General features: G+C 33.1%; 9 protein-coding genes, 2 long non-coding RNA genes and 1 other non-coding gene across 17 annotated transcripts; 6 read left to right on the forward strand and 6 right to left on the reverse strand.

The window, feature by feature from the left end:
* The first annotated feature begins 1,682 nt into the window (after positions 1-1,682).
* On the forward strand, positions 1,683-3,446 carry LOC108220841 (bidirectional sugar transporter N3). The gene is made up of 6 exons (XM_017394711.2): positions 1,683-1,831; positions 1,981-2,017; positions 2,109-2,319; positions 2,445-2,609; positions 2,723-2,842; positions 2,925-3,446. Exons 1-6 carry the CDS (start codon positions 1,786-1,788, stop codon positions 3,228-3,230), a joined length of 885 nt encoding a protein of 294 aa, XP_017250200.1. The 5' UTR covers positions 1,683-1,785; the 3' UTR covers positions 3,231-3,446.
* Positions 3,447-10,476: 7,030 nt separating this feature from the next.
* Positions 10,477-11,335, reverse strand: LOC108222431 (uncharacterized). The gene is made up of 2 exons (XR_001806963.2): positions 11,017-11,335; positions 10,477-10,761 (listed from the first exon to the last, which is right to left on the reverse strand). It is a non-coding gene; the product is annotated as an uncharacterized LOC108222431 (long non-coding RNA).
* On the reverse strand, positions 11,233-11,313 carry TRNAS-AGA (transfer RNA serine (anticodon AGA)). The gene has a single exon. It is a non-coding gene; the product is annotated as a tRNA-Ser (tRNA).
* A 2,275-nt stretch (positions 11,336-13,610) lies between the features above and the next one.
* Positions 13,611-16,581, forward strand: LOC108220337 (uncharacterized). Of its 4 annotated transcripts, none has more exons than XR_001806720.2 (4): positions 13,621-13,925; positions 14,404-14,576; positions 15,855-15,987; positions 16,258-16,581. It is a non-coding gene; the product is annotated as an uncharacterized LOC108220337 (long non-coding RNA). The 4 variants fall into 4 exon arrangements; XR_001806721.2 differs by having other exon boundaries at positions 13,622-13,925; positions 14,437-14,576; XR_010292579.1 differs by having other exon boundaries at positions 13,611-13,925; positions 14,404-15,987.
* Positions 16,582-17,829: 1,248 nt separating this feature from the next.
* LOC108222672 (protein TAPETUM DETERMINANT 1) lies at positions 17,830-19,621 on the reverse strand. The gene is made up of 3 exons (XM_017396558.2): positions 19,348-19,621; positions 19,147-19,218; positions 17,830-18,262 (listed from the first exon to the last, which is right to left on the reverse strand). The coding sequence occupies exons 1-3, from the start codon at positions 19,427-19,429 to the stop codon at positions 17,907-17,909; spliced, it is 510 nt and encodes a 169-aa protein (XP_017252047.1). The 5' UTR covers positions 19,430-19,621; the 3' UTR covers positions 17,830-17,906.
* Positions 19,622-29,024: 9,403 nt separating this feature from the next.
* On the forward strand, positions 29,025-29,546 carry LOC108221161 (auxin-responsive protein SAUR72). The gene has a single exon (XM_017395058.1). The coding sequence runs from the start codon at positions 29,025-29,027 to the stop codon at positions 29,544-29,546; it is 522 nt and encodes a 173-aa protein (XP_017250547.1).
* A 6,583-nt stretch (positions 29,547-36,129) lies between these two features.
* On the forward strand, positions 36,130-36,654 carry LOC108221162 (auxin-responsive protein SAUR36). The gene has a single exon (XM_017395059.1). The coding sequence runs from the start codon at positions 36,130-36,132 to the stop codon at positions 36,652-36,654; it is 525 nt and encodes a 174-aa protein (XP_017250548.1).
* A 1,051-nt stretch (positions 36,655-37,705) lies between these two features.
* On the reverse strand, positions 37,706-39,489 carry LOC108221074 (omega-hydroxypalmitate O-feruloyl transferase). The gene is made up of 3 exons (XM_017394974.2): positions 39,335-39,489; positions 38,804-39,256; positions 37,706-38,697 (listed from the first exon to the last, which is right to left on the reverse strand). The coding sequence occupies exons 2-3, from the start codon at positions 39,242-39,244 to the stop codon at positions 37,840-37,842; spliced, it is 1,299 nt and encodes a 432-aa protein (XP_017250463.1). The 5' UTR covers positions 39,245-39,256; positions 39,335-39,489; the 3' UTR covers positions 37,706-37,839.
* Positions 39,490-41,050: 1,561 nt separating this feature from the next.
* On the reverse strand, positions 41,051-46,292 carry LOC108220310 (DEK domain-containing chromatin-associated protein 1). Of its 3 annotated transcripts, none has more exons than XM_017394045.2 (11): positions 45,677-46,292; positions 45,539-45,572; positions 44,825-44,904; positions 44,576-44,635; positions 44,263-44,376; positions 44,104-44,181; positions 43,770-43,850; positions 42,395-43,094; positions 41,815-41,915; positions 41,678-41,708; positions 41,051-41,582 (listed from the first exon to the last, which is right to left on the reverse strand). In XM_017394045.2, the coding sequence occupies exons 1-11, from the start codon at positions 46,070-46,072 to the stop codon at positions 41,428-41,430; spliced, it is 1,830 nt and encodes a 609-aa protein (XP_017249534.1). In that variant the 5' UTR covers positions 46,073-46,292; the 3' UTR covers positions 41,051-41,427. The 3 variants fall into 3 exon arrangements, with proteins under 3 accessions (XP_017249534.1, XP_017249536.1, XP_017249535.1); XM_017394047.2 differs by having other exon boundaries at positions 41,172-41,582; positions 44,263-44,373; positions 45,677-46,214; XM_017394046.2 differs by having other exon boundaries at positions 41,172-41,582; positions 41,815-41,912; positions 45,677-46,214.
* Positions 46,293-51,437: 5,145 nt separating this feature from the next.
* Positions 51,438-51,941, forward strand: LOC108221163 (two-component response regulator 24). The gene is made up of 2 exons (XM_017395060.1): positions 51,438-51,659; positions 51,762-51,941. Exons 1-2 carry the CDS (start codon positions 51,438-51,440, stop codon positions 51,939-51,941), a joined length of 402 nt encoding a protein of 133 aa, XP_017250549.1.
* A 4,432-nt stretch (positions 51,942-56,373) lies between these two features.
* LOC108222182 (HVA22-like protein e) lies at positions 56,374-58,134 on the reverse strand. The gene is made up of 5 exons (XM_017396086.2): positions 57,754-58,134; positions 57,431-57,457; positions 57,133-57,255; positions 56,774-57,016; positions 56,374-56,542 (listed from the first exon to the last, which is right to left on the reverse strand). Exons 1-5 carry the CDS (start codon positions 57,801-57,803, stop codon positions 56,527-56,529), a joined length of 459 nt encoding a protein of 152 aa, XP_017251575.1. The 5' UTR covers positions 57,804-58,134; the 3' UTR covers positions 56,374-56,526.
* A 3,958-nt stretch (positions 58,135-62,092) lies between these two features.
* LOC108222429 (palmitoyl-acyl carrier protein thioesterase, chloroplastic) lies at positions 62,093-64,688 on the forward strand. Its single transcript, XM_017396352.2, has 6 exons — positions 62,093-62,627; positions 62,824-62,957; positions 63,112-63,225; positions 63,302-63,479; positions 63,587-63,655; positions 64,219-64,688. The coding sequence occupies exons 1-6, from the start codon at positions 62,205-62,207 to the stop codon at positions 64,504-64,506; spliced, it is 1,206 nt and encodes a 401-aa protein (XP_017251841.1). The 5' UTR covers positions 62,093-62,204; the 3' UTR covers positions 64,507-64,688.
* Positions 64,689-70,992: the final 6,304 nt, after the last annotated feature.

A 70,992-nucleotide genomic window follows, 5' to 3' on the forward strand; every position in this document is an offset into this window, starting at 1 on the left:
TTAAAAAAAACTAACGTTTTTAGCAAACATTCATTTATTATTATATTATTATATTATTATATTTATTGCATTGACCAACTATAATATGTGGGAGATATTTGATCTAGGAAATATAACATAATAAGATGTGGTATAAAACTCAATTTGGAAATACAAATTTTGACTATATTTCATTGAAAATGGATCATGGACAAGTAATTTGAAACACTTTTTCGTCCTGTAATATGAAACAGAGAGAGTATGTTTTACTGTATGTTTTACTTAAGTGAATTTATGTATTTGCTTTCGTAGAAGCATCGCTATTAGAATAATCGAGTATTGTGATTAAATTTAGCAACGAAAACATATTTATATTTTTAACTGTTGAGAGAATAACGACGACTTATGAGAAGCGATTCGACAAATATACTAATAATTTTTTGCTAACAATTTAACGACAGTAATTTATTAGCGGAATCCAACTGTGGCTAATAATATTGGTGTGAAAATAATTTTAACGAAAATTAATCAAATTATTTAACAAAAAAACAATTTTTTTCTGAGAATTAATCAATCACGTAGATAGCTGTTTTTTAATACGTGTGTGGACAAGTAGCTGCCCAAAGGAAAGCACTAAAACCCACATTATGTCAGCAAATTGTAAAGATAAACCCATTACCTATGAAATTCTATCATGTTTTATTGAATGAGAAATCGAATTAAACATAAGCCATATATGAGACTCCGGCCACACGTCATGAAAGCCGCGTAGGACCCCCAGGGGTCCACATCACTTGTATTATTGGTTGTGGTTTAGCCAAATTAAAATTGTACAAGTTTTATGGTCTTATATCGGCCCCGAGACTCCTTTCGTTTCTCGCGTAAAGACGACCACTTCTTTATCATTCATCAACTCAAAATAGAGGTAAGGCCGTAAGGGGAAATGGAGGTGTGCTTGTGCATACACAAATGAACAATTAAACAGGACAACTTACAAAACCAAAATGCATGTCTATCTATCAATAAAAGCGTCCGTTTGAATAAATGAATTTTATCTATAAATAGTTTATTATAGTGAAAAATTATGCCGAGATCACTATTTTACTACAGATCTTGAAAATCATGTATGTTTTAAAATTTTTAATAATTTATAAATCAAATATTAATAGTATTTAAAGTCTTCGACAACAAAATTATCTCTATAAAACTCAACCCGTTTATCATAAGTCAAAAATCATGTACAGTTTTCGGGTTATGACATCTTTTTGGCTAAATACTTTATAAGTCCATAAAAATGCTGTATACATGTACAATAAAATATAAGTGGAACTCAATAAAATCAAATACAGATTTTCAGAAATAAGAATGAATGATGAATGTTTAGCCAAAAGGTTTATAATTAGATTTATAATGATTGAGAGAAATAAATACAGATGATATCTAAGTATACCTGTAAATACAACTGCATATAGCAAATGAGAATACTTATCATTGAAATAAATTCCAAGCATAGTAAAGAACATCTGGAATGAACGTTAGAAAGACATATCTTTCATACTCCCCACTATACAATAATTCACTACCTCATTATCTCCCCTCCACATAGCTCATTTATTTTATAATAATTTTTATTTAATTTAAAGTATAAAGTACTTTAAATCTCCCATCACCTCTCTCCAATGCCCTATATAAAGGACTCTCCGAACACTTTGATAGATGTGCTTGACAGAGAGAATTAGATAACACTACAGACATCTCACTTCGTGGGTGTGTGGGAGAGATTGTGTCAATTTCCTCAGAAAACAAATGGCTCCTTTATCTCCTCACTGGACTCTTGCATTTGGCCTTCTTGGTATGTGTTTTCACATCACTTTCTCATCTATTCTTCTTCATCAATTCATTCTCCCTGTACTATAACTCTATAAGTGTTGCATAGTATGCATGGCAAATCCATGCACGCAAATTATTAACAATGTGTACTTTATGTTACTGGTATTGCAGGTAATGTTGTGTCCTTCATGGTGTTTCTGGCACCGATGTAAGTACAAAGTTTCCGTGCACTCCTACCTTATTTTCCATTACGAAGTTTTAAAATTCGTATCGAGCCTAATTATATATGTTTATTGCAGCCCAACATTTTATAAAGTATACAAAAAGAAATCAACCGAAGGGTTCCAATCAGTTCCGTACGTGGTGGGATTATTCAGTGCCATGCTCTGGATCTACTACGCTTTGCTCAAGTCCAACGCCTTCCTTCTCATCACCATCAACTCTGTTGGATGTGTCATCCAGACCATTTACATTGTTATCTTCCTCTGTTATGCACCCAAGAACGCCAAGGTAACTCACGTACACATCTTATTTTTGACAAGATTCGAACCCTGACAAGGGGTACTCGTATCTGACGAGATACCACTTGACCATACATGTAAACTTACACATATATATTGTTCTGTATGATGCAGCTTCAAACTATTAAGCTACTGGTCGGGATGAATGTCGTCGGATTCGGAATGATAATCGGATTAACTCAATTTGTGGCGAACGGAGTAGCAAGCCGTGTGACTATTGTAGGCTGGATATGCCTGGTGTTTTCCTTGTGTGTGTTCGTTGCTCCTCTCGGTGTCGTGGTAATTATCTAATTAACTAATTAATCCCACTAAATACTTTCAAATTCTCACTGATTAATTAGTTAATTAATCTCATTTTTGCTAATTATATCTTACTAATATTAAATTAACAGAGACAAGTTATCCGAACAAAAAGTGTGGAATACATGCCATTTCTCCTGTCTTTATTTCTCACTCTGAGTGCTGTTATGTGGTTCTTCTACGGCCTTCTTCTCAAAGATATCAATATCGCCGTAAGTACAAACATTAATTAAACCTATAATTATTTTATTATTCGCGAAATTTGATTAATTCATTTCGATAATTTTGTTACAGGTTCCAAATGTGCTGGGATTCTCCTTCGGTGTAATTCAGATGGTGCTCTACATGATGTACAAGGACGCACAGAAAATCAACACAAAATCCGAAAAGCTCCCGGAATTTCAAGACCAAATTATAGTCGTAGATGAACGCAAATTTCCGGAACTAGCTGAACAAATAGTCGACGTGATGAAGCTTAGTGCACTGGTCTGTTCGGAGATGAAGCCAGTGGCGCCTCCAACTCCTTGTGGAAACGAGACTCCGGTGGTCGTGGCGGTGCCTCCACCGGCATTGCCAGTGCAACCAGTGGCCGTAGCATGAGTTCTGATATATGAAGTTCATCAATGGAGTGGGATTGCGGTTTTTGTTAATTTGCCATGCATGTATGATCACGTGCGTCATGAGTGTCACGTGCATGCTCTCTTCTTAATTTGTAGTGTCTTTAATTAACCGTGATCAATCATGGGTTATCTAATTCTCTCTATGTAATTACACTTTAATTATGATAATTATGAAATATATCTCGACTTTTATATACACACTTTCTTTGCTGGATATTTCTATTTTTGTTCGTTGGATTTTTTAATTAATTAAAAGCACGCAAACCACAAGTGAATATTGCTTGATTAATTTGATTTCTATCTTTTTCAAAATTAATTAAGTATCGAATTGTAGTTGATCGGGTTAATCTTTATAGCGTATACGAATGTAGGACATTATTGTTTAATGTAAGTGTAGACCGGACACGTACGTACAATTATTTGAATGTCGTTGTAGGCTGATGATCTGTATTCAAATTCAATTGTGTGGGCCGGAGGACGATTGTTGTGAGCTACTCCGGCTTGATGGGACTGTGTAGCATTAAACTTGAACAGGTTCATGATTTGAGCATAATCAGAATAATAAAATCAGAATAAATTAGTAACTATGGGGTATTTGGACGCGACCGGCTTAAAAGCACGGCTTTTAAGTTCATAAATTAGAAACACTTTTTTTACTGTTATAGTAAAAATCAAGAAGTACTCGTAAGATGAATTAGAAACATTTTTTGTACTGTTATAGTAAAAATCAAGAAGTACTCGTAAGAAGAAGCCGAGAATATTGATTTTTGTTTTCTGATTTCTATTTATATCACAAACACTTTAGTCGCTTACGAGTCCTAACTTGTTTCTAACTTCTACTTATTTTTTACTTTGAACAACAAATCTTTATTTTAAGTTCACCACATAGCGCTGTATATAATCTTTATATGTGGTATTTTCAACTCGGAAAACAAAAGGAGATGCACTGTATGTATTTTTCTACATAAGATAAAGCTAATCAATGAGAAAAAAGATCACAGCTGAAAGGCAGAACCCTAGCTTTTAAAGCAGACAGAGAACCTGTCGGGTTGAGTTGGTTTATAAATAATTCAGCACCGAGTAATATGGTTAATTCATTTATATTAGCATCATCCTAATTCAACATATGTAATCTGTTAAAAAATCTGATTACAAAAACATTTTCCGGGGGCTGAAAATTTCATGAAAACTAAATTAATTTATTACAAAAACAATTATATATATAGGATTACTTTTCACTATTTCTAAAATTCAGGAGATCAACATAGCCTCTTAGAGCATTCCCCATCATGAATATCTTTTAGCTAAAAATTAAGTTTGCATAACAAAAACAAAAAAAAAAATATAGCCAATATCTTCAAAAAAGCACACTCCAACCACACATTATGTTCATAACAATATAAATATTAATAACATAATATTTTTAAATTATAGCCAACCAATATATTTTTTTTTGCTAGTTGATTACACACGCACACGTGGGAGTCGACCTCCCGACCTCCCGCAGGGGGTACAAGAGCTCTACCACCACACCAACACCTTGTTGGCTATAGCCAACCAATATAGCCAATACCATCGAAGCACAATTTCTTGCAGGTTCAACAAATTTTAAATAATTTTATTAATCAAAAATTTAGATTTATGTTTTTATTATTTTTAAAAACTGAAAAAATTATTTTAATATAAATTATATATATTTATAATAATTTAAATTTTTGATATTTTGTATTATATATATATATAATATATATATATATGGGCTTACTCCACTAGAAACTAAATTAACCTAGAAACTAGTCCCTGACCAGTTTTTCATCACTGGTTTTAACTACAAAAATCACTACAATTAGAAATCACTATTTTATATATACAAAATCTGACAAATATAGATATATGGATACACATATATACAACGTATGTCATCATCATCTTCACTCATACTATATTTATGAAATTCCTAACATCATTATCAACGTCTTCCACTACTACCGCCGTCACCTACAATCATGATTTGCTTTTCACGTTTGTCACCATAACTTGCCACTACTAATAACTATCTACTATCACCACACACCTCATCTCGTCATTTTCTATCATCATTGACCTCCCACAACTATAATTCATGATAAATAATCAACCACCAATACCAATCATAACTAAATTTTCTCAATTATCAAAAATAAAAACTAATGATTTAACTACATAAGATAGTGATTAACAACATAGAAACTAGTGATTTATGTTATAAACAGTGATTGAAGGAATGGTTTCTAGTTTTTAGAATAAATTTAATTTCTATTTGATCACTTGCTTATATATATATAGTTCACTTAAACTTCGGTCATTTCACAACCAAAAAAGGCACGATATATAGGAGTATGAGAGGTGAAGTCGTTTTACGTGTTTAAGAAAGTGAATTATTGGGGGTGTTGCTGCTTCCAGTTTCTGTTTTTGTTGACCCATCTACGTAGATAAGCAGAAGTATTTTTAAGAAGTATTTAAGTAAGAATCACTTTTTTTAAGATAATCAGCAAGGTTAGGTACCTATGCGGCTAGCCGCCGCCAACTTTTTTCCAATAATACCTAGTCCCATTTTTTTCAATGAAGTTTGAAACTTTTGAATTAAAGAACTTATATTATATTCGTAATATGAAAGAGTCGTGTGAAGAAGGTAACGTATACACTTGATTAGGAATATAATAGTTTGACTTAGTACACGAGTTTCTAAAAGACTATGGGGCCATTTGTGTGAGATTAAAATAAGTGCTTCTTGCTTAAAATAAAAAAGTGATGTAGAAGTTATAAGCAAGTTAAGACTTATAAGTGATTAAAGTATTTGGAAAATAAGTAGAAGCCCTCAAACAAAAGCTAGCCTTCCTAGCTTTTTATAAGTGCTTCTTGACTTGTTACACAAACAGTACGAATAAGTGCTTATAACTTATAAACCAGAAGCTGGGCTTAAAAGCCCTAAACAAACACCCCCTATGATTGATAATAAATCATTTGTTTTGATATTGTAATTAAAATAATAAATTTTGATAATAATACATAAGTTATTGTAAGAGTTTCTAAAGATTTATATTAGAAGATGTAATACACTACATTCTAGCAATAATTGGATAAATATCAATTTTTTCAGATGTTGGAATTTTTATAATAAATTATAAAATATGATAATCAAAGTTATTATTTGTCTAAATATATTATTATTTGTCTAAAGAATAATTTATTTTAGACAAATAATATTGACAGAAAATTATCATAAATTATCTAAATTTATTTTTCAATACATTTACAACTTAAGTTACTAGAATAACCGAAGGTAAGCCATAAGCAAGAAGACAAAGGACAGTCTGAAATCACTTTCACTTGATGCATGGTGGCATTGTATCATTTTGGAACATGTAAACAATCAAAGAAAGAACGATAAGAAACTGTGATCATGATAAACAAGTTAAGAAGAGCCATATGATTTGAGCTAGGCAGCTAGAAACACTGAATTGAGATCAAGGACGTTTTTACATATTCTTTTGTTTTGTGGTTTATCTTAAAGCCAGATACTTTTAGCTTTCTAGTATTGCTTGGTGGGGTGTACATGTGATGAAATCATGTCCCATTCTCTAGATTTTTTTCAATCATTAAGTCGTGAATTCCAATAATGTCTTCACTAATCACTTTGGTTTTGTTCTTGGACCATAATCTTTATTCATTCATGACGTTATTGTCAACTAAGAGCAGTAGTCTTTTAATCAACGTGTTCGGCGTATCTTATTTACAAAAACATTTATTGCCAAAATGATTGCACTTGTATATAAACTTTTCTGGAAGGTAAATATTTTGGGAGCGTTTAGTATTTTTATATTATATATTAAATATTATAAACTGAATACATGTCTGAGAATTTTTTTAAGAAAAATTAATTATTCATTTTTGAGAAATATCATAGTACCTATACTTAAGGTGCACAAATTAACTCAATTAAATATGGATCAATCTAAGTCCGATGAAACTAATTAAAAATATCAGAAACTTAAAATACTACTCCCTTCATCCCATTTTAAGTGTCCTGTTTGACTTTTGAATGGTCAAATTGACCAAATTTTGACTGAGATTTACATATATAATATGATTTTGAAAAATAAAAAAAATTATGTCATTATAAAGTACATACAATATACTATAAAATGTAATTTTCAGTTTTTTAAAATGATAAATATTTTGTTCTCTATGCTTGGTCAAAAATTGGTCAGTTTGACTGTTCAAAGTCAAAACAGGACACTTAAAATGGGATGGAGGTAGTAGTAAATGTATAAAAAAAACTAGTCAAATATATAAATTTTGTTAAAATACCTTAAGGTAAATTTTGTCATTCATAATACCACCCATCTTATCCGAACAAAACATTTAGGAGATAATTTTTTGTTCATTCTTTTTGGACTAATTAAATAACCAAGAACAGTATCGTGGTCAATAATTTATTTTGTTTTGTTTTGGCACTTGCTAAATGGATAGTGATATATGGTTAAAAAGCAATAGTGCCATGCATGATGAATATATATATAATCTTAAGGTGCACACACTGAAAACCACCGGTTCCCATGTATATATCTAATAAATCTGGTGTATCCGTATCTTTATTTTTTCTGTCGGTATTAATATTTGCATGCCCCTATCCATTTTTATCCATATCTAGCTCTTTAAATAATATAAAAGGCGCTTTATAATGGTTATTGGGTAGATTGGTGTTACTCTCAAGGAAAAGCTCGTAACATTTATTGACTACCAATTCAGTAATCTATTGACACTGGACAACAGATGGCCAGTAATCTCAGGCAAGGATTGAGTATTGGGCTAAATTAGGTGAGAGTTATACCTAAGGTGGATCGTACCAGTCGTTTAAAGGCGACAAAAATAATTATGTTACACGTGACAAGAATTTTAAAATACAAACATATGCTAGTGTTTTTAATTTGTTAAAAACCAATATATTTAAACCATTTGTTTATTAGCCTGATCAAATTTACAATCGGTTGTATGGATTCTTTGTTTATAAATAAGTATAAAATCTAAATCTTCCATGGAGAGCATCTTCAGGGTTAACAACTGTTTGGTAAAAATATATGTGTCATATCATATGTATTTTAGGTGGCTCTTTCAGATTATATGTAAAAAAGATGCACTCCAACCATCATCTCTTAAAAAAAATATATAGATAATTAGGTACCATTCAATAGATTTGTTTAAAAAAATTAAATATAATTTTAAATTAACATAATTATACATAACATCACTAGAGTGTATATCTTTATTGTTAGCAATAAAATTGTATGATTCAATTAGATAAATATAAAATTAATAATTTTAAATATTAATATTTGAGATGCTCTAATGCAAAGCTGTTTTCTCATTTCTAACAAATGTTGTAAAAAGCGGGATTCGGACTTAATCGGTGAAGTCACGGAATAAGGATTAATCGGTGATTAATTGAATTGATCGGGGATTAATCGGATTAATCGGAGATTTAATCAGTTCGGCGAGTTACGGAACAGGGATTAATCGGTGACTAATCGTGATTAATCACCGACTTTTTGAACAGAGTTTCTAACCATTAAGAGGCTGAGCTGAAGGAATTCTAGCTATAATTAACTTCTCATTTATTATAATGATATTTTTTAAAATTAAGCTAAATGACCCATACGACCTCGGCTACTATTTTTGTCATAATATTTTAGAATTCTAGTTCCATTTGGAACCACGTGAAAAAAATTGCAGTATACACTTTAGACGGAGTCCAGATAACGAGGGTGTTTGTTTATAAAAAACTGAGGCGGCTTCTAACTTCTGTTTTTTTATCCGTTCGTGTAAAGAAGTAGAAGCACTTTTAAGAAGCTGAGAATGCTAGCTTTTCCCTCACAACTTCTGTTTTTTTTCCAAACACTTTATTAACTTATTTACTTCTCACTTCTACTCCACTTCTTTATTATAAGTAAGAAGTCAATTTTTTTAAGTTAACCCAAACGGTCCCAACTGATCAGATCTTTGTGAGTTGCTTAGTAGATTATCTCAGATTTTTTTTTTATCATGCAATAATCTATTTCCGCTTTATAGAAATTCAACTCTTAATCATCTTTCAAGCGAGAGAACGCGTTGAGTCATCCCACAAGATACAACACCTGCTGTCCGAAAATAGACAGCTTCCTAGTATTTCGAATTTCAGGAACTCCTGATCCAACGAACATAGGACCACAGGAATAAGAACCTGCCAAATTTCATAATTTTCCTTTCTTCATGACAATGTTGTTTTGATCCTACCAAGAGCCAAAACTTACAACATAACAACATATCCTAGCAGTGTCACTTCAGCTCAAAAGTGCTAGCAAATTGGTATACATTAGTTATTTGTTTGTTCGGCCAAATACTATTTATCTAATCAACGTGGGATAAGACTTATATCAGCTGTAATCGTGATCAGCGCTGCATTTTGAATAAAATCAATGGCACGAAAGGCCTGCGTAGTCTTATCAACAGGATCCACATCTATACGAGTTATGAAGGCCTGAAAAATGCTGCAATTTTTGTAAAGAACAGACAGCAGATTGGTCCAGCTCTCGTATCAGGATAACAATGAGTGCCAAACTTCTTACATCATATGCAGCTGCACAACCACTACAACTATCAAGAGAATTCTAATTATAAAAATACACCACTATGAAAAGAAGTTCCACTCAAAGCACATTGATAAAGACAACTCCGATGGCTCAGCAGATCTATTCCACCTCTTGCTGTCCAGATTGGTCTTGCAGACCTGCTCGCATTAGTTTAAACGTTTAATAGTACTAAAGCTACCGATATTTTAGAACTTGGATAGTTAGTATGAGACTATTAGGCACAATTTCATATAGTTAAGTGACTAAAAGGATATTATCTCATCAATAATGTAATGTATTAAGAGTACTGTCATTACTCATTAGTACCCCAGATATTCGAAGCAATGTAGATATTTGATTTCCTAGATATATATACTCAGATGATTAATGGATCATATGCTGAGAGACAGCATCCGCGCACAAGTGAAGAGAAATGTATGGTTCAAGGCCATCATTACATCTTAGATTTTAAAAAATATAACTACTCATATTAGCTAAAAATCTGGCCTATCTCAAATGAATTTTAAGCTCTGAATATGCTCTGCATTTGCGTATACAGGGTAGAAGTTCTGCAAACAATTTAAAGAAGCTATATATATATATATATATAATAAAAAACGATGTGAGGACTCGTACAAAACCAATTTGCCTGGTTTGCCTAAAACTATTGAGGTTTAACATTATACTTAATCAGTTAATCCTCCTGCAGCGGAGCAGTCTCCAGACTGTACTTCTTCATGCTCTAACCGAACATAAACACCTCTCCCATCACAACAGAACAGTTGGTCCTCGTCGAACAGACTATGGATCTTACATGTGGATGGGTTTTAGGACTGCTCCTGATGAGGCTTGTGACCGAAGTTCCTGATGCAGCAAAAAATAAATATAAATTTGAGAAGCAAAGACTTAAAGGCAAGTTATGAAAGAAAATTTAGGCATTTTTATAAAAAAAATTGATTGAGCAGAACTATACTAAATGGTCCTGTTTTTCGACCTACTTGAGCACTCTACATAACTGAGCAGATTAAAATCAGTTTTTGTTGCCACGAGGATTATTTGAAACCTTAAGGCATACAAATAAATTAAATGGTAAGACGGAAATAAAGACAGGTCCATGACCTTGCTTAGCAAATATATATGGGCACAAATATATCCCATGACTTAGCTGGAAATTGTCTGGATCGAAATCGAAGGCACAAAACCATCCATGCTTGATTTTGAACGTTGAGAGAGCTGAAAGGAGATGCGAAAGTCCAGGAGGAAGGAAAAAAAAGAGAAAAGGGAAGGAAGTCCTCAGTGCTCTTGTCTATTTATAGAGAAAAAAGTACTAGAATTCGTGGACGGCAGGATTCGAACCTGCGCGGGCGAACCCACATGATTTCTAGTCATGCCCGATAACCACTCCGGCACGTCCACAAGATGTTAAAATATGATTTTCTTCTTGCACAAACAATGCAAGACAAGTGACTCTATATAAATTTACCCTGGCAAAAAGTTCATGTAAAAGAATGAACTTTTAGCTCCACTATACTAAACACAATGTATCAACAGGCCTTCTTCAGATCCATATCTGCACCAAAAAATTAGCTTTTCCAATAATAAGCTGCAAGACTCTCCGAAATCGACATGAACAACATGTAAAGCAATTGAAATCACTGCATTTGAGAAGACGTTATGAACAATAATATGAGATATTTGGCTAGCAGTTAAAATCACAGCACTTGAGAGTTGAGAAGATACAAGACTAGCAAACTACATTCGCGAAGCCTATAAGACCATCCAATGCACCATACACTAAGTTCCGAGTGAAAACGCAATGACCAAGTTCTAAGTGAAAAACACAATTGACCTTTAAAATTTATAGAATCGTAAACTTAGCATTTAGCTCTGCTTCTTCCTTCCCGGGGTGTTGTAAACTACACTCGCACTGAAAATTTGATGAAGGTGCAATCATATAACAGCAAAATATTAAGATATATTCTCAAGTATAGTCCAAAAAAAAAAAAGAAAAAGAAACGGTAACACTATTATAACCAAATACAGTTTGACAAACAACAGAGCATCATACCTCGCCCTCTAGAGAATACCTTCTTCAATCTGAACCTACAACAGAAAAATTCATCTGTATAAAGAGGATGAACCTGTTAGTTTTTGTGAGCAATGGCTATTTAAATTTAGAGCTACGTACATACAACAGAAAAGTCCCAACATAAGTCCTAGATAATAGAGTGCTGAGCTTGAAGCTCAGCTATTACTTAGATAAATCAGACTCTGAAGCGCTTCTGGCCTAGATAAGCAGTCCGAGGAGCAAGCGATCAGGTTCTGAACAAATGGTAAATTCACGGAAATAAATCTCTTTTTGCATAACTTAACTATTCTATCTCAAACAGGCCTAGGAAGAGTCATGCCTTAAAAGTTAGAACTAACTGCAGGGATCCACAAAATTTGAAGACATGTCGCGCACTAAAACAAGAGGAGCTAACCAACAGAAAGCACGAACAGATGACAATGTATCCTCGTGTTGACATGTAAAATTGAATCAGAAGAAAACACTGGTATCTCCATGTCGTCCTTCTACAATGTCGCTTAAGGCAAGAACGTTGATACGATTAAATGCAGCATATACTAGTAACAATCAGAAGGGAACATAAGAACACATTCAAATTCATATTCAAATATCTATGGTGACAATATCTTGAAAATGCTGAGACAAAGAACACAAAAACGTAGTGCTGCATGACTCAAGTTAGCATTGCAGATTTCCATAAGAACTATTTCATTCTGGTGTTCAGACAATTCAAATTATTTTTAAAATTCAAATTTTAATTGGCATTTATTCGCACCAATTTTTTATATTTTGAGCACTTAAAATATCCGAAATTATTTTAAAATAATTATTTTAAGTATTTGCAGAAAATTGAATTTCCAAACAACTTGAGGATTTTCATTAATTATATTATTACGTGAATAATGATATGGTCAGTCATATCAAGTGCATTTTAATTATTTATTTTCTTTTTGAGCAGATAATTTTAAAAAAAAGAATGTTAAAATAATATAAATAATTAATTTATTATTTATAAATAAAAGGAATATTCATACAACTATTTCTAAAAATTGGGTGATTATTTCAAAAATATTATTTTTGTATATTTTAAAGATTTGTATTTTTGAAATATTTTAAAAAATTTATTTTGCAGGAAAACTTATTAAAAGTACTACTCCGAAAATTAATTTTTAAATTTTTTTAAACAAAAGTATTGTTTCAAATTAAATATTTTGAAATTCTCTTTTAAATTGATTATATTATACTATCTTTTAACTAAAATTCATATATATTTATTAATACTTTGTTATTGGATTATCTACATTCGATCTCAAAATAGTCATTTTATATAAATTATATATTTCAAAAATGTGTATACCGCTAATAAATGAAAATATAAAGTTTATAATTCGGAAAAAGAAATATATTCTTACAAAACTAATAAACATAGTTATAATTTCAAAAGAATCCAAAAATAAATTATTTATCACAATAAAATCTTATATCGTGGAATTATAATTTATACAATAATATATATAAATTGTGTATATAGAAGAAATACCAAAAAAAGGTAAAAAAAATTAGACCATTATATTACATATTCCACATAAAAATTAATTATGTCTCAGGGCCAAAATAAACCGGTCCAATACCGATAACATCAGGTCCTCTGTTGTACACACGTTTATAAACCGGAGTTGTACGTATGTAGAGCTCCTGAGAAATCTGACAGCAAAACGAGAGAGCAAACCCTAGAAAATCAAGAGATCTGCGATGGTGAAGTCGGTGGTGTACATATCGTCGGGCTTCTATCTCATTTGATCTCCAATGTTCAATTTGGAGATCCTCCCTGAAGATCTAATCTCCTCTGTTCGATTTGGGTTCTTTTCAAGATATAATCTGGACTGTTGAAATCGATTTGCGAATCAGAAGTGTTAAATCTCTGCTCATCTCTTCTCGTACGGTTAATTTAAAATTAAAGGTATGACGATCAATATTCGAGTTGTAATTCTTTGCCGATTGAATCGTGTTTAATCTGACTTATGTTAATCTTCTTTATTAACTTAGGTCTCTGGCTTGTCATACTGTACAAAAATTATGCATACTAAGCGGAAAAAGTAGTGTAGAATAGCCGGTGAATTTCTTCTATTAGCTGGGCTTGAATTTAATGTCTTGAATTTTTTGAGATTAGTCTACTTGGTTAACCACATTAAGGGAGATAGCAGCTTATATACTAGATTAGACCCAACTGCATGACCCTTTCACTTCTTCTAAATTAAAAGTACTGAAAATTTTGAAAGTTTTGGAAATTCAACTTTTTTTTACACATTTTATGCATATATTTTAACAGGCGCGGATAGCTTTTCTTTTTAAAAATCGTGTAACAATAAGTTGTATATTTATAAATATAAGTCCATATATTGACTATGATATATTGATATTTTTCTCTTAAATGCTAGAATAAAAGAATTCTGCACTTTTTATAAATTCAGTGTCACGACAAGTGGTTGGAATATCCGTGTGGTGCTCTTCATATGACCATGTTAATGGATTCCAAGTGTGGAAAGGGTAAATACAGTCCTTCAGCATCTGCAAGGAACAAACATGAGGTTCCGTTCATTTACTAGACGAGGTTCCATTCATTTACTAGACCCCTCTTATTGTTGATTAAGCCTTTTTCTACTCATTGCATTATGTTTTTGCAGGGTCTCGATGATAAGTGTTTTCTTAGTTTATCAGGGTCCCTAAGTTAATTAATCGACATATTTTAGTTCTGTACTTGCATATATATTTACTTGTGGTTATGGCAGAACTGTTGTTGCGTCCATTTTGTGACCCCTGCACAAACAATTTTTCAGGGGAGCCAAGATAAGCAATTGCTATTTTATTATTTTCTAGACTAATTTATATGAATTAAAGATTAAATTCAATGTGAGGAGGCAATTATAATTATTCCTGATAATAAAGATTTATATAGATTATGTACATGTATCATTGTTATATTATTCCATCGCCTTTGCTAGATATAAAAGTTTGAAACAAGTTGAACCATGTTACTTATATCAACTTATATGTTGCAGAAGTGAGTGATAGCGTGACAAATCGATGGTCTGTAACTCTATGTTTTATGTTGGCAGTTGACACTAAAAAAATAAACTAAAAATATTTATACTTCCCATCTTGCAATCAAAAAGATTTGAATTTAATGTTTAAAAGTCCAATCTGAGAACTACTACCAGCCCTCTAGTTTTCATGGTTCTTATGTGTTGTCTGTTCCGTATCACAGTTTTAGAAAATGTAGAAAATAATATATATTGTAATTTGCATTCTACTTGGTGTTCGGCAGCAACTACAACTCGCAGGTTCTCCTTACCTGTTTGTTTACGTAACTAATACACAAGAAAATACCACAATCAATGATTAAGTTGGAAATCACTGTTGTTTTCTATCCCCGGCGGCCGGCACAGTGATTATTTCTTGTTTTTCGACTTTAAAAAATTTAGGTTTTGTTTGTCTTAAAATTATATGTTCTGGTACTATAAATTGTTTATCACGGGTATGAATTAATATCTTGTTTTTCTTGCCCATGCCATTCTTGCGTGGTGCCAGATGAAGCCTGAGGGTATAAAGTAGGAATCACAGAGGATACAAAGTTGGATATTGCTAAACACCTTAACCTCTTAAGTATTAAATATTCTGGTATTGTTGGAGGATTTCGAGTTCAGGAAACCCCTGTTTTATTCTCATAAATGTTGTTTCTTGCTGAAGCCTAGTTGTAGCAATTTCGTCCATACTATTAACCTCTGGCCTTTGCCGTCTTGTACATGACCTTTGCATTATACATCCACAAGCTTTTATCATATTCATAACATGCATTTCACTTGGTCTAACTTCAGATCATATATTGCAGGTTGTTGCGCTATTGTGCAGTTAGTATATGATTTTGAGAAACTATACATCATGTTAAACGTAAACAAGACGTGAAAGTTGAGGCTGCTGATAGGCCTAGATTGTAGAATGAGAAGGAAGCTCTTGAGTCAGAGGTTTGCTTTTATTCTACTTCCTAAGCATATAATTGTTATGTGGTCTTCATATTATTAGTTTTGCATTTTTTTAGTAGATAAGTGGTGAGTTTGCATTCAAGTTGTAGAACTAAGTGAAGATCACCTGGCTATTATTTTTCTTTATTAGTAACTGTAATATAAAAATAATAGACAATGAAAATATCTCTAATTGTGTAATAAATTTTAAGGTTACACTTGAAAAAATATATCCTACATTTGTACCTGAACTATGGCAACGTCAATCTGCAGATATCAGACACTATCGAGGAGGCGGCCACATGTTATACAGCAGAGAAACCCTTTTCTGTCAAACTTTTAAGCCCTGCAAAGAGACGACATTGACGCCCATCTCGGATCATCACAAAAGAGGTCTTTGCCTGAAACAAAAAAATGGAGAGTCAGAGGACAAGCTTCAAAGTCTTTCAAGGTGGACATATAATCAGCAGAGCCAATCATAGTTTTTTTCCTTTCATTGTAATGCTTCTTTTTTATAAAAAGAAATAATGCCATCATCATCAACATTTATATATGTATACAAGTACAACCTTATTAGTTAAATGACTCATTTATACATTGGATATGACTCATTTATACATTTAATTTACATAGTATGTGATCAATGTCTTTTAAGATGTATTGTCTACGTAAGAGAGCAAATTGAGGTTAATAAACAAAAAAATTAAAAATTAAAAAAAAACTTTATGCGTCGGCATTTTTGTTAACCGACGCTGTAGGTCTATATTTATAGCGTCGGCATTTCTGGTAGCGACGCTTATTCTTATATCTATAGCGTCGGCATTTTAAGTAACCGATGCTTATGCCTACATCTATAGCGTCGGCGTTTCAGGTAACCGACGCTTATGCCTATACCTATAGTGTCGGCATTTTAGATAACCGACACTTATGACTGTTTTAAGCGTCGCCTAAATAACCGACGCAACAGGTCCATACCTTTAGTGTCGCCTGCATATACTACGCCACTTGACCGACGCTAAAAGTATATTTTGACCGACGCTATAGACCTTTTTTGTACTAGTACCCGAGCTATTGCAATTCATTTTTTGTTACTCCCTCTTGATCAGTCCCTCTGGGTCTTTTTAACATTTTTTATTCTTTTCTTTTCTCTCTTGAACACTATCAAAGGTTTTTTAGTATTACATTTTTTTTTTAATTCTTAATCATTTTTACTGCTGGTGCTATAGCATTCAAAAGAGGTGTTCATCCCATAAATCACTCCTGCAGCCAACTAATACAAAGTACAAACCCCCAACTTTGATCAAATTTACTTGTGAAATAAAAGCTTAATTATTTTTCTGTAATACTGTAACTTCAAGATCAACATTTTCATATAAGTATAACTATTATTATTATCATCATCATCGTTATTATACATTCTTATCAACTTTTCTAGAAACTCAACGACTGCATAAACTGATAGACATGCAGTCTCCTGTAAAAAGAACCACATTAGCTTTGTCATAGAATTGATACAGATGCAACAAAGGTAAGGGGAACATTTCCCCTGCCGATTCCAATAACCAATGGAAACCGCTGTTCATCGTTTTTTGTACCCTTGTAAAGTGCAGCACATAACAATCTCATTTACCAAAAAGGTCCACAAAATATATACGAAACAAAAATCAAAGCGACACTTATTTTAGCACAGATTCAAACGCTGAATTATGATTAACGTATGTTAATTGAGCATGGTTCGAAAGTATCAAATATATTTCATATATTCATATACCAAGTCCAGTGTCAACACTCCTGCTTCAAGACCACCATTTTACCTATGATCAGAAAATATATCCCTCAAAAAAATATTTCTCATTTACAATACGGACCCCTATATATACTCATATATTGCAGCTATATAAAATCATAATGTGTCCAAGACACTAGCACTTGATTCTCTGAACTGAAAGTGGGTACCGGAAAGAGTTTGCATAATGAAACGAGAGGGTACGCCCATTGGCAAGAGGCTTTCCGTCGTTAACAATGCAGTCATTATATCTCAGGCGCTTGAATATCCGTGGATTCACCAGACGAATGGAGCTAAACCAGCCACAACTGAGGTGAATTTCAGCGATATCACAGCCTGTGACACACACATTAATGATCTCCACGGTGTATGTAGGTACCCCGGTGGGAAGAGGGGCAGCTGGACCCTGATTGATGAGAATATCAGCCCGGGAACATTTGTCCCCCCAGACCCTGGCTGGTTCCACCAATGTAGCTGATGGTGCAGATGGTTCTGTAAATACAAAACAAAACAAGTTTAAAGACATGCATGAAAATGGCATTGTTTGTTGTACTTGTGAAAATTGGAATTGCTTTTTGTAAAGCTGGAATTGTTTTCTTTTTACATGGTCAACTTTTAAGTCTGCTAGTACAGGCCCTGATGCCCTCATAGTCTTTCCCTAGACAAAGCATACAGTTCTACAAGTTTCTTCATTCTACACAATGGACAAATTTCGATTCACTAATTCAAAACCTATATAGGAAAAAAGCCTAATTGCCTATTATCTTGAATTTCAATTTTATGAATCCTCCGAGGATTCATAAAATTGAAATTCCACGAGGATTATCCTCGTGTGGTGTGCATTGTTCTAAAAATCGATCATCAATCCCCATTAATTATCAATTATTCCATGTTCTGTAACTCGTCAAATTGATTTAACCTTCCGATTATTTGATTAAATTTATTCTATGCATTCACCGATTAAATTCGATTGACCTTTTTTTTTTACAATAATGGGGGAGTGACATATACATGGATCACTAGCAAATTAACTTTTCTATTTTCTTCTTGAATCAAATATTGAGATTTACTTTTTTATTCATAATAAGAATACCGAAAAATATTAAGAGGCCAATACAAATTAAGTGAAAAATGAAGTACGACAGATAAATACATACTATATTTAAATGTATTACAAAGAGAGACGTGCGCAAGCTATGTGCAAGGACAAAATAGTAGAGTACAAGAGACAGCTAGGCCTAGGCAAGAGCATGCACAGAGACGGCGAGGAGACATGTAACAGAAAACAGAAGCTAAAAAAGATGATAATGTTACCAGAGATTCTACACAGTATTATACTTACATGATACATACAAAAAACAAGCAGTAAATCTCACCGGAATGGATGAGGAGTTTCCGGTGCGGCGAGGCAAGTGGATGGGTGAAAGAGATGCGACTGTGGTGGAGAGCTGAGGTAAAAAATGATTAAATGAGAGAGTGATTTGGTTGTTAAATGAAATAAATGAGGAAAATAACAAGTCACTTGGGAGATGTTAATTTAACGAGACAAAAGAAATAATAGAATGATGTTGATGTACCTGTTGGAATGGCTAGCATGAGTAGAAGTAGGAGAGAAATTGTCGCTGCGATCCGGGAAAGTCTTTGGTGATTCTCCGACATCGAATGAAATGTAGCTGAAGCTGTAGATGTTCGAACTGTAGAAACTGAGGGAGAGAGAGACCGGGAGAGAGAGAGGGAGAGAGACCTGTTCAAACTGGAGAGAGAGAGAGAGAGAGAGAGAGAGATGAGACTTGTGACTTGTGAGGAGGGAGAGAGATGAGAGAGAGAGAGAGAGAGAGATGTTTAAACTGAAGAAAGTGAGGGAGAGAACGCGGGAGAGAGAGAGAGAGAGATGAAGTGAAATACAGGAAGGTACTTATATTGAGGATTTATGAACCTATACTATAAGGCTGTGTTTGCCAAACACAAAAAAACAAAAAGCAAATTAACACTTACGGAACAAGTCACTCAAACTCCAAGTATAAAAAAATTACAATGCATCTCAGTAATTACAGAACACAATTTAGATTAGATATCGCCAAACACATCCTAAATCTGAAATGACAGAGAAGAAGCTGCTCTGGGAAGCTAAATTTGTACATATATGCAAAATTCAAAAGATGTCGAGAACGAAGGTAATAAAGGGTCAAATCAATGACAGAATAGACGTGGAGAGGTCTCACGAGCAATATTGACTAATAAAAATGGCGAAAATCGACGGCAGGAATTGAGAAGAAAATATATGCTTACATGAAAAAGGCAAGCCTCGAATGTGTAAGCGTGTAGAATGAAAATGAAAGGCTTCCAGCTCTATGAAATCCTGGAAATATTCTTGGTGAAATTAGTGTGTCTTGGTTCAGAAGTGAAAAGGGTGAAAATATGTGTAGGCAATGGAAAAGGCAAGTTCAGTTGTGCCTACAAATATATACATGTGTGTGTACTTTCATATTCGTCATACATCGAGAGAATATATATGGCCCAACGAGACATTCGACTTCTATTGTGACCTCTATTTGACTCGATTTAATAGAGTGATATATAATTAAATTTTTTTTTTCATGTTATGGAAATTGAGAATCAGACGAGAATAATCTTTATATTTATATAAAGGAGGATCCTTCAGAGGATGACGTGGCCTCTCTTACAACTCTCCATTTAAATTTCCTATTTTCCTATGAATTCTGTGTTTTCTTAATTTTTAATTTACTTTACTGTACTTTTATTTCAACTCTTTTTGCTTTCTCATCTCATTAATTATATTTCGGTTACGTCCTTTTGATTTTGTTCTTAGACTTCGTTGGCTCTTCTCAACTTTCATTTGTCTGTTCTACCTCCACGTTTCTCCAACTCCCCCTCCAAAGCACCCTCACTCTCTCTCCTCCCCGCCTGTTCAATCACCCATCTCAAGAAATTGGGATCTCTTTCGGGTTTAATAGTGAACTACACAAATCATGAAGTGTGGCCTTGAGATTTTGGGAACCTCTTCTCTCTCGGAAAAAAGCTGAAATGTCAAGTTTTTTGGCGAGCTTTGGACATAATTGGAGGGTATTTTTGTGGGTATCAGATGATGCGCAATGGATTTCTCTGTAGTTGTAACCTTAAACCTCAGTTGTGAGCCTTTGAACATTGTGGTAAGTTTTGTCCTGTCCATTGTATTATTTGCTAAAATCACCGCGTTCAGTAGTATATTTGTATGTAGCTTATCAATTTATTTATCAAGTGCTAATTCTGTTATATATTTATATGTGCCTTATCAAGTGACAATTTATCAATTGTGTTTGTTTCCCAACGTTGCTTTTCTGTGTATGATATGTAGCAGATAGTAATTACATGCTCTTAAGACTCTTACATACTCTTACTAGGGTGATGTATAAAAGGGCTATAAGTTAATAATCTTTCATGCCCTATGTAGGATTAACTTATCCCCTACGAATGGCATCTCCTATCTCTTATTTAGATATCAGGGAATATTTTAATGCCATCCAGACTTTGCACATCGAATAACACTGAGAAATATGTCCTTATTGTATGGTATCCAGAGTTTTGAGGTGGCTATGAAATCATACTCCTTTCGAGCTTGATGAAGCAATGCATTAAAGAGTGCTTTGTCAAGTAAAGTGATTCAGATTACATATTGAGTTTAAGACGAGAGAAAAATAGGGGCCCTTACTACCTTCATCTGAGCAGCGCCCCAAAGTTTTGTGATGAGCAAAGCAAAAGGTTGTCTGTTTCCAGATTTTGTACCAGACTGGTCGCAAGGAATGCAGATATTATCTACTTTATTACATAACTCTGTTCATAATGAGTTCTCCACAAATTTTAAGCGTCCCTGATAGCTACTTGAAATTGGTAAGTTCCATATAACAAAAAATTTAGTGCCTTAATCTTTCAGTAAGTTTTTTATTATTTGTAAATAATTTCCGCTTTCTTTGCTGGGTGATTAATACACACAGATGTGACAAGACTGAATTACTGCTGAAGGAGTGACATCATTTCGCAAGACTCTCCCTGCACCTGACCAAGAAACAGGTTCAAGAAATGATTTCTCTTATGATGTGTCCGATGATGTAACCCGTATCAGCCCTCACCTTATGGATTATGACCTTGGTGATATTTTGGCTCTTGCTAAGATACGTGATTGTGGCATGGCTTGCTATATTTGATGCTTTTTTTTTATGTGGCCAGTGGTCACTTTGATTATCATGATGCCTTGAAAAAATCACTCATATTATTAGAGGCGCAAAGGTTAGCAGAACTTCCTTCTAACAATATCATTTCTCGGAGAACTGATTCTGCCCTTCAAGATGGTGCATTGTCATGGGCAGCGAAGTTCTATGCAGCAGAACTTGAGGCTGCTGGAGAAATGGAAAATGTGAGGTGTGCCATCCTTTGGGATACCGGTTATTATCTGAAAGCCGCTGACAGAGAGAAACTGTTTGTCCAGGTCCTGGCTGAAGTAAGTAAATCTCTCTCTCCCTCCCTCCTCCTCTCTCGTCTCGTGAGTATATAAATTTTGGTGTAATTATGTTTGTCTATCTCATCTGTTTATGTTCAAAGATGGAGATGAACTCAAGTTGGCAACAAGAGAGGCTGAGAGAGTTCTGCCAGGCCAACAAAATCATGATGGCTGCTTATTCTCCTCTTGGAAGGAGCTTCTGGGGAACCAAAGGAGTGCTTGAATCTGAAAGGAGTGCTTGAATCTGAGCTTGTTATTGTGTCAGGAGCTTCTTAAATCTTAAAGAAAGACCTAGGTAGTATCTACAGATTTTTGACTAGGAGTTGAGTGAGTGATGAAGAGTCCGAAAAGGTTGCTGAAATTCCTTGAACATGTAACCATCCTTTAAATATTTGTTGAACTTCACTTTGTAGTGAGGTTCCTTAAAGGCCTCTGCAACTTCTTCTGCATATATTTTCTTATATTTTGATAATAAATGTGAAATACAAGGATTAAGAAATTATAGTTCATAAATTTTTTTTATAACATCTTATATTTATATTTTTATCACTCGCGCGAAGCGCGTTTTTTTCACTAGTATGTAGATATAAAACGCGGAACTAATCCAATGAAGATTATCCAGCTACTTGCATGACTGTTTCAGCAGAAAAAGCATAAGTCATTCAAATATATAAATATACTCCCTCTCTCCCATTTAATTGTATACGTTTTTTTTCAACTGCTCGACACGCATTTCAATATTCTTATAAAATATAGTTCCGTAACTTATTTTTGAGATTTTCTTTTTCTGAATAAAAATATAACATCCAAATTTTAATTCAGAAAAAGAAAATTTTAAAAATAAATTACACAACTGCACTTTATAGAAGTATTAAAGTCCGTGCCGCGTCCCCGTCCCCCAATGTATACTACTCATCAGGGAGAGCGGAGGGAGTAACACATTAAAACTGGTGTTTGAGCAATTATAGTGGCTGTTTGGATGCAGTACTTCTGGGCTTAAAAGTGGCATAAGCCCACTTCCATTTATTTGCTGCCCGTTTGGCAAATTATATGAAATGTTCAAATACTGTAATAAAAGCCCAAGAAAAAAGTCAGAGAACCTAGCTTTTTTCCACGACGGAGGGAGTAACACATTAAAACTGGTGTTTGAGCCCGGCTACTTGTGTCATTAAAGTTTTAAACAAGCGGCCAATCCATCGAAGGTAATTGTTGAAAACACACCTACTACATATACCTACAATATTTGGGCTCATCCTGGTGAAGCTTCGCACAGCATAATTTAGTCAAAGTCTTTTCATGTAATTTACATTAACTGCCTCGCTTAATGTTATTAGCGAATGGCTGAGCTGTCATCAGTAAGATGCATGGATAGCATAAAACACAATCTTATAATTGAAAAAAAATATAAAAAAATGAGAGTGACTACGTACGTACTCCCTCCGTCTCAATTTATAGGTCCAGTTTGGAAAAAAAATTTGTCCCAAAATACTTGTCCCTCTCTTCTTTCAATACAAATTTATCAACATATTAATTGTGTTTTTTTTGAAACTCAACATTATTCTCATTTCTCAATGTACTAACTCCCTATATTTATTGTGATTTTTTTGAAACTCAACTATATTCTCACTTATCAATGCACTAATTAATGATACATGAGATAAGATTCTATCTAACCAACTTTTTTCTTAATATGTGTGTTTATTCCAAAATGGACCTATAAATTGAGACGGAAGGAGTAACTTGCTAATTCAACTAGCTAATTCTACTGCAGGTTCATGGATAGCAGCTGAATGCAGATTAGAACTTAAAAATGGGCTGTTAGTTAGCCCTGCCGTCTATTTCATTATCTCCCATTGTTTTTAATGAATATACATCATGTATCATAGCCGAACTAAAAAAACATTAGACTTGTTGACATAAACATTGTAATATAGAATTAATCGAATATCGGGCTAGGGGAGGGAGTATCTGTAACGGTATGAGGCTATATATATATACACGAGAGCAAGGCATCCATTTTACTAAACACTCCTGCAGCATTTAACCATATCTCTTCTAATTGCTTAATTTTCCATTCATCTTATATAAAGAGTGTCTTAGCAGCTTTTTGTTCTTCATTCGGTAAATAGGATCTAATTAGGGTTTCTTTTTTTTTTTTTTTGCATAAATGGGCAAATCCAACTTGTCTGCAACCCTAGCTATATAGCTTAATTATATATATTTTTAATATTTATTCATTTCATCATCTTGTTGGACCTCATATATATATGTTGATGGATTGCGAAAAGGCTAGTGGTGGGAAGAAAAATCTAATCACCAAGACATGGCAGCGTTGTCGATCCATCCCGGCCAGCCGAGGCAGATCTTTCGCAACACTTCCAACTTCCAAGCCTTCCCAGATCTCTCTCAACAAAAGAGAGCAAAACAAAAACAAACTGCAAAATGGCGACCCGACCCGACGCATACGGGTCATGCAGTCCGTTTAGTCCGACCCGACGCTCGTACAGAAATGGCGATACGGGTTTTGGTTCATATGGTCTTCTAACTCCATCTCGGCTGATTAGAATGAATTAGTGTAATGTCTGGATACTTGTCCAACAAGAACAAGACAGTTAGTCATATATGTGTACTCGGCTGTTAGTTGTATAATACAACTTGTAATTAGTAATGCATGCAGCTTGTAACATAATGCAATATCGGTAGATATATTAATCATAAACATGTTGGTTCTATTTTATTTTTAATATAGTGCAAAATTTATTACCAAAAATCTTTACAAAACCACAGCATTCTAATTTCCGACAGTCTAATTTTGACAGAATGCAACCGAAATTAAATTTCTGAATTTCATTTAAAAACTGAAAATTTGGACGAAAAGTTAAGATGACTGCCCAAATTTGCTAAAATTTGAACTTGACGACAGTATATTGTTGAACTAACTGACTCTACAAACAATTTTTAAAATTTGAATTTTGACTGACTATCTTTGCTATCAAAATTAAATATTTTAAAATTCGACTGACTATCTTTACTATCAAAATTAAATATAATTTTGACAGATTAAATTCGACAAGAACCAGCTTCTTCGATATTATGCGGTCGAAAAAATTAATTTGATGATTATTTTCGACAGCTGATAATTTCAACAATATTCCGTTATAATTAACAATATAATGTCATATTACAATAAATAAATTATCATAACATCAATTACGATAATTATTTTCAACCACCAACTAATAGTACTCGATGAAAATCAGCTATTATGAACCACAAATGTAGAGCATAATTATTTTCGATAAGAAGCATATAATAGAAGCTCATCTTTACACCTCGAACAGACTTGTTAGAGGTCGATGCACTGGTCAGAAGAAGATCTCCCTTGTTTCACGGACAAACCTAAACATTTAATTCTAGGTATAGACTAGAAGCTCATCTGATCGGTCTGTATTCTCTAGAAAACATGGAGCATTCACGCTAATACCAATTTTGGTCGTTTTAGTCTTTCATAATCATTATAGGAGATGGTATAGCATAGAGATAAACGAATTTTGGTTGAGGACCCTATAACCAAAATGAATTGGTAAATCATTTAAATCAACTGAATAGCCCCGGTCCTTTATATCGATATAAAGCCACACTTGAAACTTAAGAAGAGGGGTTCAAACACATTCAAGAAAATGAGGAGTACAAGTTATTACCATTTCTTCTTCGCCCCCTCCTTGTAAAAAATACGACACGAATATACCCTTCTTGAGATTTTAAAAAAGTAACTTCGATTAATGCAGTTTTGAAATGTGATAAGTATAAATTATGATTATGGCATAATCCAGGCTTGAATAATTTGCATTAATACGATGTTTAAGGAGTAATAAAATATAACTATTGACATGTAATGTTATGACATATACGAAATGCCAGACTCATCTAATTAATTTAACATTATCCACTTGCCATATAATTTAAACACGAGGCATCAATTGTTGGTGTTTGATAAACAGGTGGCCGACGAATTTATCTTAAGTATTTGGCAAACACACACGTACCACTTATGTATTCAAAATATTTGTTTAGGTAGTTTGATTTATTATAATAATAAAGATTATTTATGAATAAATTATGATCATAAGTAATTTTTATCAAAAAATTATTAAAAATTAAGTAAATAAAAAAATATCTCAAATTAACATCTAGTTTTAAATCAGTTTTGATTTATTTCTGATTTGAAACCCGTTTCGATTTATTATATAAACAAACATTCTTAAAATTGAAACAGTTTTGAGTCTCAGCTTAAGTCGGTTTTAATTGTCCATCCAAAAGATTCTTATCATCGTGCTTATATTAATTAACAATAGCAAGCTGTGTACTTCCCTTCAATTATAAGCTATTTGTGTATACTAGTTGCTGAACATAATGCTCGACATAATGGATTCATCCTCAAGCCAACTTTAACCCTAATCTTGATATTGGTGGTGTTCGGCCCGGCTTCTAGATTTACAAATTAAAAACAGTTATTCGTACCGATAAAAAGTGAAGAAGTACAAAGTTGCAAATATTTTAATCACTTATATGTTTTAACTTGTTTTTAATTTCTACTTCACTTTTTTGCTTTAAACACTAAACACTTATTTTAAACTTCACCGAACAGTTCCGTTATTTTCTCAGGCTTTTGCTGTATCATCTTCATGATTCCCGTGTATTGGTTGATGAACTAATGCTCGGGCGGAATCACAGATATTCAACATAGAACTTGTGTACACAAATGTTGTGTTTGGTTGGGGTGAATGATTCCGGAAGGAATGGAATGAAAAATGAACTATATTATGGGCAATTGTTAACAAATTTGATCCGATACTCCATTCCATTCCTTACATTATGTGCTAGAGATCATACCTTCAATTTGGGATGGAATGCTCCATTCTCTCCTACCCCCAATTTCTTCTCAAATCTCATCATAGCAATTTTGCATTCACTTAAATTTATTCTAAAATTTCCCTCCTATCTCTATTAGTTCCAAGTAATTTTACTCATTCCATTCCATTCCATCCATTCTCCCCAACCAAACACAACAAAAGCGTACAATAGGGAAACTACGGTTGCGTCACTGCGTTCAACTCTAAATTATACATGCACGTGACATATCAATAAAATGCATGGTTTTTAAAACAAGAACTTTAACTACAATTTTTCAACTAAAATTAAAAGCAGAATTGGGCGTTAGTTTTAGACTAGTTGCTACTTGCTGGCAGTTGTATGTTTACTTTCTGTTTACAATCTTATGGACCATCCGATCTGTAACTAAGATTGCCTTTTATATAAAATTTTTATAATTTGTGGATTGGTCAATATATTTTCTTTTACACAAAACTTTTTTATGCCTAATTGTTTGGTAACAATTATTCCTCCACACCTTATTTTTCCACGCTGCATTTTAAGCGATATTCGATTTTTTGATATATAAATGTCAAAGTATACACAATATAAGGATAATACCTGACAAAGTTCTTAATTCTTATGTTAGGAGCAAGATGGTAAACCTTTTTTCATGGCTTGTGGCTTATAAACAGTTTATTTTATTCCTACTATTTATGTAAAGAAACTGTAAGTTAACTTTCCATTTATGAGGTAGAATTTGAAATAATAAACACTTCATTTAATTAAGTATCTTACAAATACTGTAATAATTTTGTAGAAGACCTTTTCTATGTCTTATATTATTATTTACTAAAAAGTTATAACCCCGTTCTGACTATACTTTATTTTTGATACACATGAAAAACGATAGGACCTGACAGTTTCTCACAAAATATAGTTTAATAAATTAATTTTTTTTCTTTCTCAATAAAAATTTATTGTTTAAACTTTTATGCACAACATACACATTTTTTAAGAAAATGGTGAACTCCATTTTAATGTACATTCGAAATTCGTGTCAAGAAAAATGTAAAAATCAGAGGGACCCATGGAGTATATATATATTTTTTCAATATTCTTAAATATAAATATGTATAAAGTCGCCGGGCATGGTCGCATGGAGCTAGCTTTACTTTTCAACTAACAAATCCAGCTGAATGCAGATTAGAAGTAGTGGTCCATTACGTGTTTGTCGTTATATAGAGCCCTTTAGTTTTTAATGCCTTAGACGAATACGAACACTTTGGCGTCGTTGACATAGTAATCCATCATTCGAATCAGGCCGGGGGAGGGAGTATCTGGCTAGAATGGATTAGGCTATACATATATATGCTCCATCTGTCCGCATGTCCCTCTCATTTTTTTACAGTTTTTTTACACTACTCGACACGCATTTTAAGAAGCATATACAACATAGTTTTATACTTTATTTTTTTATTTTTTTTATAAAAGTTTAAACATCAAATTCTTATTTAGAAGTGAAAAAAAATTCAAAATAATTTCTCAAACTACATTATATGAGGGCATTAGAATGCGTGTCGAGCCCCGTTCACACATAAACAAATTAGGGTGATGGAGGGAGTATAAATGTAACCATTTTACATTTTACTAATCATCAGCTCTCTCAAATACATCATCTCTTAAATATCTTTTCCACTTTGTTCTTTAAACAACAATATAGTCTAGCTAGGGTTTGTTTCCGTGGGTAAACTGCCGTAAACCTAGAGCAACACTATCAAACCCTATATAGAGCAACACTATCAAACACTCGACCTTAGGAATATTATTATTATTTATATTCATTTCTATCATCTTAATTCTTTTCTATCTCAACCATATACGTACATGGAGTGGGAAAAGTTGAGCAATGTTAAGAAAAATCTAATCACCAGAACATGGCAGCGTTGTCGATCCATCCCGAGAAGACGGAAATCTTTCGCACCACTTTCAATTCTTCCCAGATCTCTATCATGCAAAGAGAGCAAAACAAACTGCAAAATGGCTCCTCGTGGTTGCTTCTTCGTCTACGTCGGACCGGAGAAGCAGAGATTCGTAATCAAGACCGAGTACGTGAATCATCCTTTATTCAAAATTTTGCTCGAAGAGGCCGAAACCGAATACGGTTTTATGAGCGACGGTCCTATCTTGCTTCCATGTGATGTGAATCTTTTTTACAAAGTCTTAGCAGAGATGGATAGTGGTAAATGCGAGAATCAAGTTTACATGAGGTCGAAATCATGTGGCCTTGCATACGGACTATGTAGTCCGTTCAGTCCGACCCGACGATCGTATAAGAATGGCGGTATGGGGAAGGAATTTGGTTCATATGGCCTGCTTACTCCATCTCGGCTCATTAGAATGAACTAGCTAGTAAGTGTCTGGATCCTTGTCCAAAAAGAACAAGACAGATTGGTCATAGGTATGTATTTTGTTAATTATTTAGAAATCTTCGCGGCTTGTTTGTATATATCCCACCATACATAATCTATTGTTGCATAAATCAATAATACAGTTCAAGTTTGTCTTTCTACTGTCAATTATAATTGTTGCAGTTTAAATAAAATGACATCCGAAACCTAGTCATACAAAGTATCATTTTCTTCGGCGACAATGCCGATAAAATATTGAAATATAGACATATAATGTAAAATATTTTGAAAGATATCCACCTGTTTCCTCAGATAGATTTAGTGATACATAGAGATTGTTAGTGTCATAGCTAGTAGTCACCATTTTTAATCACGGTACAGCTCAGAGGACCATCTGACCGGCCTGTATTCTCCAGAAGACATGAAGTATTAATGCTAATATATACCACTTTTCGTTTTTTCCAGCAAGTCTTTCGGAACCTGTATAATTAGATCAGTTTATGATCATGATGATGGATATTGGTAGAGGAAAGCGATAAAATAATTAAAGCACAATTGCTAAACTACTTCTCTCACTGCCAGACACCGATTCTAAGTACTTCCAAGGCAACCTGCATCAAACTGTGATCAAATGAGTTCAATCGTTCAATTTTATTTAGGGGCCTACTTTCTGTAGAAATTTTGAGATACATAAAAGGTACGCTAATCATGGTTTATTTTACTTGCACTCTCAAAATTCAAAATTAGTAGGGTATTGATATAGTGATTATGGTGGAGAGACTTGGAAGACCGAAAAGAAAAAGCACTTCAAACTGTGCTTTTCATATCGGTTGGGCTATATTTTCATGATCATCAAAGAAATAACAAATAATTGCACTCTCATCATGTGAAGCCGAGTATCTCGCGGTAGCGGTGGCAGCATGCCAAGCTTATGTGGTTAAATTACAATTTGGACGAGTTAAATCTTGTAAAGGACGATCCGGTTACCATATTTATATAGATAATAAATTTTCTATTTCTCTCGTGAAAAATCCGGTCTCACACAGTTTTAGCAAACACATCGACATAAAATATCATTTCTTCACGAAATAGTTAATGATAAAATCATGGAGCTAGTGCACTATTGAACATAAGATAATCTAGCCGATATTTTCACATAACCGTTAAAGTCGAACGTGTTTCAGAAATTAAAACAAATTTTGCAATGCAAAATCCGATTTGAGGGGAGTGTTAGAATTCAAACCCTCGTAAGTATAGTAGCAGTATTGGTAATAATGCATGGAAATTAATAGGCATCCTAGAATTATGGATTTAACAATATTGCAGCAGCAGCATCTGGATAAAATATAGGGGCTGAATTTAAAGATGATGCGAAATCAGATACAACTGCATACATGTACAGCTACAAGAAATTTGAAGCATGAAAGTGAACACGTACGGAGCATGCATATACTAGCAGATTAGCAGTCATCCAGGATTAAAAGGCTCGGTTTTTAAAGATATAAGGTCTGGAGGCTGACAGTGATTAGATGCAGTAAACATCAAAGGAGTAAAATAAGGTAGGCTGATGATAACACCGTAATATCATAAATTAATTATTAGATCAGCCCGAAGCTTTGGTACTAGAAAAAGAATAAAAGCTCTGTGTTTGTAACATTGTGTAATAATTATAGTTAAATTATAAACCGAAAATGATTTTCCTTTTTTTTTAAGCCATATTATTAATAGAAAAACCAGCATACAACAGACAGAAGAGCTACACTTGCTTGAAACTAGAACAGCTGAAAATAACTACTCCTGAAACAAAGAGAAAATGATAAGGAAGTCCATCACCATTTCAAGAGAAAGGCTATAAGTCCATAAGACTAATATTGGAATACCCGCTTCCAACCTTCACAATAAAGTACCAAACACCCTTCAAATTTGATGAGCTTATTCAAGAAACGAGTTGATTTTATCATGATACAACCAAGTCTGATTTCTAAATAATTGAATGATAAGTCCTGTAGAATATATTCCGTAGTAGAGATATAGTTATCATTACAAATAAAATTATTTAATTGATCTCAAAAGACTTCTAAAAGTTTAAGGAAAAATACAAAATTCATTTGACACCCGGAGAATTATAGTATTCCCCAATATTTCAAAATTTAACGATATAAAACAATATTAAGAGTTGAGCTAGCCAGATAAAAAAAAAAAATCAATACACCATTTCAATATCGTGTTAAATTTTTCTGTATAATAATTTTGGTTGTATATATGATTGAGGATCACGCACTTTTCATACAAGTGGTATTGAAATTCAATCGCGTTTTTTGTATGCGGGTAAGTCATGAAAATGGGGTCACTTGTTCAGTAACAAAATCAACAATTCGATGATTTTTATTATGTACATGTGAGCTAAATTGGATCCAAATATAAAAGAATAAATTATATACATGATTGGTGGTGGCTATATATTTTATCAAATTTCAAAAAATGATTAAAATTTCAAATTAATAAATTAATGGCCGGATCCATTTTCTAATAATAGTTCCTACTAAGTTGTAACATGAGAATGACTCATTATTTTAAAAGTCTAAAATAAAATTTGTCCATCCTTTAATTAAAAAATGAGATACATAAAAAACTATCATTATTTTAAAATATGTAAAAACCAAAATCGATCGTTAATATGTAAATTTGAAAATTTAACTAGTTCAGAAATTCGACATGAAAAACGGCTCAAGAAAAAATTCTGTGGGAGGCATTTGCGGAATGAGGATCTCCGACCATCAAAGTCTTTAGCTAAAAATTTAATTGGCATATTAATTAAAAACGATAAATATAATCATTTTTGTTAAAAATTCACACTCCAATCATACTCATCCCGTGCCTATAATTATATATAGCTAACCTCTTAATAATCAACCTCTTATGAAAGGCTATATTAGAGCATCTCCAACCATGAGAAGCCCTTAGCTAAAAGTCTAAGTGTCTTACCAAAATTAAAAATTATAGCTAATACCCACAAAAAACAGCACTCCAACCATAGCAAGCCCTTGTCTATAATTATAGTCATCCCCTATGGATGACTATATATATTTGTCGAACCACTACAGATCTGTAGTGAATTCCACGTCATCTCTCGCAATTTATTTTCCACCTTTCCGCCGATTACATATTATTTATTACTATATTAAACTGATATATTTTATTAATAACATATTATTTTTAAATTATAGCCAACCAATATAGCCAATACCATTGAAGCACAATATTTTACAAGTTCAACAAATTTTACATAATGTCTTACAAGTGCCATTTAGCCAACGATTACCGCCAACGCTATTGGAGATGCTCTTAGTCAATCAACTACATATCTGTAAGAAATCAGTAGGAAGATTACACATCACTTATTACCTTGTTAAATTGATTTATTCTATTTATAACAATCTAAAATATTAATAACATACTATTTTTAAATTATAGACAACCAATATAGCTAATACCATCGAAACAGATGTCTTAGAGCATCTTCAACCATGAGAAGCCCTTAGCTAAAAGTCTAGGTGGCATTCCAAAATAAAAAAATTTAGCCAATGCCCAAAAAAACACCACTCCAACCATAGCAAGCCCTTGTCTATAATTATAGTCATCCTCCTATGGATGACTATATTTGTCGAATCACTACAGATCTGTAGTAAATTCCACGTCATCTCCCGCAATTTATTTTCCTCCTTCCCGTGGATTACATATAAATTATTATCATATTAAAATGATATATTCTATTTATAACAATCTAAATATTAATAATACACTATTTTTAAATTATAGCCAACCAATATAGCCAATACCATTGAAGCATAATGTCTTACAGGCTCAGCAAATTTTACATTATGTCTTACAGGTCCAATTTAGCCAACGATTATAGCCAACGCCATTGGAGATGCTCTTACATGTTTAGTAAGTTTTACATAATGCCTTACAGGTCTAATTTAGTCAACCATTATAGCTAACCATTATAGCTAACCTCACTGATTATAGTTTGCTTGACCAAGTATAATATGTGGGATATATTTGATCCAGAAAATATAATTTAGTATGATGTGGTATAAATTTCATCTAAGAAATATAATTATTGGCTACATTGCATTGAAAGTTGAAATAAGACAACTAATTTAAAACAATTTTTAGTTATCAAAAGTGGAAATATAATATGAAACAGAGGGAGTAACCGCCAAATATGTGCTCTTGGTTTCAAAATCAATGATTTCGATTTTCGTCAGCTTGCATTAAACATGTCTTTAAGCTTTGGCCGGTTAGCTGAACTCTATTAATTTCAATCTCTACAGTTTCTTTTTTATCACATTCCTCATTCGTATTACTTACTCCCTCCGTCCCAATGAATAATATATATTGGGATTGGACACTCTCCACCAAAAAAAAGTGTAAGAAATGAGTAAAGTTAGATGAAAAGTGGTTGAATTGGTGGGTCCTACTTATTTTTAATACTCCCTCCGTCTCAATTTATAGGTCCATTTTGGAATAAATACACATATTAAGGAAAGAAGTTGGTTAGATAGAATCTTATCTCATTTATCATTAATTAGTGCATTGATAAGTGAGAATATAGTTGAGTTTCAAGAAAATCACGATAAATATAGGGATTTGGTGCATTGAGAAATGAGAATAATGTTGAGTTTCAAAAAAATCACATTTAATATGTAGATAAATTTGTATTGAAAGGGCCCGCAAGGGTTGGTTCAGCTGGTTAAAGAGGGGACAAGTATCCTCTTGATCACAGGTTCGACTCCCGAAGGGAGCAGAATTGATGATTATGCGCTCGGGGGTTTACCCAGTGCGCACCCGAAGGGTAGCACCCGAAGGGTAGCGGCTGCGGGTTCCTACGTGGAAAAAAAATAACTGTATACAATTGACCGGACGGAGGGAGTACAACATGTTTTATCAATTATACTAATCGACCAAGTATAAATACATGAAGATGGCGTATCAAGGCTCGAATAATGTCCACTAATTATTCTAACGTTATCCACTTGCATGCTTGTTTCATAAAAGCATACGTCATTTAAATATACAACACGACTACACGAGCCATCGATGGTCGATGTCAACTAATGGCATTAAAACAGGTGGTCGACGAATTCGTCGAAAGTGTGTGAAATACACACGTAGCACACGAACGTGATTATAATATTTGGGCTAAACCAAGTGAGACATGCCATTGCATATATTTTCTCAGGTATATATATATAGGCCAACATTCCACAGAGGGACTCCTTATATGGAGTTACATAGTGCATCATTATAAATCATCAATTTTATTATAAATTCTGTTATAGAATACATATAAAACGTGATTCTAATATAAAATACTATAAAATAAATCTATTTTAAGTGATTTAACACTTAAAATTTGATTAAAAAAAATATATTTTCGAAACTGATTCTACAACAGAATAATTCTGGATGATTATTATTCTGTTATAGAATCATGTTGAGATATTGCATAATTTTAGATGATCTTTGGAATAAAAAAATTGTATAACTTCGTTTACGGTTTAATAATCAAAATTTGCAATTATATTTCATAAAAAATATAATAGAATATATATTATTAATATATTATAATGGTGTGCTACGTAACTCCATATAAGAGGGTATGCTATGGAGTGCTACCCATATAGGAGTATATAATATTGATTTAAATAATAAATCAATTATATACCTTGCTCATCTGTGATTAGGGAGTGCCTGCAGACTAATAAACGGAAAGGAGAGGCGGTAGAAAATTTTATAATCCCTCCCTCAGTTCCCATATAATAAACTTTGTGTACGTAATTATTTTCTAAATTTATTTTAATAAAAATATAAATGTTAAACTCTTAGTCAGAAAAAAGAAATTTCAAAAAGAAAGCGTAGAAGTTTGTTGTTTTATTTTACCTCAAATTATGTTTAAAAAGTCATCACAACATCTATAATCTTGAAATGGAGGGAGCATGCATATTATATTATATTATATTTAATTTGAAAAATGAAATTATTAGGACAGATTCCAATATTTAAAGAATCCAAATTATAAATTTAGCACTGGACCCTAAATACATATTCCCTGCATTAATTTTATATCTCTAATTTTTTTAATGTATTACAATTTATACATCATTATTAAAGATGAATAAAAAATACTTCGGCGTCGTTGACATTGAATAGCATTATTCGAACCAGCCCGGGGGAGGGAGTATCTATAATGGTATTAGGCTATATATATGTGCAACCTTCCACTTTGTTCTTTAAACAACAATATTTGAGTCTAGCTAGGGTTTCTTTGTATTAGTATCTTCAAATTTTACTTAGGTTTTATTGTTCATTTGATTAATTTTCACTTGTTAGCATTTCGCATATATGGGCAAATCCAACTCTTCTGCACCATCAATTCCCATTGTAAGCTCTTCCATGCTCAATCTCGCATACGACAGAGGCTGAATTTAACGACAACTACCAAACCCTAGCTTGCATTATTTTCTTGTTTTTATTCCATCGTTTTTTTTTCTTCGATTTGATCCATTTATAGATTCATGGAGTGCGAAAAGGTGAACGGTGGTAGGAAAAATCTCATCACCAAAACATGGCAGCGCTGTCGATCCATCCCGGCGAGCCGAGGCAGATCTTTGGCAACACTTCCGAGCCTTCCCAGATCTCTCTCAACAAAAGAGAGAAAAACCAACTGCAAAATGGCTCCTCATGGTTGTTTCTTCGTCTACGTAGGACCCGAAAAACAAAGATTCGTGATCAAGACCAAGTACGTGAATCATCCCTTATTTAAAGTATTGCTCGAAGATGCAGAAAACGAATACGGGTTTATTAGCGACGGTCCTATTTTGCTTCCATGTGATGTGAATCTTTTTTACAAAGTCTTAGCAGAGATGGATGATAGTAAATGTGAGAATGAAGATTACATGAGGTCCAAATCGTGTGGCCTTGCATACGGATCCTATAGTCCGTTTAATCCGACCCGACGATCGTATAAAAATGGCGTTATGGGTAAGGGATTTGGTTCTTATGGCCTGCTCACTCCATCTCGGCTCATCAGAATGAATTAGTTAAAATGTGTGGATACTTGTCCAAGAAGAAGAAGACAGGTAGTTGGTTGTTTGCATGTATGTTGTTAATTGGTTGTGTTTAATTAGTAATCTTAGTTATAATTTGTAATTTTCAATACATACCGAATGTTAAAACCATCAATAATACAGTTCAAGTTTGTCTTTCGAACGTCACTATTAATTAGTTACACTGAAGCTGAACTGGATATGGACATTTTTTTCCTTTCTTTTATGACGACAAACCTCAAACTTTTCTATTATTTTTGATAAGATTTAAAATCTAATGTGTCGTAAAGAGAAGGTTTTTATCTTCTTGGTAAGATTCAAAAATTTGACATCACGTAGAAAGAGTGTGAGGAAAATAATTAGATCAAGACACGGACAGTTGGGGAACATTAATAATCACTCTCATCGTCCCTTTTATATATCCATTTTTCAATGATCAAATCGACATTTGTTGACCAAAGATTGAGGACAATCATTTTCTTATTTTGAAAAAATGAAATTTATATTTTAAAATAAATTATACAATTAATATTATAATGATATAACTTTTTTAATATTTTTTCAATATTATATAATATATACAAAGTTCAATCAATCAAATTTGGATCAATTTGGTCATTGAAAATCAAAACCGGATAACTAAAACAAGACGGATGTTGTTACAAGGAAATTTTAGCTACTGAGCTGGATTCCTGGCTAATGAAAGGAAGAATTAATCTGAAAATGATTAGTTGACAAAATGATAGTGGTTGGGACTTGGGAGAAGTTAGTAGTATCTTAACCAAATATCTCTCAGGTGACGAAATTAGAGTTGGATCCCGCAACCAACTCGAATGACCAAGTCAAGCCTAACACAAATTTATATTCTTATGTACACCATGTCAACAATAATCTGGTTCAACTCAAGTTAGTAGGTGATCTGTTTTTCTGTTTACTAAATCCAATTACCTCTTTCTCGAAATGGTTTCTGAAGATTTTGTTTTACTAACGAGTCAGTGTTTACTTGATATCCGTTAGCTAGATGTAAAACTAAAACATCGCCGAATGAAATAACAAAGTGCCTTAATTCGTCCATGAGAGAAATTACAGTATAAATATGTATAACATATATATGATGCTTGATTATAATGAAGTGATGCAGTATCAGCCAGCATTTCGAACACGAAATGTTCTGAATAATTAGATGTTCATCGATTCTTCGAAACGTTTCATTGCAGAAGCTGGCAAGCCGAGAAGCACATTGATGCTTTTACGCGTATCTCCGTGTGACAGAAACAAGATCACTTCTTTCTCCGGCAATGCAACAGGCCCTGATAGAATAGGCTCGCCCCACCCGAAATCGGTTGTGTGAAAAGCCAGCCTAGACCAAGTAGTGATCAGAAGAGTCGCGTCTAGAGAAGGCCTTGCTCTGGTCACTTCAAAATAGTCGATTGCTGATTTCATGTAGTTATCTGTCACCAAATTTACGGCCTCGTGGACTAGCTTGACAGTGAACGACAACGGATTCTCCACGAGGTCCCCTGATGTGCACAGGGAGTTTGTTAAGACAATGCCATTGCCGAAGTACCCTTTAGGGAGTGGTGGATTGAATCTGGAGCGTCCGTCGACAGCAAATAGGAGCTTTGTTTGCTGATCAGGATTCAATTTTAAGGCCTGGCTTCGGGCCCTCCAGACGAATGCTGAAAGGGCTTCAAAGGTTGTGCATTTTTGAAGTGTACCATCTTCCAAGGCTTTCTTTTTCAGATAATCAAGCTTTTCGGGGCTAAAACAGAAGGATCTGTAGTGCATTTCTTCTTTGTAGAGCTCAGCAGTGTCTGAAATGTCATCAATTTGAGCAAATTCTTGGTGTGGGAATTCGATTTTGGGAATGTTCCTAGCTTTCAATATGCTTCTATCAAGAAATGGTACGACTTTCATTGGTAAGTTTCTGGCAATCTCACCCCACGAGTTCACGAAGTCCATAGCACCAAGCCCGTCAAACATACAATGGTTCATGCATAACCCGAGAACAAATCCTCCACATTTGAATTTTGTCACCTGGAAAATCAGTTTTAAAACCGGTTGGTATCGGTAAAGAAATAGTGAGAACAAAAGTGGCAAGTCTTGTGAAATTTACTAGTACAGAAGTGACGTAATAACTAACCTGAGCAACAAGAGGAGGAATTTCTAGCACGTTTTTGGCCCCAGGAACATTATAAACCAGTTTACCAAGAGTGACAGGATCAGGCTTCGTAATATCACCAATCTCTTCCAAAACACCGTTGGCCTCTGCCTCGACAAAAACAGCCCCTTCACCGGTACAATCTATAATCAGCTTGCCCTCCTGGCTAATTGTCAACCGTCCAGCAAGAGGGTAATAGTGAACAAGAACCTTTGCTAAAGCATTCTTAATCACCTCAACAGCATTCTCATTACCTTTATCCTCTGCTTTGAAGCAGTAAATTGTACGAACAATCACAGCGATGTTCTGGTCAAGATTTGACAGAAAGTACAGCCCCTTCTCGGTCTCCTCTGCAGGAGGAACCAGCATTGGCTCACCTTGTTTGACCACTAGTTCAAGATAATCAGCACCAGAGTTTCCCATGACAAAACACTCCTGAATTTACAAACCTTAGTTAAAATACAAAGAAAAAAAAGATGACAAAGTGCAAGATAATGATGAAGATCGACAAACCTATAATTGAGTAAAGTATACAGTTGGTGCTTGGAGTGTACTAACAGAAGAAGTATAAGATAATTTCGTAAAGAGTTTGCAGTTGGTTATATAGGAAGATAAGGATTAAAAGATCTAGAGATTTGGAAGTTTTGGTTAACAAAGATTTAGTCATGAAAGGGACAAGGTTTGCTGCATATTCAGAGCAAGTACTAGAAGAAGGGCTTATCATAATTATATTATATTCTAACCTTCCCCCTCACTGGAAAGCCCATTTGTGGGTCAAGAGTGGATCCCCGAGTCTCCCATGAGCCTGAGCACTGATATCATGTTAAGTGATCAATTCTCCAAAAAGCTCAAGGTGTTAGGAGGGCTTACCAGGATCATATTATATTCAAACAGTCGTACACAATGCTATTTTGGTGTAGGTGTTTCCCGTGGGGAAAAAAAGAAGACTTTTCGAACATTTCCATTGGAAGAATCTTCTAATGTCATATAATGCAGGTAGGCTACTAGCAACAAACCAAACATACCAGACAGATGCTGGGCTGGAGTGTTTGGTGAGGTTGGCATCCAAACTTTGTTGATTAACCTAACTTACGCATGATGCTAAACCAAGTACTATGATGCACAAAGCACAAGTTATATCTTCAGTGAAGCAAAGGAGTTGCGACTACAGCTTCATACGTTAGCCAGCAATAACTCTTTAAATGAGCGCAATTATATGTTACCCCGTACCTGAGTTCATATAGACAAATTCAGAATATTAGATCTGTAAAATCATAAGTTGTGCAATTTCAAATTGGACAAATATCTAAAATTCTAAAATATGGTAAAAATTTCGCAGCTTCAAGCACACAGTATATATATTTGCTGAGACTGCGGAGTAGAACTTGACAACAGGTTTAAGCCAGTTATTCCAAAACTTCTAGAGTAGCTGCATGCCTGCAATCAACTAACTGTGCAAATATTAACCACAGCCATTGCAATTCCAACTAGAGCGAGGCTCATAAGACAGAAGCAACTTATTCGTACCGTTTATGAAACGAACCTATAACTCAATTTCCAACTTATAAGTCAAAATATGATAAATTAAAAATACTAACTCTTTTTCAATAACTTGTTTTTATTTTTGAAATTTGATTTTACAGGACCACTTAAAATGATAATTTATAATAATTTATTATTATATTAATAATTATTATACCAATATATTGTAAATACCTAAAAAATTATTCAAACACATAAAATAGAAATTACTTATAACTTCTCGTTTATAACCAATACACACTTCTTTTAAATTACATCAAACAGCCCTGTATTACCCAGCTTCATTTGAATTTACTTTAGACTCCCTTAACTTGAACAAAAAATCCTCTTGACAAAAACAAAACAAAACTACATTTCCAGTTACAGTTACCTGGTGAAGAACATGAGCCCTGATGCTATAATACTTGACGACAGAGTTCATAAGCATAACTGGGGCAACCAGCACTAAGTTAACAATTCCATTTGGTCTATAACATTTACTTACACAAAACAAAACCTCGGACGACACAAGCAGCGCAGATGAATCAGTAAAATGACAGGTTACAATATCACCAGCTTGAACCATGACTGCATACAGCCTTACCTTGAACTATGGTCTATGACAGTCAAAAGGTTCCAACTTCCAATACAGAAGACGATTATTTGACAAAATTGCACGCAGAAAGTCATAGTATAGACAGTTGAAGGTAAAAAAAAGATTTAAAATCTGATACAAACCTCAAGGCATCCAAGAGCACAAGTTAGAGGGTTAACAAGTGAGACTAATGTCACTTGTTAATCCAGATACAATTTAAATCAAAACCAAGGAAATACCAAAGTAATATCACATTTGTAATAATATCAGCTAAAGATAGGTGGAGTACAGCCAAAGGGAGGCTAGCTATCAAGACAAGCAAAAGAACTGAAGTAACATCTACAGTGCAGCCCCCAAAGTATAGAGCTAAAGTCATTTGAAATAGAATTTATTTGAACCTTCATCTGGACTGGGGGACCTGCCCCATTTACTCGTTACACAGCCTTATGTGCAGCAGATGGATTCAATAGCGTTTCCTAAACTATGCCATCTAAGCATTGTTATCATCTTCTCCATCCCCTTCCCCATCTTCTCCGTCATCATCCTCCCCATCATCATCCTCATCAGTCATGTTGCTTATAACATCAGTAATAATTAATCTCACCTCAGCTTTTCGGTGCGAAAGATCTACATCGAAGTGGGTACCTAATAAAAACGACACAGTTTAGAAGATCAATGTTGATAAGTAGCTTATGACTTGAGGAAGGTAAAAACAAATCACTTCGATAATTTTCACTTACAGAGCTGTCTCAGTATATCAGATAAAGTTGCCTGCATGGTAACAGATACAATGATGTTATAATTAGTGAATAACCTTGCATAGCATAATTCAAAAGAAAATATTGTTAAATTAGAGCTGGAAGCAAATATTACTAACCGTGTTGAAATCAACTTTTTTCAGAATATCTGCTACAACTGCATGCATCTCCTCTTTACTTGGTTCAGGCTTAGCCTTTTTGCCACCTTTTTTATTTCCTACTGCCAGCAAAGTTAATATGAAATATTATCACTTGCAGGCTTTGGTAAAAAATTCTAACAAGTTTTTTAATTGATAATGATCTACAAGATGGGTTGTTTTGGTGTCACGTCTTCTATACTCAACTTTTTAGCCATTCGTCGCCTTAAAAAAATTTGTCTATTACATAAATGGACAAATAGGGGTATACGTCATAATTCATTCACCAAGAGTAAAAACCAGAAGAATGCAATTTACACAATGCAGCATGTAATATCATATACTACAGCTAAACCTCCATAATTGAAAATCAATAAGATAATGAAAATGTCAGTTTTCTTTATAGGCCAAAAATTCAAAGTTGTCAAGCATCAGATTTTAAAGCATTGCATACTTGCATAACAAGAGGAGATGAAGTGGAGCTATTGAGGAGATGAGAACATGTACAATTAAAAGAACACACTGGCTAGGAAGGTTCAAGAATATATCAGAAATAACACACCTTGATCTTTTGCTAGTGACTTTGTGGAAGACTTGTTCGGTTCTTTTTTGCCTGAGGTTTTCGCTTTTGCAGATAAACTTTCATCCTTGTGTTCCTTATCCAGCTTTTGCTTCTTAGTCGAAGGCACCTTGGGTTTACGAGATGAGCCAGAAGCTACACTGGTGTCATTCTTTTCAGCATCACCCATGGACATTAAAGACTTCTTAGTCGGCTTTGGAGTTATTTTGGATGATTTCATAGGAGGGGTCCTTTCAACAGAAGTTGATTTGCCTGCAGTTTTAACCCCAGAATCATTCTTACTAACTGCCTTGGAAGAATTCTTTTTGCTTGTCAGTTCCCTTCTTGGTTTACCTTTCTTGTTCTCTTCCTCATCTTCAGACTTACTGTCCTGATCACTCTCCTCTAAATCTTCATCATTTTTCTCTTCTTCCGACTTAATGTCCTGATCAGTCTCCTCCTTTGAATCTTCATCATTTTTCTCTTCTTCAGACTTACTGTCCTGATCACTCTCCTTTGAATCTTCAGCATTTTTCTCTTCTTCAGACTTACTGTCCTGATCACTCTCCTCCTTTGTATCTGCATCATTTTCACCATCATCCTGTGAAACATCTCCGTTTTCTGAGGGTTCAGCTTCATCATCTTCTTCTTCCTTTAAAGGTCTCTTACGTTTCTTCTCAGATTCAGACTCGAGTTTTTGTTTCTATTAAACAGTGAAAAGATTATGGCACTCTTTAGGTTTGTGATGAGACAGCCACGGAAAAAAAAGAATAATCAGAGAATTCATGCACATCTAGCTAATATACATGCATACACATGTTAATAGAAGGATCTAAAATCTAAACTGTTACTGCAAACTAAATATATGAATCATTATGCCACAACAAAGATTAAAACATACATATATTTAGATATTAAATCTCTGAAAGAACATTACAAAAACATGCTATGTTGAAATAGTAACTTTAAATTGCAAGAAATAAACAAGCTGTAGATTCTATTTTGAAGTACTTTATATTTCAACTACACTTGTGTATGTGTCTGCACTTCATTAGCATATGAAATGGTTATCATAAGCATATTGAAACTATGAAGTAACCGGCAATTTCAAAAAATAGCAGATAGTTTCCAGCCTCCTATTTTTTACACAATTGGAAACACGGACAATATAAAGAATTAAATATAGGTAGGCAACATAATGATACATTGACAAGCCTCCCCCCTGGAGGAGGGGTAATTAAATACTGTAGAAGATAACGCTATCTATGAGCAGAAACATAATTTTATTCAAACATTAAAAGTAGCTATGTATCATCAATTCATCATTATGTTAGTAAAGTGATAATATAAACAGAAACCAAATAAAACATATGCACACCTTGGACTTTGTTTTTGAAGCTTTTCTCACAGAACTCGGTGACTTGCTAGATTTTGCCTTCCTCTTCAGCTTTTTACCTTTCTGCAAACAGTAATCAGGAGATTTGTTTAAAAAACAAAAAACAGAACATATATATGCTTGCAATTTTTTGTAACTGATTTTAACTAATCGTGTACAACAGGACATGAGAAAGGTTTTGCAACAGAAATGACATCTAAACATACGACATGCCTGGTGTGCATGTTTTAATGAAAAAGCTGAAATATGAGAGAGAGAGAGAGAGAGAGAGAGAGAGAGAGAGAGAGAGAGAGAGAGAGAGAGAGAGAGATCGCACTTTACTCTCAGCTAGCAATTTTTCAGTTGTGGCATGTGGAGATTCCAAAAACTCCAATAGCTTCACAGAAAGATCTTCCTGCAAACAGTTAGCAAATAATCAGAACACTGCATCAGTGCATGTAGCATTAGTATCAGCACTTTTTTTGTGAAGACTAACCTTCTTAGAAGAGGCTTTGTTAACTGGTATATTAAGAATATCGCAAAAAAACAGCAGTTTATCTTTGACACACCTATCAATCCTCTCCTTAACCTTAATTCTCTGCTTTTCCTGCTATAGGGTAGCAAACAATATACTAAACAAGCAACACTACATCAAAGCTCGAAACAAAAACTATAATATGCTTCAAAAGTAACTGCCTTAGGCCAAGGCCAGGAGAAATGTATATATGATCCATGTATCAATCTGATACAGCACAAACTAGACATAAATAAAGTCTTAGCAATAAGAAAATGACTACACTCAAAAATACCTCATCTGCATCCCACACAAAGCCAGAAAATAAACCAATGTTTCGTTTTAATACGTGCACCTGCAATATAATCTTATGATTAATAATAAGCTTCCTCATAATTCATTAAACAAACTTTACAACAATTTGTATTAGTTGAGAACATGTGCATATAGCCATATACACAAGGCCTATCAAGAGCAAAGAACAATACATTATCAATTTGATTCCTTCCGATAAGAAATATTGGTGTAGCGCAAAGAAGACTACCTTTATCCTCTTCCCAAAAAGAATGCTATGAAGTATCTTCAAGTTTTCATCAGGTTTTATCTTTGACAGCTTGAAGGCCACTGAAATGTTGAACAATATCAAACTGAGAGAAAATTTAAGCTTTTCAAACATTATTAAATAATGCTATATTGTTACAGTTGATAAAAGGGTTGAAAACAGCAATCAAGAAGCAAAAAATTGGCCACCGGACTTGTACAAGTATATGAAACTTGGTAGTGTATATTGACACCAATTACTTTCTCCAACTCTATCATCAAAAAACAAGATAAATAGATATTTTCATGTGATGGTATGACTATAGTATATGATTAGAAAAACCTGCGTTCTGATTTCACTTCATTCAATTATATATAAACCCAACCATTTACCGGTCAGGGCCATAAAGGCATATATAAAATCCTAACAACAGCATGGCATGTTCAATTATCTCTCAAACTATCTACAAATTTTCAGTGCACACAATGGGACAATTAGATTGGTGGGAATAAATTAAAACTGTACGAACATAAAATAAAGACACTAGTCAAGTGCGTTTCATACATGCATAACACCCAAACCCAATACCATGATCTTTACCGATACAAAATAAATTATACTCAATTGCATAAATATAGAACTCGGATGTCATTTTTACAAGCCAAACTAATGCAATTCTAAACATTCAAAATCATCAACAAGCGAATCAAGCCATACCATTCGGAATGTCCTTAAGCGGCATTCCTTTCCCCTACATTTCCACAAAAGAACTCACATTAATTACACAAACTTAACAAATCATAATAAAGCAAATCAACTAGTAAATTAAATAAATTCATAAATTCAATCAAATACCTTCTCAATCAACACAGCTTTACCAGCAGAACTTCTCGAATCCGACATTTCCATATACCTCTCAACTGTCTTTCTCTCCCTACTAGGTCTCTCAATCGGAGTAGCCGGAGCCTCCTTCACGCTCCCTCGCCTTCTCCGCTTTTTCGCCACAACTTTCTCATCCCCACTCTTCTCCTCCTCTTCATCACAATTCTCCTCCTCCTTTTCCCCATCTTGCTCACCATCTTCCCCTTCCCCTTCTTCTCCTTCATCGCCTTCCGCCTTTTCGACATCTTTCTCTTCAAGAACCTCCTCTTCCTCCACCAATTTCACATCTTTCTCTCCTCTCTCCGCACCATTTTCAACTTTCTCAACAACCCTCTTCTCCTCTCCCACAATTCCATTCTCAGACGCCATCAAACAACACTTTCACCACCACAAACAAGATTCAAGATTTCGAAAATTGAATCTTCTGGGTGGCCGGAAAATGGGATTTGAAGAAAACAGTCAAAAGGGTCGTCAAGAAACCCTAAAAGATTGAATCTTGGGGCACGAGAGAGATGGGGTTTTGGGTAAATTGGGAAGAGAGACAGAGTATATAAGAGAGAGACAGAGTGAGAGACGGCAGCTTTGTATTACAAAATCTGGGAATTTTTAGTGAGGCGGGTTATTTTTGCTTTTCAAACTTTTCGTTCCAAATATTTGCGCGGCATGGTGTATCAAAATTGGTTGTTATAAATCCAAATTAATGCTCTCTATCTGGTAGGGATGGGCATCGGGCCCTTCGGGTCGGGGATTGCTATACCCGGCCCCGATCCCCGAATCCAAACTCAATCCCCATCCCCGGCCCGATCCCCATCGGGGATTATTTTTCGATCCCCATCCCCAGCCCGATCGGGATTCGAGTATACCTGCGGGGATTCGGGGATTTTTAATTTAAGCTAAAATTTCTATTTAAATACTTAAATTCATAATTACGATTAGTTTCTAATATGTCTAATTAATACCTAATCATTTTAATAAACAGATCTTCAATGATTTAATTATGATCTTTTTAGTTTTAAGACTCATATTAATAGAAATAAATATTAAAATTTATTTCAATAAATTTAATTATATTAAAGAGGTATATAAACATGTTAATATATGATTATAAACATGTGAAAATTCATGACTGAAGTTGATCTAAAGAGGTATATAAACATGTTAATAAATGATTATAATATATATGTATATATTTATATTATATATATATAATATATAATATAATAATCGGGTCGGGGATCGGGTCGACAATCGGGGGAAATCGGGTCGGGGTTCGGGGATCGGGCCGGGGGAATGTGAAAAACCGTACCCGACCCGATCCCCGATTTTTTTTCAAAGTCATCCCCGATCCCCGGCCCGTACTCGAAAAAATCCCCGAATCCCCGCACTATTCGGTGCGGGGATCGGGTCGGGATCGTGCGGGTCGGGATTAATGCCCATCCCTAGTATCTGGCCTGATTTAAATATATAATTTCGAAATTTCAGATTGGAATCAAGGATTAATAAACACAAATCAACAGTCGAATTATTATAGAAATTGTCGAGGATGACAAATTTTTATATAAAATGTATTTAGATGTCCTTCTAAAATTTCTGGCTTTTCTTTTTTGTCAAAAAAAAAAAAGATGTACTTCTAAAATCTCTGATTCGGTCTCTCCGACCATTTTAAATTTTTCTCAAATAATATATTATAGAATAAATAAAATTAATATACCAAATACTATTATTATATCATATAGTTATATAATACTTGATTTCAAATCAATTTATTTTTAAAATTAATTATTGGTCATCTGATTATTTCATAATCAGCACTTTGACAAATTGATTCTGATGATTAAACTTCACAAACATACTTATAACTGACGAGTAATATAATTTATATCTAATAAATAATAATATATTAAGATCAATATATAATATAATAAATGAATAAATATGTCATTACTTACAAAAATAAATGTATTTATTGTTTTTTTAATTAATAGATTAGGGTTGATAGAAAAAAGGAGCGAAATATTTTTTTTGTTTATACAATTTTAATGTCTAAACTTTTGAATCATAGAAAATACATTCTATGAAAAAAATAGTAATAAAGAGAATAGTTGTCAAAAAATTAGGTTATAATATGTTGAGTTAAAAAATGCTAATCGATGATATTCATGTGAGTTTAAAACAGTGATACAAATATAATCTAATTTAAATATATGGAAAAAGTTAGGTAAATTCATGCTAAAGATAAATATTTATGTTATATCTATAATAAAACTAAAAAGAAATATTATATTAATAATACTAAAGTATAATAACTATTTAAAGATTTAATGAGTTTGTTTATAAATTGTGAAGTTAGCTGTTATATAAAATTTCAAAAAACTACTAAACTGGTCAAAATTATATGTATATAATTTGAACGATTCGACTTAAAATAATATTTAGATTTTGAGTATTTGTTTCCGAGTACTAAGTTATGTGAAGACCATCATTCTTTGGAGTATTGGAGTCCCGCATCCTACCATCCATCTTGTTCTAATCTAGGAGCTTATTAACCAATCTAATTAGAAAACTCCCTCAACAAGAAACATTTGTGTACATATAGTACATGTACGTTGTATAACTTCTCCTGTAACGGTTAGTTTTAAACTACACCGCCATTTTAGGGAGCGGTTTTTCCGATAAATCCTTGCAAGTTTTATGTTTATCGAATTGATGTCCATGTAATCTGTAATTGTAATTTTTCATAAATTCCGTTAGGGTATCAGTAATTGACTTACAGGCCTTCATCTTTACTCTAATTTCCAAATGGCTGTTCGAAAAAAGCATAATTAAACAATACGAAAACTGAAAGGTTAGTTCTTTCACATATGAATTAGGATGAATCAAACTTGAACTCATATCTTGCAGTTTCCCAATAAGGCATTTCTTGTAGATGGTTCTTCAATTTATCAGTATGTTATGCACTCTATCCGCGTTGACAACCTTATCCCACGAAATTCTGGATATTAATTTGGGGCGATAGTCAAGAACATCAATTGATTGATAATGGTTGATGGAAAGTTCTGAATTACAGTAGTGTGTAAAGTACTGTTTATACGAAATGCTATACGGAGGTTATATATAATTATTTAAATTTTAAAAATTTGCTAGTTGTCCTTCACATCTACCATTGATTTTTGTTTTAGTTCAAAGGTGTAAGATATGATCTCCAAATAATTCAATATAATAATACTCTAAAGAGCCCAACTCTTGTTTCAGAGTGCTCTAAAAATATCACAGATTCTTCACAGATTCTTCATAAATTGAGTTAAAATCGTAAATTGTTTTAACCCCACTCTACATTGTACTTTGTTGTGTATAACACAATACACACACAGACACGTATAAGAATATATTTAGGTGACATATATACAAATTGGAATCAGTTAAACAAGTAATCACATAATTAAAAAACAATTAATTACTATTTATTATTATATGCTTCATCTCACAAATTTACTGATAAAATAGTTCATATTCAATACTAATCATCCATCACACCAAATATATGCATATCATATTCGTATATTCATTAATATATTAATAAAACCCAACCGATTTTATAATGTTCTCGATATCATGATCATATCAATTCAATTTAATTTAACTCGAAAATAAATAATCAAATAATTCTATAGTAGTTATTCGAATATAAATATAGATGTGAGTTCCTAGCACACTACATATATTTTAATTTAAAAAAAGGACAAACAATATTATTAGTTAATAATATATCTAAGTTTCGGTGAAACCTTATTATTTAATTTATGCGCAATCAACAAAAACATTTCCACATAAATAATTAAAGCATAAATGGAATTTAAATTAATAAATTATTGATTATTAATATTATTATTTATCATGATTATTATGAAGATATTAGATATTAAAATTTAATTTATTAATATTTTAGTTTTCTAAATTTTCACGAGTTCGGCCAAACATCCCAAATTCGCTCCCCTCCACCCATCTTCTCTCCTCCCCCTCCATGGCTCCATCTCTCTCTTACATCACCATGACTCCATAAATGTCATCTTTTTCGGCGTCAACACATTACACAACCCTCGAAATCCTCCTCTATCCTTGATTCCTTACACCTCTTTCCACCATTTCACCACCATTTTCCACTTTCCTTCACCTTCAACCATCCCCATTTTCATTCCTTCATGGCTTCGCTATCACCGCTGGCCACCAAACTCTTTCACCACCATGACTTACCCTCACTTCAGGTTCCCACCTTCTCCTCTTCTTCCTTTCCCCTCCCGCTGCAACTATTTGCAGGAATCCACATATATGACGAATAATATGAGTATTCACCTAAATACATATATAACAAAATTTTCAATATCTCACAAACTCGGAAAATAAATAAATAAATAAATTTAAAAATTCAACAAATTGGAGAAAAATATAAAAATTTATTCCACTTTTTCAGGAAAATCATTGATACGATAATAAGATAATTTCAAAAAAATATGGGTTGTAAGTATAAACTAGGATTCATGCATCTGTTCTCTACTTGCATCGCAGTGATTAAGGTTAATTTCCAGTTTGATGTTGATACATTTAATATCATAAAACATAGCACCATGATTCAATTGAATGAAAAAGTGGTTTCAGCACTTAGATTATAACTAGCCATAATAATCTTATATGGGCTCGAAAATGGGTCTTTGAAGGGACAGATGCGCCACTTGAGGATGAGCCCTATAATGATATAGCCAGGTAGGCTTCCAGTATGGGCCTATGGGGAACCGAATCACACACTAGGAGACAGATATCGGCAGGTGTCGAGCACGATATATGAAAAAAGAGATTGTTAGAATATGTCCTCAATCGGTTGTGAAAGTGGCAGAAAGTTAGAATTGAAGCCAACTAGATAACTTCATTAGTATTAGGTATTTTGAAAGATGTCCACACAAAAAAAAACACGTGCGAGCTCGGGCCAAAGTGGATAATATCATACTATCATGGAGATAGGCACACTTGGCATGCCCAACAATTATTACTTAAATTATAAAAATTGATAATGGAAACCTTATTTGATTATTATAAATTTACTATTAAACTAATAACTTCCAACATTATAATAAATTCACAAACTTATCATTACAGCTTATATTAATAAAATCTTTGTGTATCCAAAATATATAAAAGAAATATGGTTACATTTAAAGAATCATTCAGTTCCAAAGCACTATAGATCAGGTTATATCTATATCAATAATATATTACCATCTCAGAAAATCTAAATATTATCTATAAGATTATATAAAGGGTCGTGTGTCTATGGTCGTAGCCATTGTTCACTAAATCTGGTTTTAAGATAGTGTGTAAAAGGTAATATGATCTGCTTCCTCCAACTGTAGCCGACTGATGATTATGAATTTTAAGCTAATATCAAATTATATGTATAACTATTCTGTGACATTCATATTGAAAAGATTCGTGGATCTAGGTATTGTATAATCATCTATCTTCGATTAATTAAACATTCTTATTGTTGTAATTGTAATTTTAGTGGCATATAGATGCATTTCACTTTTATCAACAATAAAAAGAGTAATTGTACTAATTTAACATTATACTTATTACTTGGATTTTCAAAGCATTGCATATGCATTGATTTGTAACTATTGATTTGCATGAAAATAAAACTAAAGATCGGTTAACATATATAGTTTTTTAAAGCGAGGAATATATGGCTAAGAAGATTGAAAGTTCCAAGAAAAAGAAATTGTCTGCACTTGTCGTAGATGATTCTAGCGTCTGCAGGACGGTTCATGTTGCATGCCTTAGAAGGCATGACTTTGAAACCTATGTTGTTGAAAATGGTAGGGAAGCAGTTGATCTTATCCGTTCCGGAGAACAGTTTGATGTCATTTTTATGGCTGTGGAGATGCCAGTTTTGAATGGTATTCAGGTTAGTCAAATTACACACACTAGGATTGTTGAAGCATTAAAGAATACAAATAATACTCAAATATTATTTTCATGATGATAAATATATATAATTTCATTTCAGGCTACTAGGGAATTGCGTGGAATGGGAGTGAAAACCATGATTGTTGGAATAGACTGTGATTTAGGATATCTCGGTGAACATCCTATAATTGCTGGCATGGATCGTATGTATGAGAAGCCCATGACACAAGAGATCGTCATATCTGTTCGTCAAGCGCTTCTAAACAACTACAATATTTAGACATTTATGAATTCAATATGTATCAATGTTATAATATTATAAACAAAGTCTTCATCTGGTTCCTTATAATTCTAATATATATAATTTTGTTTATGATATTTTAAGTCAATTGCAAAAATCATATTAAAATACCTAACATATTATCACATTATGAAATATAGAAACTTGGGAAAATATAATTGTTATAACCCTTTGGTATGAGTTGAAATTGAGAATTTTATGAAGATCATGTTTTGATACAAGAAAAGTATTTACATGACACTTAAAATATGTGTACAAACAAAATGAAAATGATAAGAAAATGAGTGGTTAACTCGCAAACTCATAACTAAGGATTCCAAAATCTTGAGGAAAATCTATACTTTAAAGAAAAAGGACAGCCACCTTAGTAGAGAAATTGATCAAGAATCCTTTACAAGATTTTAAGTTCAAATATGAGTCTATAATTTTAATTAAATAAAAACCTTTAAAAGTTTCATTTATGGTAGAAAATTAAGTTCCTTATTGAAACCATTTATATGAAGTTTTTCTATCATCAACAAGATTTGATTATAAAACAAATAGATAACAAGTATTTAAACTTGATTAAAATGTGGCCTATGTAGGATAATTGACCTAAGAATAACTAAGGTGCACTATTTCTTTACTCCACAATACTTATTCTTTGTGATCAAATTTCTATTTGTCGTTCAAGTATATCTCTTTTCTAATCGCATTGATCTGCCTTTGTTCTTAGTAATTCCACTACGAAGTACTTTAAAATAATTTGGTCGAAAAAGATATTGTGCCCCTTTAGCTAAACTTATTTTTCAAAAATAAAGGTTTATTTTTGTGCTAAATAACGAATATAAAAAAATTTCTTAACATTAATATCTATAACAATATACATTTTTAAAAAAGAATAAACTCTTAAATTTGAAAAAAAAAATGTCTAAACAAGCCCATTATTAAAGCACCTCAAACCAGTCCTTTTTAACATATTTAAAGGATAATAGTTCACTTTTATAAATTATCTCTTGCAATAAATATAGTATTAAAAGATTATAATCCTTGAAATTAATAAGTAGGGGTGTCAAACGGATAAAACAGATACGGATTTGCTCATATCTGTATCCGTATCCGCTTACTCAAAATCGGATCCGGATCCGGATACGCAAATTTTAGAATAAAAAGATCCGTATCCGTATCCGGACGGATATTATCCGGATACGGATAATATCCGTATCCGCTTTTTCAAACATCACCAAAAATCAAATATACATTCTGAGATTAATTAGAAAAACATATTTTGAACCGTTCAACAGCAAATGTATACCCAATCAGAAATTAATAACATACTTCAACAGAAGTTTGGGCATTCAGGCCAACTATTTCGAACAAAATATTAATTTTAACAACTTAAAATCACAAAACAACACTATTTGCAACAATTTTAAAAAGAAAAAGTTTGATGAAGATAGTTCCATTTTCTCCATTTGCAAGATACTTAATGTTTCTTTTTTTTATTTTAAATATTAATTCTTTTTCAAAATTTATATGATAAAATAAAAATATAAGTAAATAATAAATTTATATAAATATTATTATATCCATATAATAATAATTTCGGATACGGATATTTCGGATACGGATTCGCCTATATCCATATCTGTATCCGCAAACCCCGGATTCGAATACGGATAATATCCGTTTTATTCTGGATACGGATTATATCCGTTTTTTTCCGGATACGATAACGGATTTTTCGGACGGATATCGGATCTTTCGGATTTTTTTGACAGCCCTGTTAATAAGGAAGAATCAATATACTTATAGAAAGGAGAAGCGAGGGGTGTGTAGGTGGCGCCTCTCAGATTACTCCATTTTATTTTTCTAATATTCTGAAATTTTTGGATGAAAAATATCAAAAATAAGAACTATCTTTTTCAATTTGGGAGATATTGGAAGCAAGTTTTAAAACTACCTTTTTCAAAATATAAAAAATAAAATTTACCTACTTTTTTTAGTATCAAAATTATTAGAAGAAAGTTTCAAATTATGATTTTAATTTTAAACAAATCAAAAATAAAAATTACCTTTTTTAGTTTCGTATATATTGGAAGAAAGTTTCAAAACTACCCTTTTTAATATATCAAAAATAAAAAGTACCGACCTTAATAAATATCAAATCAGAATTTGAAACTTCTTTTCGATTATTTTGATACCGAAAAAGACTTACTTTTCCTCCAAAACCATAACCATATTTTTGGAAAAGTGTATATCAAAAACAGAAAATATTTTTGATAAGCCGGTCTTTTCTCAAATCAACCCCTATAAATTGAAGTCAAACATCATAAAATTTAACATAAACAAATTTTTTGTGCCTATTTATTTTCTCCATCTAATACAATAATGAGTTACATTATACTAGAGTTTTGAATGACGATAGAGATGATTGGCTAATTACAGTAAGAGTTTGTTAGATGTGGAGTCACCAAATCCAAACACGGGAGTCTTAACATGATATTGATGAATGAAAAGGTCAATGAATTAATGTTAGTGATATATGTTTGTTGGTTATTTTTTTATAATATTTGTTTTGTTTATCATACATGTTTGTTATTGTTAATTTTATATGGTTTACTTTGTATACACACAAATATTATTCATGTAACACTTTCATAATATCTGTTTCATCGGTTCAAACACTTTTTAAGTGAAGGTTGTTTATAGGGTTTTATATCAAATTGTCCACCTGTTATGTCAAAATATCTCATTTGACCCACCCATCTCATCGGGGACTCATTTAAGCCATTGGAACCCAAGTATATATCATTTCACCCACATCAATATTCATACCTCTTTAATTAATCATTTATCAAAAATTAACCTTTTAACTTTTTACTATAAAACCACTTCGACTGCTTTCATAATTGTGTCTATTATTTATCAAAATATTTTGAAAATTCCTAAAGCGACATAGCTATGTGGTTAAAAAAATACATAGCTAGAAATATATACATATTTATGTGATCACCCTAGCTATGTTGCTTTATAAATTCTAAAATTATTTTGATAAATATTTTAGACAATTATGAAAGTGCTCGAAGTGATTTCGTTGTAAAAAGTTAAACGGTTAATTTTTTTTTATAAATGATTAAATAAAGAGGTATGAATAGTGATGTGGGTAAAATGATATATATATTTGGTTTAGAGTGGCTTAGATGAGTCTAGGGATGGGCATTCACCCCGCCCCGCTCGACCCTGATCCGATCCCCGCCCCGTTCGGGTCGGGGATTCGGGAAATTTTTCGGGGGCGGGGCGGGGATCGGGTAAAGTTTTATTAAAAATTCGGGGATCGGGGCGGGGTCGGGGATTCGTGTCTCCCCGCCCCGATCCCCGACCCCGATTGTGTATATATAAAAACAATAATATGTTTACATATATTATACTAAATAAATAATTAAAAAAAGATTGTTTATATAATATTATTAAAATTAAAAAATAATCTTTATTTTTATTGGTTGATTATAATTATATTTGTAATATAATATATTTTGTAATCTTAAAATTATCTTTTATTTATATTATAAATCAATTTTAATATGATTTGATGTTGAAAATATGAGATAATATCATTTTATTAGTATATTAGGAGTTAGTATTTTGTTTTCTTTATTAAAAAGTATATTATATAACATAAAGTCATTATTTTTTTATTAAAAAAAATTAAATTTCCCGAATCCCCGCGGGGATCTCCGTTTCCCGTTCGAGGCGGGGATCAGGGAGGAAAAAAATCCCCGTTCGGGGTTCGGGGCGGGGTCGGGGGTGGGGTTGGAATTTGGGGATCGGGGGCGGGGATAGCACTCCCCGACCCCGAAGTGCCCCCGCGCTCATCCCTAGATGAGTCGCCGGTGAGATGAGTGGGTCAAGTGAGATATTTTAACGTAATGAATGGCCAATTTGATATAAAAACCCGTTGTTTACACAGTATTACAAAAATAAAAGTCATTGCAAGTAAGAGTTGTTATGGACCGCTATCCCATGGATTTAAATTGATATTCTTACGAACAACCAATCCAAAGAAATTGGAGGATAGAGTCACTAATATACCCCTGCATGGATTTGAGTTCATACAACCCGGCATGATTAATGTTCGTATTCATGATAAGGATATATTCTGAGGTATTTTTTTTATACAAAATATTATTAATATTAATTACATGTAGAAATTTATTTTTATTTTTTCGCTCATGAATTATAATCCAATTTTATAATTTTATGTAATAATATTGGTATTGCATCGAGATGTTTATAATACAAAATTTATTTTATTCTACAAATGTTAATTTTGAATCATTAATATAATTTGTATAGGGCGCCGCAAATTTACTTTTTTTTACAAATATTAATTTTGAATTATTAATATAGTTTTTAAGACTGCCGCAACGAGTAGCTTTTCAACTAGTTAGACTGTAATCACAAACAAACATTGACCAGGAATACACTTAAATCTCCGGTACAAAAAGGGGAAACAAGAGGTCTCTAAACTCTAAGTTTTACACAGAAAACATTAATGCCCTTGACCATATATTCTTGAATATCTTCAAGTAGACTTCCCCCTGCACAATGTTAAAATATAAGGTATAAGATCCATAAAAGAGTCTCTTCTAACACCTTAAGATTTTAGATGGAATGGTTCTCTACATGGTATCAGAGCGAGGTTCGCGGGAGGTCTCGGGTTCGAGCCCTGCCACCCCCCAATTTATGCTCCAAAGATGGGCGCCCATAATGGGATTTCGAGTGAGGGGGAGTGTAGGTATAAGATCCATAAAGGGGACCAATATACTCACTTTTTTTGCGAAGAAAATGAAATCAACTTCCTGAGTCTGGAGGAGTTAGGAGACTGTTTGGGAGAATGTGCTGCCCCGTCTCCATTTGCCTTAAATAGTTTCGGAGAATGTACTGCCCCGTCTCCATTAATCTTGAATAATTTTTCCCTCACGATCTTCTCGTAAATAAAAGCAGCTCCTCTGAACTGTGGTAATACCAACCATGCCGCGAATACTAATTTTATGTCATACCAGATTGGAATCCTGCAGTATCATAACCAAACAAACATTGTATATTTAGATTCTAAATTTTTGTCTAGAAGTCCTAATTTTTTTTTCAAATTTCATTTGGTTGCAAAGAGTTCAATTGATCTGTATACCATTCTAAGAGAGGTTGTAAAAGCATTTCGAGTAGAGTGAGGAAGGAATAAAGGATCCAATAAGCAAGCCACTGCTGATCATCCAGCTTTGAGGTGGTCTCCATTGCTATCACCGACGCATATCTGTTAATTCATCAACAAAAAACCGTTGATCATGAATGGTGAAATATAGCATAAGATCCAATTAGAATCTTGCTCTAACACCTTAAGGTCAAATTAAGGTATTAGATGGACTGATTCTCAATATAATATCAGAAAATCACGGAAAAAGAAGGTACTCATGGTCATGAACACTCACAGTGGATACATCAACATGGTGGCCGGCCTGCAAGTAGGCAACAATATGAATTTTAGCACAAGCAGTAAAATAAAGTAAAGGTTGCGTTTGAAAATATATATTCCATTTCAAAATTTGGATTTTAAATGAAATGATTTAACGTGTCATATCAAATTATCAGATTTATACTAATATTCGAATTTTCAGATTTGAAATAAAATCCAAATCCAACTTTTTTTTAATCTAAAAATTTCAGGATTTCAAATTAAATCCAAATTCTCAAACAAGAGATGACTTCAATCGGAAAAATCAAAATCAAAAGAGTGATCGGAAAATAAACATACCCAGCCAGGGTGTGGGCATGGCCGAGCAGAGTCCATAGACGGCTCCCCATTCTTCTAATATGTTACAATTCAGCTTCTGATAACAACAACAATAAAAAAAACGCTGATGTGCTTGGCAGTTTCAATTTTCTGTTCGCAAACCTGATCGCGGATCAGAGAAGAAGTAGAAGTAGAAACCAAGAAATGAAAGATGTTAAATGATGTAACGTCGGGCCTGCAGGGATTATGAGGTGTTATCAGTGACCATGACGGAGAGTTGACGGACTTGGAGTTTGTACAGGTGTTAAGCAGATTGATTACGAAGATTAGGAACCGAAAGTTGATTATTTAATTAATTGGTGATTAAGAGCCGTGTTCAATGTTAATGTTACTCATCAGTTTATACGTTGGTTTAGAAAAACGTCCGCATCGAGATAGAGTATTTTATGGAGGAATTTTGGTGACAAATGACGAGCAAGAATTGAGAGCATACCGTGTGTCTCGGCTCTGTTTATTATATTGGGACATAACTATTGTCATCTCCTCATTGTATTGGGCTTTCTGGAAGAGAAGCCCATTCTGGGTATTTAAGATTTGAATAACTGGACTTCAAAATATTACAGTCCTTCTTCATCTTCTGTTTCATATCGGACCTTGTGATATAAAATTTCAACGAGCTGTCACGCTAATTTGGCGTATGGTCAAAATATAAGTTGTTTGGAAGTTGGCCAGGGGCGGAACCGGGGGGCCAGCTCCGGCGCCAGCCCCGGTTGAAAAAAAAATAATAATTAAAATTTTTTTATTTTTTATTTTTGAGCTCGGGGACAAATTTAAAAATAATTATATATAAATTTTTTAGCTCTAATTGAAATTTGAAATTTTAAAAAAAAATTGAAATTAGCTTATCCTTTGGTTTACCGCCTCATTGAGCTAGCCTTGATTTTACCTGTCGCGACAGCTACTGTTGAAAGAGTGTTTTCTGCAATGAAAATACTTAAGACTTATTTGCGTAACAGGATGGGGATGCGTGGTTGAACGATGGCATGGTGGTTTACATCGAGAAGGCCATATTTAGACATAGACGATGAAGTTATCTTGCAACGCTATCAAAATATGCAGAATCGTAGAATTCAGTTGTCTTCCATTCCTTCCTCCAAAAAAGGCGGTAAAGATGTCACTGGTTAACCAATTAAGGTATGCATATTTACTTTTATTTTTTTTGCTGAAATTTTAATGATAGTTTAGCCGGGGTCAATATTAATCCTGTTTCCGCCACTGAAGTTGGCATGTATTAAAAGTCTTTATAAAATATAATTTATAATTATTTTTAAATTTAATTATTTTTGAATAAAAAATTAAATACTAAATACTTATTCAAAAAATAAAAAATATTTATGAAATTGTATTTTATAAAAGTTTTAAAACGTGTGTCGGACATTCCTTCTCAAATATAGACAATTCAGGAGAACGAGAGAATATACAACCAACGTAAAAACACGTGCAAGTATTTTTGTCACAAGAGTTTGTCTATTATGTGCCCATGGGCACATGCTAAGCACGTAACATTTATAAAATTGGATGGTTTTGATTAGTGGGATTGTTGTAACCGCAAGGGGTCCATCATTATTAAAGAAGGTAAGCCAATAAAACCATCCAAATTCATAAATTTTGGTGCTTAGTGTGTGCTCATGGGCACACCATAGAAAAATCGTTGTCATAATTTTATACTTCAAAAAGAAAAATGATGATATAGTATATTATATATATATATATATATATATATATATATATATATTCTATATGATTTTATTCTAATATTTAATTATATTTTGCATCGATTTGGATATTTAGTTAATAGATTTTAGTGCTTTATTGTAGAGTGCAAGGAATTTCTAAAGTTGGAAAGATTTGAAGGAAAAAACCTTAATTAGACTCAAATTTAGATTAAAACTCGGATCGGGCTACACGTACTATAACGCTGTTTGGGTCATATCTAGAGTTCTATACGTCACAATTTAACGATCTTACACCTCACGCGAAACTTGGAGAATTTTTTTTTAATTCAGAGATGATTCAATATCCAAAACCCAACTGAAACATCCCAGTAACTTTGGAGATATAGTTATATAAGTTATTTTAAAATATTTTATTCTAGATAAAAATCTAATAAAAATATTATTATTTAGTAACAAATTTTTTAGAAATAAATTATAAAATTATATTTTTTAATTTTTTTAACATGTATGTCCAGGAATGAACATATCAGTACAAAAATGGGTCGAACAAAGAGAGTAAGTATTTTAATTTCCACGGCTAAAATTTGTTAGCAGAGCAGTGCCGGAACCGAGGGGGCTAGAGGATTCTAGAGCCCCCCAATCTCGAAAAAATAGTGTATATTTTCTTTATCCCCGTTAAATTAGTGATGTCAATATAACTTTTTTTATCTTGGCAATTACTAATGATTTGTCAGAAACTTTACAACAAAGAACTCAGAATATTAAAAATGTTATGACAATGATTCAAAGGATGAAGGTTATATTGCAGCTATTAAGGGAGAAAGAATGGGAGATAATTTTTAGAAGATGTGAAGAAATTTTGTAATGATAATTTGATTGAAATACCCAATATGAAAGATATATTGGCTATCCGACATCGCTCAAGACGTGAGGGACAAGCTGTTATTCACTTCCATATTTCGTGTTGAGATCTTTTGCGAGATTAGTTACTTGATTAATTAAGTATTTCATATTATGTTCACTGCTGTAAAACTTGTTTACTAACAAGAGGTTGTTGATCTTATTTCCGAAGAAATGGATAACCGTTTTACATAAAGAAACACAGATCTACTGCTTTGTATTGACTCTTTGGATCTTAGGAATTCATTTTCAAGTTTCAATAACTCAAAACTTGTCCGCCTTACACAATTTTATCTAGAAGATTTCTCTCTACTAGACCTGAATTTAATGTCAACTCAGTTAGACAATTTATCTATGATGTGAGAATGGATAAAAGATTTATATGGACTTCAAAGTATATATAGAAGATCATTCTGTCGTGATGGTTAGGACACACAGACACACTGCTTATCCTTTGATTTATCTTCTGGTTGAGTTAGCTCTGGTCGCCACTGCTATTGTTTAGAGTGTTTTTTTACTATGAAAACAATCAAAATTTATCCGTGTAATAGGACGGGAGATACATGATTAAATGATAGTATGATGATATATATCGAGAAAGTTATTTTTGCAAGTGTGAATAACAAAATATTTTAGACCTCCTTAAATCTTAGGGTTTTATATCAAACTGGCCACCCATTTCGTCAAAAAATCTCACTTGACCCACCCAAAAAATTTCAGACTCATTTAAGCCACTATAAACCAAATGTATATCATTTTACCCACTTCATCATTCATACCTTTTTACTTAATTATTTATAAAAAATTAACCGTTTATTTTTTTACTACAAAACCACTTCGAGTACTTTCATAATAGTTCCTGGTATTTATTAAAATAATTTGGAAATTTCTAAAGCAACATAGCCATGTAGTTAAATAAAATATATAGTTATAAATATAGTTATATGATCATCCTAGCTATGTTACTTTAGGAATTCCCAAATTATTTTGATAAATACGAGGGACTATTATCAAAGTACTCGAAGTGGTTTTGCAGTAAAAAAACAAACGGTTGATTTTTTTATAAATATTTAAGTAAAGAGCTATGAATATTGATGATATATATTTTGTTTATAGTGGCTTACATAAGTCCGAAATTTTTTGGGTGGGTCAGGTGAGATTTTTTGATAAAATGGGTGGGCAGTTTGATATAAAACCCTTAAATCTTAAGCCATGTTCCGCCACTGAGCACGAGGTTGAAAATTCTAATTTCGGATAATTAACGCGTGAGATGAAAAATATTAAGTTTACTGAACACCAAACATTGTAGAAGACCAACAATTTACCATAAAACCAATAACGGGCAACTAAAAGTCACAAGGTCCTCCAAATCAGTTATCAGTCAAAAAAAATCTAATAAAGACCCATAGGCCATAGTCATTTGGAAGAAAATATTGACCTATTAGTAAAAGAAATAAGACCAGTAATTACCCATTTATCATGATTACGATATTTCTCCCCAAACCTTAACCACTCTCCATTAATCTCCAGATATGCCATCTAATCTATAATTAAGAACCCACTAAACACCAAGCAAACAAATATCAAAAGCACCACAAAATCATCTCTATTTTTTGCGTGTAGCTAAAGATCAAAATCTAGCCTCATTTTCCCTCCCACCCAAAATGTGGTTGAGCAACAATTTCCATTTTCTCTACTAATCCAATTAACATTCACACGTTTTACTAGTCATTTTTTTGGCTTTCAATTATTTCTATCAACTATCAGCTAATAACCACCCTATTCTTTTTCCTCCTTGACACTTATAAAATTTGACCATTTTGTTGCATTTTTACAATGGCTTTGATGAACAATGCTGCTACATTTTTGAGTCCAGAGCATTTGTGTAAGCCGAAACAGAACATTATGGGCACGGCCATGCAGGCTCTGAGGGCTAATTCTTTTCCGATTTTAAGCGATTCGATGGTTTCGAGCCGACGGCTTGTGGTGAAGGCCAGTGGAAGGACTTCTAAGGGCATTGACATGATCAATGGAAAAAAGGTTAATGGAATTTATGTGAATGGTGGAACTTCACAGCTGGGGCAAAAAAGAATTAGTGAGATTCTGAAAGGTGACGAGGAGGAGCCGGAGATGACGTGTCTTCCAGGTGGCAGATTTTTGGAAGGGCGATTGGTTTTTAGACAGACATTTGTTATCAGGTCTTATGAAATTGGCCCTGACAAGACTGCTACCATGGAGACTCTGATGAATTTGCTTCAGGTTGGTTTTCTTGATTAAGTTTTCTGTAACTAACATTTACTTCCTCCGTCCTATTCAATTCTATACGTTTTTTTTCGCTGGACACGCATTTTAATGTTTCTATATTTTTATAGTAGTTCTATAACGCATTTTAATGTTTTTATAAAATATAGTTTTATAACTTATTCTGAAGTCTGAACTAATTTAATGAATGCAGGAGACGGCGCTTAATCATGTCAGGAGATCAGGTCTTGCAGGGAATGGATTCGGAGCAACCCATGAAATGAGCCTAAGGAAACTTATATGGGTTGTGACTCGCATTAACATCCAAGTGGACAAATACAGCTCCTGGTAAATTATACAACTTTCTCAGCATTAGAAGAAGTTAATCTGTAGCGGTCCTCTGTAAATAAAAGAACAGAAATCTGGCATAAATTAGGACATTTAAATTTGTTAAAACTATTAGCTTAACTTAACATTCTCCAAGCTAATCAATTGGTAACAGGGGAGATGTTATTGAGATTGATACATGGGTTGATGCGGCAGGAAAAAATGGTATGCGTCGAGACTGGATCATACGCGATTTCAAGTCTCAAAACATCATTACCAGAGCTACAAGGTACTAGTAATCAACATTTCGAATCACTTATTTCAATAAGATTTTTACACTTACCAATCTCTCCTTTGGCATGCAGCACATGGGTTATAATGAACAGAGAAACAAGGAAACTGAGTAAAATTCCTGAAGAAGTCAAGCGAGAAGTTGAACCATTTCATCTGAACAGAGTTGCAATTGCAACAGAAGATATCGATTCTGAGAAGATTGAAAAACTTAACAATGATATTGCTGATAGAATTAGATCTGGTCTAGCCGTAAGTACAATTAACAGATCACATTTCATGGTTTTTACCACATACTTTAGTCTCCTCGCTGATATTTTTATTTAATCTGGCGTGTTTTTTCCCTCGTCTTTTTCCAGCCAAGATGGAGCGACATGGATGCTAATCAACACGTAAATAATGTCAAATACATTGGATGGATCCTCGAGGTATATAAATTTCAATTACACGAATAAATGTGTCATAAACTCACCTATTTAGTCCACAGACCACAACTGATTCAAAGTAACCTGTTAAGTGACCAATTCTCCCAAAACCTCGAAGTGTTGGGAGGTGGGCATTACAGATGTTGAGAACCGGTCCATCTAAAACACTAATGTTGTGTTTGGTTGGGGAGAATGGAATGGAATGGAATGGAATGAGTAAAAATACTTGAAACTAGTAGAGATAGGAAGAAAGTTTTGAAATTTTTTTGAGTGAGTGCAAAATTGTTATGATGAGATTTGAGAAAAATTGAGGATAGGAGAGAATGGAGCATTCCATCTCAAATTGGAGGTGTGATATCTAATACCTGATGTAAGGAATTGAATGGAGAAAGGAATGAAATTTCTTAACAATTGTCCATAATATAGTTCATTTTTCATTCCATTCCTTCCGGAATCATTCACCCCAACCAAACACAACATAAGGTGTTGGGAGGAGAGCTTACCAGGATGATATTATATTTTAACAAATCCTAATGTTGATACATGCAAAAATGATTGAATTGCAGAGTGTGCCAATGCACGTGCTAGAAGATTACGATCTGAGCAGCTTGACACTGGAGTACAGGCGAGAATGCAGGCAATCCAACATGCTCGACTCCTTGACAAGTATGAAAACACTGTCTTCCGACCAGAATAATTCAAACACTCTTCAAACTAACTGTAGTACAAGTAGTGAACATAATGGAACTTTAGAAAAATTACAATGCACGCACTTGCTTCGTATGGAAACCGATCATGCAGAGATTGTCCGCGCAAGATCCACATGGCAACCAAAATTGTATCCCTCGATGTAGGAAATCTGATCAGTTTCGTTCATGTTGGCCTTTTTGTTTGGTTTTCTGCGGAATATCTGTACTGAATGTTGTAATTTTCATGTAAGACTGGGATAAATTGATTGCTGATTTATTCATAAATTGTAAAAGATCACAGAGTTGTGAGTGGTTCTACATATCATAATTTGAATTTTCAGAATGAATAGATTAGCAGAAGTTGTGACATTTCAGCTCTCGCACTCCACATGTAGGAAATAACTTGCACCAGAGTAAATTATATTCGAAATTTTATGAGAGACGACAAAAAATAAGTCTTTATCACTTCAAGTAGACGTTAAAACAGATGTTCAAATATATCATTTCTGTTATGATCTAAGTGATTGTTCAAATATATCATTTCTGTTATGCACATACTTCGAGAATAGTTAAGTACTAAGTTATACACTAATTTCAAGCATATTTAAGTATTAATTATGGTACACACGTACTCAGAGGACACCTAAGTAATACTCCCTCTGTCCCATTTTAACTGATGTTTGACTTTTTAACACGTATATTGAGGTGTAAAAAAACAATATCTACACTCAATAAAAAATTTCAGTTCTTACATCAAATAAAAGTTTAGACTCTAAACTTTTATTTGATATAAATTTTATAAAAAATAATCATGTTTAGATGTAATTTTTTTAACATCTTAAAATACGTGTAAAAAAGTCAAAAGCAGTTAAAATGGGACGGAGGGAGTATTAAGTTATGCGCATATTTCCAGAATTAGAGACTAAGTCTTGCATATTTATCAAGATTTTACTTAATGTTTAAGCTGTAAATCATCTCTATAAATAGAGGAGTTGTACTACATATCAAAATGACAATTTAATAGAACAATTCATTTTCTATGTTCTTTCTCTTGCTCTTTTCTCTATATATTTTACTCTTTCACATATATTAATAGATAATTGAAGATTTACAACACGAGACTCTGCCTAGGGGAGTGAGATACCTAGGTAGGCTTCCAAAATGGGCCTATGGGGAACCGGATCACACATTAGGAGACAGATATCGGTAGGTGTCGAGCCCGATATATGAAAAATGAAATTGTTAAAATATGTCCTACATCGCTTGTGAAAGTGGCAGAAAGCTAGAATTTAAGCCAACTAGATAACTTCATTAATATGAGGTCTTTTGAAAGATGTCCAAAAAAAACACAGGCTCGGGCCAAATTGGACAATATCATACTATCATGGAGATAGGCACGCTTGGCAGGCCCAACAGTTATTACTTAAATTATTAAATTATAAAAATTGATAATGGAAACCTTATTTTATTATTATAAATTTACTAATAAACTAAAAACTTCCAACATTATAATAAATTCACAAACTTATCTTTACAACTTATATTAATAAAATCTTTGTGCATCCAAAATATATAAAAGAAATATGGTTACATTTATAGAATCATTCGGTTCCAGATCACTACAGATCATATTATATCTATATCAATAATATATCACTATCTCGGAAAATCTAAATATTATCTATAAGATTATATAAAGGGTCGTGCGTCTATGGTCATAGCCATTGTTCACTATATCTGGTTTTAAGATAGTGTGTAAAAGGTAATATGATCTGCTTCTTCCAACTGTAGCCGACTGATGATTATGAATTTTAGGCTAATATCAAATTATATGTATAACTATTCTGTGACATTCATATTGAAAAGATTCGTGGATCTAGGTATTGTATAATCGTCTATCTTCGATTAATTAAACATCCTTATTGTTGTAATTGTTATTTTAGTGGCATATAGGTGCATTTCACTTTTATTAACAATAAAAAAAGTAGTTGTACTAATTTAACATGATACTTATTACTTGGATTTTCAAAGCATTGTATATGCATTGATTTGTAACAATTGATCTGCATGAAAATAAAACTAAATATCGGTTAACATATATAGTTTTTTAAAGCGAGGAATATATGGCTAAGAAGATTGAAAGCTCCAAGAAAAAGAAACTGTCTGCACTTGTCGTGGATTTTTCTAGCGTCTGCCGGATGGTTCATGTTGCATGCCTTAGAAGGCATGACTTTGAAACCTATGCTGTTGAAAATGGTAGGGAAGCAATGGATCTTATCCGTTCTGGAGAACATTTTGATGTCATTTTTATGGTTGTAGAGATGCCAGTTTTGAATGGTATTCAGGTTAGTCAAACACACACACACACACACACACAAGGATTGTTGAAGTGTTAAAGAATACAAATAATACTCAAATATTATTTTCATGATAATAATGATATATAATTTCATTTCAGGCTACTAGGGAATTGCGTGGAATGGGAGTGAAAACCATGATTGTTGGAATAGAGTGTGATTTAGGCTATCTCGGTTAACATCCTATAATTGCTGGCATGGATCGTATTTATGAGAAGCCCATGACACAAGAGATCGTCATATCTGTTCGTCAAGCGCTTCTAAACAACTACAATATTTAGACATTTATGAATTCAATATGTATCAATGTTATAATATTATAAATAAAGTCTTCATCTAGTTCCTTATAATTCTAATATATATAATTTTGTTTATGATATTTTAAGTCAGTTGCAAAATTCATATTAAAATACCTAAATATTATCACATTATGAAATATAGGAACTTAGGAAATATAAATATTATAACCCATTTGGTACTTGTAAGCTCTAAACAAGCCAGTGTTTTATGAGTTCAAATTGAAAATTTTATGAAGATCATGTTTTGATACAAGAAAAGTATTTACATGACACTTAAAGTATGTGTACAAACAAAATGAAAATGATAATAAATGGTTAACTCGCAAACTCATAACTAAGTATTACTAAACCTCAAGGAAAGTCTATACATTCAAGAAAATAGACATCCACCTTAGTAGAGAAATTGATCAAGAAATCCTTTACACAAGATTGTAAGTTCAAATAGGAGTTTGTAAAATCAATGAAAGAAAAATATTTAAAAGTTTCAATCATGGTGAAAAAGTTCCTTATTGAAACCATTTACATGATGTTTTTCTCCCGTAACCAAGACTTGATCAAACAACTAGATAACAAGTATTTAAACTCAATTAAAACTTGGCCTATGTAGGACAATTGACCTAAGAATAATTAAAGTGCACTATCTCTTTACTCCACAAAAATTATTCTTTGTGATTAAAATTTCTTCTTGTCATTCTAATATATCTATTTTCTAATCGCATCATGATCTGTCTTTGTTCCTGGTAATTCCACTACGAAATCTGGAATTATATTGGCAAGGCTGTCTAGTCCCCATATTACTTGTTAGGTCCCAATATAAGGGTTAATTAAGCTAGAAGAAGGTTGAATAGCTTAATTACCAGATTTAAAAATTAATATAGTATAATAAAATGTTTATCCCCTTTTTGAAACATGTATCGAGAGTCTAAGCTATTAATATGTGCGAAAGTAAAGGAGCAAAGAAAGAAAAAAAATCTCATGAGAGAATTTATTCTGGTTCGCGATGGCGCAACCCCTAACCGACTCGCTCACCCCTACTTCTAGTCCCCGAGTTCTTCCCCGGACTCGAGTTTTTCAATATTAGAAGAAATGTACTCCTTATAGCATGTGGAGAAGCCTTTACAAATTTAACTCTTGACAAGTACATCCTCGTTACTACCTCACTATAAATGTAAACTACTAAACTTACAAGACTCGTGTTGGAACTTAACCCCCCGTTACTTCCTCAAAGTCGTTGTATCTCCAGGTGTAGCCTTTGAACTTCTAAACTTTTGTGGGTCGTGGATCTTAGGTCTTGGGTCTTTCATCTTCCTCATAGTTCAAAAGACGACTAACTCCCCATCAGCTCGTCTAGGACTTGGGTCTTAAAACGAAGATCACCTCACTTCACTTCACCTTACAACAAATTTTAGAAAATAATATATACGACAAATAATTTTGTATTTAAAAATGTTTTGACTAGATATGTCTAGGCCGAGAGTGATGATAATATTCAATAAAAAATATATAACTTGTATACTTTTCGAATGATAAACAATAAATTGAAGTATACTTCATAGTTTACTCCAAGCTAAAGATAATATATATGTGGAGTAAGGTGAGTATTATTTCTTTGATATATATATGATCTTAAATAATCAAAGAATACTTGTATTCAAAAACTCTGTTTAGATCAAATAAATAATATTCAGAGTTTTAAGTCTTTTTAGGCTTGATGGAACAAGACTTATATTATTACTTCGATATATGAAAATACGTCTATTTTCGAAGTAATAAAATTAAAAGGTCCTTGTTTAAACTTTGTAGCTAACGGCTTCTTTTTGATATAACTCTTCTCTTTATATAGTCTTTTAAGAAAAGGTTAAATCAATGACTGTGAGGCCTTAAACCACTATTGAAGGGAGGATGAATATAGCGGATACAATCAAATTCGAATTAAGAAGACAATGTAAATCCTCGAATAAGCTTTTATTGAATTTATAATACATAATTTAAAATTGTTCAGTGGAATACAACTACTCTCTCAAAGATGTTTGTTTATCACTAAGAGCTGCGAGGTTACAAGAGAATAATATTCTTAATATGAAAAGTGACATGTATAGTGTAAACCTATGTTGTATTTATATAGCACACAGTTACAAGATATCTTCTGATTGATATGATATTAATCTTATTCCTGAAAGGTATCAATCAGAGAATTCTATACTAATCTTCTTGAAGTCCTGAGCTGTCGAATCTTCATAGAGTATATCTTCTTTATTTAGTCCAGATCTACTCCTGAAAATCAGCCGCTACAAACTCTGAAGAAAATCTACCTTGAGTAAACTCTGATATCTTCTTTGTCTCAGCAAACTCTAATTTCCTGTTAAACTCTGATATGTAGGTCTTGTACTAAATAAATAGTTAAGTCTGATATCATCAAATATATTTAACAATCTCCCCCAATTTTTGTATAATTAAAAATGTACAAGTTCTATTTGATGATGTCAAAAACATTAAGTAAATGCATCTATTGAATTTAACAATACATTAAATTGCAACTTACAATACTTCAGCTACTGAAAAAATTTACTCAGTCAGATTGTACCCATGGTGATTTCTCACATAATCTGAGATCAAATTGTTCTCAGCAGCCTTCAGAGTTTGAAACATTTAGGCTTTGATGAATCTCAGCTCTGGATCATCTTCATCAGTCTGATAAATGGAAGCTCTTAAAGCTTTTATCTTGTTTCTGCCCATTCCATCCCTCAACCTTATGATTCCAGGCCTTGTAGATTCTACATTGTATACCAGTACATGTCCTTTAAAAATGAACTCCAGCTTTGAGCTTCACTAATTCATCCCCACAACTTGACCATCTTCTGATATATACTTAGGGATGCACACACCATCAAATTTTACTCTACATGAACTTTTCTTGTCTATCACAGTCTGTTTGATAAACTCTGGCTATCTTTGAGTTGCTTCATTCTTCACCTCCAGAAGGTATAGTGTCCTCTTCATCAGAGTTTGATATTCTAGCCACGAATCTTCTCCTTTTCTTGGGAGGAGATTTGGGAATTTTTGCTGTTTCTCCACCTTGTTTTTCCATAGAGGGTGGCTCAACTGTGTGTGAGGGATTGAATGGTGAAGAAACCCTTGGGTCTGATGTCACGGAGGGACCATCAGACTTAAGTTGTTTCTTTACTTTTACAAATAATGCCTTTTGAGAGGCATTAGAGGATTGTTTGGTGTTTGAGATGGGTTTGAAGATGTGGTGATGTGGATGGACAGTAGAGGATGATAGTGAGGGTCCATAGACATTGGGGAAGACCTTTTTTAGAGTTTGTCTGACAGGGTTTGGAATTTGCAGAAATCTCAAAAACTGTTTCTTTTTATTCTTGGATCAGAGGATGAGAAATGTCATTAAACTCTTAATAGTGAGTCAGATAAGAAGAAAAATGCTTAAACACTCTTTCTGCTGTAGAGTCAACTATGATAAGAAATCACTTGAAGTATGTGTCTTTCAATTTTATTCATTTCAAATTTATATCTTTTTAGGCAGGAAGCTTTTCAGGGTAAGTGAGTCACAACCACCATCAGAGCATATTATTCTTTTATTAAGTCAAGTAATTCTCCAGTTTTCAGAGATTGTAAAAAGTCACCAAGAAATATGATTTCTGGTGCAAATATGCTTAATACCAGCAAAACATTTCGGTCTTTATTTTCACAAGACACTTTGTCATCTTAGATTTCAAAGGAGTACTTGATTTTTAATTTCTATTTTGGCAAAAAGGCATATGTATCTTTGAGAAACCAAATTTAAAAAATACTAACTCTAAGCTCACAGAGGGAATAATCAAATGTCTATCACTAACTGTCTAATTTAATGTTAAGATTCAAGAAGTAAGCCAGTCTAAGTTGCAGGTTAAAAATCATGTTTGTGAATAAGAATTCCACACAAGTAATTTTTATGCATAGAGGTCATGACTACTGAACAAGAAATTTGCAAAATTATC

Source organism: Daucus carota, chromosome 5 (genome assembly GCF_001625215.2).
Source record: "Daucus carota subsp. sativus chromosome 5, DH1 v3.0, whole genome shotgun sequence".
Lineage (NCBI taxonomy): Eukaryota > Viridiplantae > Streptophyta > Magnoliopsida > Apiales > Apiaceae > Daucus > Daucus carota.

Excerpts from the sequence above, each read along its gene's own strand:
- LOC108221162 (XM_017395059.1), top strand. The coding sequence starts at position 36,130 with ATGGAGTGCGAAAAGGTGAACGGTGGTAGGAAAAATCTCATCACCAAA.
- LOC108220841 (XM_017394711.2), top strand. The coding sequence starts at position 1,786 with ATGGCTCCTTTATCTCCTCACTGGACTCTTGCATTTGGCCTTCTTG. Across the intron at positions 1,832-1,980 it reads TCTTGCATTTGGCCTTCTTG|GTAATGTTGTGTCCTTCATG; the intron begins GTATGTGTTTTC and ends CTGGTATTGCAG. Across the intron at positions 2,320-2,444 it reads ATGCACCCAAGAACGCCAAG|CTTCAAACTATTAAGCTACT; the intron begins GTAACTCACGTA and ends TGTATGATGCAG.
- LOC108222429 (XM_017396352.2), top strand. The coding sequence starts at position 62,205 with ATGGCTTTGATGAACAATGCTGCTACATTTTTGAGTCCAGAGCATTTG. Across the intron at positions 62,628-62,823 it reads CTCTGATGAATTTGCTTCAG|GAGACGGCGCTTAATCATGT; the intron begins GTTGGTTTTCTT and ends TAATGAATGCAG. Across the intron at positions 63,656-64,218 it reads ACATTGGATGGATCCTCGAG|AGTGTGCCAATGCACGTGCT; the intron begins GTATATAAATTT and ends ATTGAATTGCAG.
- LOC108221074 (XM_017394974.2), bottom strand. The coding sequence starts at position 39,244 with ATGGGAAACTCTGGTGCTGATTATCTTGAACTAGTGGTCAAACAAGGT. Across the intron at positions 38,698-38,803 it reads TTCCTCCTCTTGTTGCTCAG|GTGACAAAATTCAAATGTGG; the intron begins GTTAGTTATTAC and ends CTGATTTTCCAG.
- LOC108222672 (XM_017396558.2), bottom strand. The coding sequence starts at position 19,429 with ATGTCGGAGAATCACCAAAGACTTTCCCGGATCGCAGCGACAATTTCT. Across the intron at positions 19,219-19,347 it reads CATGCTAGCCATTCCAACAG|CTCTCCACCACAGTCGCATC; the intron begins GTACATCAACAT and ends TTTTTACCTCAG. Across the intron at positions 18,263-19,146 it reads GAAACTCCTCATCCATTCCG|AACCATCTGCACCATCAGCT; the intron begins GTGAGATTTACT and ends TTGTATTTACAG.
- LOC108220310 (XM_017394045.2), bottom strand. The coding sequence starts at position 46,072 with ATGGCGTCTGAGAATGGAATTGTGGGAGAGGAGAAGAGGGTTGTTGAG. Across the intron at positions 45,573-45,676 it reads AAGCTGTGTTGATTGAGAAG|GGGAAAGGAATGCCGCTTAA; the intron begins GTATTTGATTGA and ends GTGGAAATGTAG. Across the intron at positions 44,377-44,575 it reads TTGTGTGGGATGCAGATGAG|CAGGAAAAGCAGAGAATTAA; the intron begins GTATTTTTGAGT and ends GCTACCCTATAG.
- LOC108221161 (XM_017395058.1), top strand. The coding sequence starts at position 29,025 with ATGGAGTGGGAAAAGTTGAGCAATGTTAAGAAAAATCTAATCACCAGA.
- LOC108222182 (XM_017396086.2), bottom strand. The coding sequence starts at position 57,803 with ATGGGGAGCCGTCTATGGACTCTGCTCGGCCATGCCCACACCCTGGCT. Across the intron at positions 57,256-57,430 it reads ACCATGTTGATGTATCCACT|ATATGCGTCGGTGATAGCAA; the intron begins GTGAGTGTTCAT and ends ATGAATTAACAG. Across the intron at positions 57,017-57,132 it reads TTACAACCTCTCTTAGAATG|GATTCCAATCTGGTATGACA; the intron begins GTATACAGATCA and ends ATGATACTGCAG.
- LOC108221163 (XM_017395060.1), top strand. The coding sequence starts at position 51,438 with ATGGCTAAGAAGATTGAAAGTTCCAAGAAAAAGAAATTGTCTGCACTT. Across the intron at positions 51,660-51,761 it reads CAGTTTTGAATGGTATTCAG|GCTACTAGGGAATTGCGTGG; the intron begins GTTAGTCAAATT and ends ATTTCATTTCAG.